The 72,089-nt window shown below is 45.6% G+C and overlaps 1 long non-coding RNA gene across 1 annotated transcript; it reads right to left on the reverse strand.

Annotated features, from left to right (window-relative positions):
- Window positions 1-31,278: 31,278 nt before the first annotated feature.
- LOC308577063 lies at window positions 31,279-36,972 on the reverse strand. Its single transcript, XR_014003402.1, has 3 exons — window positions 34,187-36,972; window positions 31,733-31,887; window positions 31,279-31,651 (listed from the first exon to the last, which is right to left on the reverse strand). It is a non-coding gene; the product is annotated as an uncharacterized lncRNA (long non-coding RNA).
- Window positions 36,973-72,089: the final 35,117 nt, after the last annotated feature.

Raw genomic sequence — 72,089 nt, forward strand, 5'->3', positions numbered from 1 at the left:
CACTCTATCTGAAGAGGCAAAATCAACCCAACATTTGAGAGACTAAAACTTGGAGATCTTTCACAAACCACAAATCATTCTGAGCCAATACTAAGTCCTTAAAAAAGCACAGATTGCTGAATTTGTTCATGGCACAAACTTCCCGCCCCCTTAAGCAGAGTTTTTCTTCGTTGATTTATTTCTCTTTTCTATTATGACTCCATGGCTGAAATTATTTCCAGTCTGTGTAGTTCACAAGGACTCTCTGTATGTGACATACCACCTGCCTGCCTATCAGTCTATCTTTATAAGACCAATATCCTGGACCCCATCACATGTGATCCCATGGCAGGCCACAACAGATTTATTATATATATATATATATATATATATATATATATATATATATATATATATATATATATATTGCATTTTAAATAGAGAACCAGTAATATATTACAATATTACACTGAGGGGGCAGAGAGGTTGGTGCAGTGCAAACACATCAGCAGAACCAATCCAGTGTTACTGCTAGTGCGTTTCTACCGCAAAGGTTTCCTTGCTCCTCCCTCTTTACCTCCTGGTAAGGCACGCGGGTGGCATTGTGGGTTAAACCACAGAGCCAATCAGAAGGTCGGTGGTTCGAATCCCCACGATGGGGTGAGCTCCTGTTGCTTGGTCCCTGCTCTTGCCAACCTAGCAGTTCGAAAGCATGTCAAAGTGTAAGTAGATAAATAGGTACCGCTCCGGTGGGAAGGTAAACGGCGTTTCCGTGCGCTGCTCTGGTTTGACAGAAAGCAGCTTAGTCATGCTCGGCCAATAAAGCGAGATGAGCTCCGCAGCCCCAGAGTCGGCCATGACTGGACCTAATGGTCAGGGGTCCCTTTACCTTTACTTTAAGGCACAGCAACATTGGTGACACAAGGTCATGACAGTGTCACCACTGCCCCTCCATGCCAACTTTAACTGCAAAGAGCACATTCAGACATTCAGGAAGAGTCCAGTACTGTCCAGAAACCAGCAATCCAATGTACCTCCATCTTGTTGGGATAGTTTATCAGCCCTCATCCAATCCTTTACTGCCATTGACCTTAGACAAAGGACTTTTAATTAGGACTGAGAGAAGTTAAAAAGGATCTAGAAATATGGTCAAATTTGAAGCTTTCCTTGTTAGGCCGAATTGCAGTTATTAAGATGAATGTATTGCCTAGAATGTTATTTTTCTTTCAAGCATTGCAAATTCTTGACAAGATGGACTGTTTCAAGAGGTGGCAGAAGGACATTTCAAAATTTGTCTGGCAGGGCAAAAAACCCAGAATAAAATTTAAGATTTTAACTGATGTAAAGGAAAGAGGGGGATTTGCCCTGCCGGACTTAAAACTGTATTATGAATCAGCAGCTTTTTGCTGGATGAAAGAGTGGCTGCTCCTTGAGAATACAGATATCTTGGACTTGGAAGGTTTTAATAATGTATTTGGATGGCATGCATATCTATGGTATGATAAGGTTAAAGCGCACAAAGCTTTTAAAAATCATATTGTTAGGAAAGCATTATATAATGTCTGGATCAGATATAAAGATTTGTTGGAAAATAAAACCCCAAGGTGGCTGTCGCCAATGGAGGCTAAAGCCATGAAAAAACTCAATATGGAGGCTAAATGGCCAAAATATTGGGAAATTTTGGAACAAGAGGGTGATAAATTGAAACTACAGAGTTATGAGAAATTGAAAGACAAAGTGCGAGACTGGCTCCATTACTATCAAATAATGGAGGTGTATAAACAGGACAGGAAATTGGGCTTCCAGGTGGAGAAATCAAAACTAGAAACAGAATTGTTAGAACCCAATGCTAAGAATTTGTCAAGAATGTATAACTTGTTGCTGAAGTGGAATACACAAGATGAAACAGTTAAATCAGCTATGATTAAGTGGGCACAGGACATTGGTCATAATATCATGTTTGCTGACTGGGAACAGTTGTGGACCACCGGTTTGAAATTTACGGCATGTAATGCCTTAAAGGAAAATATTATGAAAATGATCTATAGGTGGTACATGACCCCAGTCAAGCTAGCAAAAATCTACCATTTGCCTGATAATAAGTGCTGGAAATGTAAAGAAACTGAAGGTACTTTTTATCACCTTTGATGGACGTGCCCGAAGATTAAGGCTTTCTGGGAAATGATATATAATGAAATGAAAAAGGTACTTAAATGTACTTTCCCTAAGAAACCAGAGGCCTTTCTCTTGGGCATCGTCGGCCAATTGGTGCCAAAGAAGGACAGAACTTTTTTTATGTATGCTACAACAGCAGCAAGAATTCTCGTTGCAAAGTATTGGAAGACACAAGATCTACCCACTCTGGAAGAATGGCAGATGAAGGTGATAGACTATATGGGACTGGCTGAAATGACTGGCAGAATCCGATACAAGGGGAAAGAGACGGCGGAAGAAGATTGGAAGAAATTTAAAATTTATCTTAAGAAATACTGTAAAATTAATGAGTGCTAAAATGTTGAGGTTAGAGAAAAAAGGGGATCACAGCTGCAAATGATTAAGTAAAAGAAAAGAACAAGGGAAAATTGGATAAAATTAAGGGGGAGGATTTGCTGAAATTAATTTCGAAATTGGGATGCAGAAAGGGGTGGTATGGGGAAGTCGGTGAAATAGGGTTTAAGAAAAAAGGATTTTGAAATTATATTTGTTTGTTTATGTTTTTGTTTGTTTGTATTGTGTTTTGTTTGTGTTTATATAAATGTTGAAAAACCAATAAAATTTTTATTTTTAAAAAAGAGAGAGCTTGGGGAGATTCTCTTTACTAGCAAGCTCTTAGATCTTTCTATTATTGTAAAATAGAGTCAGCTTAATTGCAATCAATGGATAATGCACTGGGGGGGGGACCTGGCATTGAGGCACGCAGAGTGTACGGGGAAGGGGAACAGAAGACAGAGAGGGCACTGGCAGCTTACTGGGCACTGGCATGGCCAACCACTCAGAGAGGTCTAGCCTTGGATCCCCCGATCAATGGTGAGCCCAGGCTGGCACCACAGAGATAGGAAAAGGTGAAGAGTGATCCTCACATCCACACTTCCTGGCTCTGCTCACAAAGCAGGTCTTTGTACCAAGAGCAGGTACGTCCATAGAGACAGGAAAAAGTAAAAAAATACCATATTTTTCAGTGTATAAGACGCCCCCATGTATAAGATGGCCCCTATTTTTTGAGCCCAAATTTAAGAAATAAATATTTTAAACATTCTGTGTATAAGACGACCCCCAATTTTAAACTTGCAAAACTTGGGGGAAAATATAGTCTTATACACGGGAAAATACAGTAATAATAATGTTTGCACTGATAGCCACCACCAGCAGTTCTAGAAGGGAAAGCAAGTCATTCACGGATCCTATCAGATCTGCAATCTGTGAGGTGCCACTAAAATAGGGACACTTGGAGGATCTGAAGTTAGATGGGCCAGTTGTTCAACTCATTCCAGGGCATCTGCCTATGTTCCTATGGTAGTAATTCCCTATTCTGCAATACTGTGGTTTATCACAGAGGACACCAGCATTCAGATCAGGGGGCTCTTGCTTGATGATCCTAGTAGACCACTTTCCTGCACCTAACTGATTCAACAGAGGCCTCATGTGTAGGTTTGTTCCCAGGTCTGTTAAGAAGGCAACTGCTTCTCATCTGACAGGGCTGAGAAGTGAACAGGGGGAGGAGATGAGTCAAACTGAGCCCAACCTATAAATACAGCTAATAACTACCTTACCTCGAAAAAGGAGCAAATGTAAAGACATAACAGGCAGGTAATGGACAGCATTTAATTACCACACGTGGAAAATTGGGAGAAGGAAATGTGCACAGGTTAACTGACGTTTCCAGTCTAAACTATGAATTTATAAATAGAATGCAATGGACTCCTAAATGAGCGCCCAAAATAAACTAAAAGAAGCAGCCACACAACACCAGATGGAACCAAAGGCAAAGAACATACAAGAACATACAAAACAGGAACATACAAATTACTGCTTTCCATCACACTTCTTATACATAGAATCATAGAGCTGGAAGGGACTTTGAGGTCCAACTCTAGTCCAACTCTCTGCAATGCAGGAATATGCAGTTGTCCCATTGGGGGATTGAACCTGCAACCTTGCCATCATCAGCACCATGCTCTAACCAACTGAGTTATCCAGGCTGCCTGCCTTAGGAAATTCTAGTGCATCTTGGCTACCTCAGGTTGGTGTCATTCCTCACATATTGGCAGGAAGGGTAACAGTTTGTGGGGCTTCCCTTCTCTGAGAGGTGCAGAACGATGAATAAATCCAACCCAGTGGCTTAATAACTTAATAAGGGCTATAAGGGCCTTCACAGTAGATGCTCCTAGACTTTGGAACACCTTCCCTAGAGAAGCTAGACTGGCTTCCTCCTTGTGGTCCTTCAGCTGGTAGCTGAAGACTCTCTTCTTCCATCCAGCTTTGGGTAGTGACAGCTTTTAATGAAAGGTTTAGTCTCACCTGCCACTTTAATAATAATAATAACAACAACAACAATAATCAGTGCTTTTTTACTTAAAAAAATGTTTAGGGGTACTCTCATTTTGACTCAAGAAAATCACAATTTTATAGTTCAAATTGGGAAAAATAAATACAGTAAATGGATAAAAGTACAAAGATTCACAAAATGTTTAGGGGTATGCGTACCCCTGCGTCCCCCCAGGAAAAAAGGCACTGATAATAATACCCCGTCCAATGGCTGCAGGACATGTTATAGTTTTTGCCAAAACAGAGGACATTGACTCACTAGATTGAGTTACAGGTAGGTAGCCATGTTGGTCTGCTGTAGTTAAAACAATTTTTTTTAAAAAAAATCCTTCCAGTAGCACCTTAGAGACCAACTAAGTTTGTTATTGGTATGAGTTTTCGTGTGCATGCAGACTTCTTCAGATACTGGAAGGAATTTTTTTTCTCACTAGATTGAGTTGCCCATGTCTCATGCCACAGGCTTTCACGGTGTTTGCAGTTCCTGAAGAAGGTATAATTGCAGTGCTATTTTTTATCTAGAAAAAGAGGTGCCATGAACTTCTCACTTGTTCTCTTAGAATGGCAATGACCCCCACCTGAAACGTGCTGGAGCTGAGCTCTGGTGAGCTCTGACTGGGGGAAAAGGAGCCCTGCATAATTGTCATCTGAGGATGTGTTCCCTATAATTCATTGCTGCAATTGCCAGGGTGGTGAAAATCATATGCAAAATGACATTGCCTTGCAATTAACTAAAAGGTTTCCTGATTCAATCAATCTATGTCAAAAGTACATCTGACAGACACTGAGCTTCAAAACAGGGAAGATAATCTATCGCTTGATGACAAATGAGAATCACTTGCGGGGGGGGGGGTTAGAAAAACTACCCCTTGTATAGTCCAACTATTAAGGAAGCCTAAAATGCAGTGGATATGAGGGAGCTTAAAGAGTGTGAAATTGGGATGGACAATAAACCTTTTTAGCGAATGTCAATTCACGTGCAATTGAGAATGCTGATCTTAGGCTGGGAGTAGCTGCTACCCACTGGCTGCCCACAGATCAGTCATAGTCTCTATGTTTCATAGAAACATCTGGTTTAACCCCCTACAATGTGAAAATCACAGCTAAAGAACATCTAACAGGTGGCCATCCAACCTTAAAGCCACTTTCATCTTCATCTGGTACTCCAGATGTTGTTAGATTCCAAGTCTTATAAGTCCTAAGAAGCATGGTCAGGGATGATGGGAGTTGTAGTCTAGCACGGTCTCCCGATCAGTGCCTATTTATTTACTTTGAAATAAGTGCCATTGTATTGTGGGGTATAAATGGCTGCTTACCCAGTCACGGGGTTGTGTCCATCATGGCAAACGTCCACCCACCAGGGAGCAATGCCTGGAACCAACAGCTGACAGATTGGGGAATTCCCAGGCCAACAAGCATTCCCGCCAGCTGCTTGATTTCAATTTCAGCCAGTCTGGCCAGGCTGAGTGGGTAGGGTTGGGGAGCCCATTGTTTGGAGTATAAATGCTTTGAATCACAAAGGGCAGTATTCAATTAAGGTTTTTTTAAAAAAGGTAAAGGTAAAGGACCCCTGACAGTTAAGTCCAGTCGCAGACGACTCTGGGGTTGCAGCGCTCATCTCACTTTACAGGCCAAGGGAACTGGCATTTGTCTGCAGTTTTTCCGGGTCATGTGGCCAGCATGACTAAGCCGCTTCTGGTGAACCAGAGCAGTGCACAGAAATACCATTTACCTTCCTGCCACAGTGGTACCTATTTATCTACTTGCACTGGTATGTTTTCGAAGTGCCTAGGTTGGCAGGAGCTGGGACAGAGCAATGGGAGCTTACTCTGTTGCGGGGATTCGAACCACCAACCTTCTGATCGGCAAGCCCTAGGCTCTGTGGTTTAGACACAGTGCCACCCGCGTCCCTCAACTAAGGTTTACTCAGAGTAAACCCAATGAAAGTAAGGAACCTGTTCATGTTCAATCATTTCAATGGGTCTACTCTGCAAAGAAAAAAAAAAGTTGACTACCACCCGAACTGATTTGACATTCCCATAAAACTTTTTAGAAATAAATGGTAGAAAGTACTTTTGTTTTAAGACAGCAATTATAAAGTTTTCCCTTTCTCGGAGAGGGAAAGATAGGCAGTGCCGACAGCCAGAAGAAAGGAGAAACTTGTACTGTTTTCTGAAGCAAAGTTCTGCTGGTGCACAAGCAAGTTGAGTATTTTATGGTCTAAGGAGCAGCAACCTCCTACTGCGCTTGTGTCATGCCACATATGGTTCTGTGATAGATATTGTCATCACGCTGCAACATGCCTGCATGGGTTCAGTCCCAAATCAAGGGAACGTCACAGCAAGAAGTCTGGAATTAGGCACAAATGTTATTGTGACAGGAAATTAATTATGAATTGATGAGCCAGTTACAGTCCGGAAAATAAAATAAAATACAAAGTTACTTTTTGACAGGAACCTCACACTGAAAGACTTTCTAGGCTTCAAGGATTTTAGCTGACTTCTTGCCACATCATATATTTAATTTCCTAGTGGGGGAAATTAACAGAAGTAGCAAACGTGTAAATAAGGCCTTGTCAATTGGGCAAATGGAGAGGATGGATTACAGGAAATGTACACTTTACAATACTCTAATTTTGGATCCGAGGAATTTGAATTATTCTTACCTACCCAAGCTGCACAATCTGCATTCTTCTTTTTACAAAGAATGCTTGATAACCCCCCCCAACCCTATTCATTTTAAGGTATGTAATATTGCTGCCTCATTTACCAGCCCTCTCCCCCCTACAGTATAGCATTTTATAAGAGAATGAAACAATTTACCGTAGTCTATTAAAATAGCAATTTACTCCCAAGGAATAGCCCCAATTCCCTTCCAACAACCTTTCTGATAATTACTTCAAATGTGTTTGCCTCTTCTGCTAGAATTGTCCTTGCTCTATGTCCACTTTCTTTGCTCACAGAGTTGCAGGCATAGAATCAAATCTGATCGGCTATGTAGTGACGTGACATTTTCAAGTCACTATATATTAGCACACAAACCCTGCACAACTACTGCTGTGTGAGGGGGAGAATAAGGACTTGCACTATGGCCCAGCCACACACACACACACCATCACATCACTTCCATTTGTTGTTGTTTAGTCGTTTAGTCATGTCCGACTCTTCATGACCCCATGGACCAGAGCACGCCAGGCACTCCTGTCTTCCACTGCCTCCCGCAGCTTGGTCAGACTCATGCTGATAACTTCGAGAACACTGTCCAACCATCTTGTCCTCTGCAGTGCCCTTCTCCTTGTGCCCTCCATCTTTCCCAACATCAGGGTCTTTTCCAGGGAGTCCTCTTCTCATGAGGTGGCCAAAGTATTGGAGCCTCAGCTTCAGAATCTGTCCTTCCAGTGAGCACTCAGGGCTGATTTCCTTAAGAAAGGATAGGTTTGATCTTCTTGCAGTCCATGGGACTCTCCAGAGTCTCCTCCAGCACCATAATTCAAAAGCATCAATTCTTCAGCGATCGGCCTTCTTTATGGTCCAGCTCTCACTTCCATACATCACTCCTGGGAAAACCATAGCTTTAACTATACGGACCTTTGTTGGCAAGGTGATGTCTCTGCTTTTTAAGATGCTGTCTAGGTTTGTCATTGCTTTCCTCCCAAGAAGCAGGCATCTTTTAATTTCGTGACTGCTGTCACCATCTGCAGTGATCACCATCTGCAGTGATCATCACTTCCATATATTTGGGTATAAGACAGCTTCCTATGTTCCTAAGATCAGGACCATGGACAAGGACCACCATGCTGGCTCAGGACCAAAGTCCCGCAATTAAGGCAAAAAAGGGGGGTCTCTCAGTGGTGTCCTGGAGCAGCTAGACATTTATAGCCTGGCCTAGGAAGTCAAGATGAAACCGCTGCCGCCCCCCCCCCCCCCAGTGCTATATCTGGCAGATGGAGTCCTTGGCTTCTTCTAGGCAGCAGGGTTCAAGCTGCAGGGACTTTGGAAAAAATCTCATTGGGTCTTTCCTGAGGAGTCTGAAGACTCATTTGGTGGAAGAGGTATCTCCTTGGAGTTCAGGGGGGGTGAGATACAGGTTCTGCTGCCAGTAGCTCATCATGGAAAGGCCCCAGAAATGGATCCATCTCCTTCTCTCGAGAGCTATTATTGTAACTGGGTGTTACTGATTTGGGGCCATGGAATCTGAATCCAAATGCGCCCCTCTGGTTATCAATCAAATGGATTCCTCTGTGAATGGAGAGGGAGAGTGCTGGCTCCCTATTCCTCCCTAATACCATATTGGCCCAAATACAGTGGTACCCCGCAAGACGAACGCCTCGCAAGACGGAAAACCCGCTAGACGAAAGGGTTTTCCGTTATGGAGGCGCTTCGCAAAACGAATTTCCCTATGGGCTTGCTTCGCAAGACGAAAGCCCATAGGGAAATCTCCGGGGACCTCTTTTAAATGCTAGCGGTGGGGAGCAAAGCCTTTCCCCCCCCTCCGGCCTTCAGAAGAGGTCCAGGAAGGCTGGCGGGGCCCGAAAGGCTTTGCTCCCCAGCGCCAGCATTTTAAAAGCAGTCCGGGATAGCAGGGAAGCGCTTCCCGCTATCCCGGACGGCTTTTGAAGGCAGGAGAGATCCACGAAGCCTGGGCGCGCTGATGTCAGCGGGCGCAGGCTTCGGCATGCCGGCAAGTCTCCGCCAGCAGCGGCCGCTGTGGCGGAGAGGTCCGCGAAGCCTTGGCCGGACAGCTTTTGAAGGCAGGCGGGGGGAGCAAAGACTTTCGCCCCCGCCAGCCTTCAGAAGAGGTCCAGGACCTCTTCTGAAGGCTGGCGGGGGGCAAAAGTCTTTGTCCCCCCTGCCTGCCTTCCCAGGGGCTTTTAAATCGCCCCGACAGCGGAGAAGTCCTCCGCTGGCCCGGGGTGATTTTAAAATGCTGGGGGTGGGAAGAAAAGCCCTTGTCCCCCCCCCAGCCTTCAGAAGAGGTCGGGGGACAGACTGTCCCCGGACCTGGTCTGAAGTCGGTTTCCCTAGGAACGCATTAATTGATTTTCAATGCATTCCTATGGGAAACCGTGCATCGCAAGACGAAAAACTCGCAAGAAGAAAAAACTTGCGGAACGAATTAATTTCGTCTTGCGAGGCACCACTGTATAAGCTGCACCCGAATAAAATTGGAAGGGGGGAGCAAAAAAAATACCCAAATATAAGCCGCTCCATTCCTCGCTGCTCCTGGCTGCATACTGGGGTGGGAGGAGCTGCGCTGAGTTGCCAGTGCCTTTCCCCTTCCTAGCTCTTTCCCTTCCCAACCTTGGAGGAGAGAACAGGGGACTGTGCACAGGGCAGTCGCCACTTTGCCACGCTCCTGGCGCTGTTTGCTCCACTCTCCTGGCTGCATACTGTAAGGTGGTGAATATAAGCCACACTTTAATTTTTCATGGTCGGAATTAGGGGGGAAGTGAGTCTTATATCCAGGCCAATACGGTATATTTCAGAGGACTGGGGAACCCTTTGGAACAGTGTGGGAGTCCATGGCAAAGGCCACAGGAGAAATGTGGGAATGTGTGGCACAGTCTGTGTCCGGTCCGAGGCTGAAGCAGGGTCCAAGGCAGGGAGTCGGGTGTGGTCAGGAACTCTGGCAGAAAGCAGGACAGGGTGCTGGCAAAAACAGGTAACCAACGATGTTGCTCCTGCAACCTGGGACTGGGCGGGCTGGCCTTTATCTTCTCTGAGGCATAGAGCGGCCCCAGTCCACAGGTGACTCACCTCTCCTGGCCTGGAGGCAAGCACTCCTCCTGCGAGAACTTAGTTCCCTCCGCCTCTCTGCCCTGAGCCTCTGCAGCTCAGGAGAGGCTGGAAGGTTACTGGACCCAGAGGCAACCTCAACTTCCCCTGACAGGGCTGGGAGAGGAGCACCTGAAGGCAATGGGTCCTCCATCACCTCCGGAGCCAGAGAAGATTCAGCTGGTGTCTGCTCTTGAGGATTTGGCACAGGTGAGGACCCTTCAGGCTCAAGCCCCAGCCCCGGCTCAGCCAGCCCTGGAGGCGGGGACTCCTGTGCAGGCTGGGATTCCTCAGGTTCAGCCTCTGAATCAGATTCCCAGGCCATCACAGTCAGAAAGACTTGACTAGGCACAACCCATGAAATTTTTAATCTACATCCAATGTTGAAAAAAAATCACACTAATGGGTTTGGGGGTGTATTTTTTTACCCCAATGAATTCCAATGTATGGTGGGGTGGTATTTTGGCCCCGGATAACATTTGTTTCTGTGGTGTCAGAAGAAAGGTGTTTGACAATACCCAAACACCCAGAAAATAATATTTCATTTTTAGTGTGAATATTTATGGGGCTCTTTCTATGCATAAATGCCAACAAATTAGAAATCATGCAACACCATGAAGCAATCTTTGCTGATTAGTCACATTTGAAATATTTGCGGTCGCATGTTCCACCAAGTGAAGCTTAGATAACTTTTTCAATCTGTCACATAAAGCATTTTGAGGCAAAACATTGTGAGATGAGAAGCTACCTAAATGGAATAAATAAAGGTCAACATTGTAAACTTGGAGAGATTAAAACTTGGAGAGATGTGGATCTTTGATGATTTTCATTCTCCAAAGGCTTAGTTGCAGGTCTTTCTTAAAACGTGTTTTCTTCAGAGAATGATAGATGATATTGCAGGACCTTCTTAACATTCTCTACTCACAACAAGCTTTAGGTCACATTTGAACCACTGGACTCCCCCACAGCTGTGTAAGTTGTGCATTAGACAAGCATAAGTTACGCAAATTGTAAACAAGATTTGATTCTGTTCGACCGCTAAAGAGCTACGCTATTCAGGGAATGCCTGCATATAACCGGTTGTTCTGAGAACAGACCCTCCAAAAATTACAGGCTTAGGAAATGTTCCTCCTTCACTCCACACACTTCTGGCTAGTCAGCAATTTGTTTAATGGGGAGGCCGTTTTGGGGAGTAGATGGAAGAGCCATGGAAGGAGAGCAGGAGGGTTTCATCCTGCAGGGTGCTACCCCTTTTCTACAGAGCAGGTACTCACAAAGGAACGGCAATATGCAGCATAACCCCTCCCCCATTTACCGGGGGCAAGGAATTATTCCATCCAGTTGGATGCATTGGGCAAGGGTGGCAGAAGGGAAGGAGACACAATACCCCACATTAATAATAATAATAATAATAATAATAATAATAATAATAATAATAATAATAATAATAATAATAATATATTACTTATACCCCGCCCATCTGGCCGGGCCTCCCCAGACACTCTGGGTGGCTCCCAACAGATTTAAAACAGAATAAAACATAAAACATTAAAAACTTCCCTAAACAGGGCTGCCTTCAGATGTCTTCTAAAAGTCAGATAGTTGTTTATTTCCTTGACATCTGGTGGGAGGGCGTTCCACAGGGCGGGCGCCACTACCGTAAAGGCCCTCTGCATAAACCACAGTGATGTGCCAGAGTTATCCCGCTCCCAATCCTAGCATCCCCTACTTGTGTAATTAATTGATACAAGAAGAGAATGGCTGAAGAGGGCTATAGTCACTGCTGAAAATAAAGGATAATATTAATCAGGAATGTCACAGCAGCAACCTGATTGCGAGTGTTGGCAAAAGGGCAACTCTGACTAGATTGTGCAGTGTTTAATACTTGAAACAAGTCATTTTAACTTTCCATATCTCCGTATCTAAGATCTTCCCATCTTGGGAGAGTGCTAATCATTTGTTTATTTCCTGAGCTGATTTCAGCATTCTGGCAGATACTTTATGAAAGCCATAAATGAGCCAAAAATGGAGAAATACCCTAATATTGAGAGTAATAAATATGCTTGTCAGGAGCCAGAGGCTTCTGCAGACACCCATTAACAGAGAGTGCCCTCTGAAGAGAATAGTTAGAGTTAAAAGAAAATAAATCTTCATTGTAATAATCATAAAAAAGCAATTGTAGGCTGATGTTCAGTGGTCTCTGGGTACTCAGGTGCTAATAACACTACTGTGTTAATGCAGACTTAAACGTATGTTGATCTGCATGTTGATGGCCTTTCCTTTAACACTAAGATAGACATATTGTCTTCCTTAAAATTGGATGTATCTGCCCATGAGAGATAAAATCTGTTCCCCTTGACACTCATCCTCCATGGTTCCATGGATCTCTGGGGGGCTATTCAAGTGCAAGAAGTTTGAAGATGGCGGCAGTTTATCCCCAAACCAGAAGCAGTCAGGTTTAAGCATGGAGAGTTTTTCTAATGTCAGTGGAGCTACGGAGCCACCACACATGTTGGACGGTATACATATTATATCAGGGGTCAGCAAACTTTTTCAGCAGGGGGCCAGTCCACAGTCCCTCAGACCTTGTGGGGGGCCGGACTATATTTTGGGAAAAAGAAGAAGAAGAATGAATTCCTATGCTCCATAAATAACCCAACCCAGAGATGCATTTTAAATAAAAGGACACATTCGACTTGTGTAAAAACACGCTGATTCCCAGACCGTCTGCGGGCCGAATTTAGAAGGTGATTGGGCCGGATCCAGCCCCGGGCCTTAGTTTGGCTACCCATGTATTATATTATTTAAAGGATAACTGGGGTACATTCTAAAAAAAAATGTTTAGGGGTACTCTCATTTTCCTACTCATATTGAAATACTGTCCCTCATTGAGGCCAAACTTAGAATCACAAAATATTTAGGGGTATGCGTACCCCTGCATACCACCAGAAAAAAAGCACTGTGTATTACCAAAACAAAAAACAAAAACACCAGAAAATGCATTATAAAGAAGAGGACAAAAGAGGACAAATGTCTGCATTAAATTTACTAACGTTAATTTATGCGCCACCCCATTAACTTGGATAATTGTGCAAATTTTGTGCGGGTGAAATTTAGGGCAGTGTGTTACCATACAGTTTTTCCCCACCATTTAAAAATTAGCACAACATGGCAGTATATCAGTCAAAAAGCCACAGGTCCATAACTCAACAGGTAACCATGTGAAAGGAACACTGGAAACTAGGACAGAAGTGCTAGCATTAGAATCAGGAAAACTAACAGAATAATCCCCAGGTCTGAATGCACCTTTAATGAGTTCAGAATAGAAGGTAGAATCTTAAAATCAAAGGCAATTAACTGGTGGGACAACTTTTTCCGGGGATATAGTAGAGTCTATTTGATTTGGAGCTTCAGGGCAACCTAAGAACCACTTCTATACTATATTTATGAATGCTTCTTACAGAAAGTCATAGGCGACTGTTTCCAGCATATGTTAAACAGAACAGAACAGAGATGCCTAATGATGGGTGTTTTCTAATCAACAAATTACAGTACCAGAAGGGAAGGAGTACCTCTTTAATTTCCAGAGGCATACCTTTCAAAATGATGTGTATTTCTGTGCCTAATATATTGCATGTGGGTGTTGTCTTAAAATATGGGAGGGCAGGAGATGTTTTGGAATAAATTACAGCTGTAGTACCTTGATAGGACTGGAGGGACCACAAACCACGGCTGAGAATATACAAAGACTAATATCGATTTCTAAAAGGCTAATTAAATTTTAAGTACTTCCTAAGATTGTACAGTGTTCCTGGTACTCACTTGTTTCAACTTGATCCTACCAAAGGCTGGGGGGTGGGGTAGATGCATTCAAACTGCTTTCTGTAACATTTTGAGCTTAAAACTTGGCCCCTTTGACCTCCAGAGTTGCAAAACCTTAATTACATATCTAGTGAAAATTTGCATGGACAGAGCTGTGTTTTAAAAATCTTATGTGTGGTTTTTCTCTCTCTCTACAGGTTCTTATTGGATAAGCAGTTCACAACTTAAAACAGGTTCCAATCCGCTAGATGTGGTGTGAGGAACACACACCAGATGTTGCAGAACAGCAACTCCCATCAGCCCCAACAGGCATAGACCATTGGCTGGGGATGATGGGAGTTGTAGTTCAACAACATCTGGTGGGCCAGAGGTTCCCTGTGCACACAGTCCATACCCTCAAAGGTCCTGCTGCATTCCCTCTTCAGGGGCTTTGGCCTGGATGGGATGTGGTCTTGACTTGTGGCCATTTCTCTTATTTGCTTTGTAAGATCTCACGTAGCTGAAGGTGCTGTGTGTGGTTTTCTCTCTCTCCCTGTTTTATCCTCACAACGGCCCTGTGACATTGGCTGGGCTAAGAGACAGTGACCTTGCTCAGGGTCACCCAATGACCTTCATGAATGAGTGGGCTTTCAACCCTGGTCTCCCAGATCCTTGTCCAACACTCTGAACTACTACGTCACACTTACTTGCCTCAATAGCTTAATGCCTTGGTAGAAAGCAGCTCCCAGATGGTTGCTCAGGATGGAATGTGGTCCTTTGGCTTGAAAAAGACACACACACCCCGCCGCCGCTGCACCACTGCCTAGTCAAATACTGTGATTGTATAGCAAAGCAAACTTATACTGAGTAAACAACATATCACTTCAGGGACTACAGGGACCTTCGTAGGGTCTAACTATATCGAGAAAGAATGATATTAATTTAAATTAGCAATTCTAAGGAAACATAAAACCAACTTAGCATGACTTTTACGATAGTTTTGTGACTTTGGTTTTGAATAGACTGTAAAACAGCCTAATACTACTAATTTTAAAACCCATTACCGAATCAATCAATTCCATAGAATATATATATAGAGAGAGAGGGGGGGGGTTGGATAATAGTATAAATCTGACTCACTGCAGGTTGCTTGGAATATGTGTTTTTGTAATGAACAGTACATGGATGCCTCCTTAACATATCCTGAAGTCTGGTGGCTTACTTACCACGAGACCTAATCATTCCATAGGTAGTCTCCCACACAGTTCTTGTCTGAGGTTGAACCTCCAAGGAAGTGTCCATTTGCTTCAGCCCAGTTGCAGAGTCATAGAACTACCACCAAAAGCACAAAAAGATGAGTTGAAAAACTACTGTACATAACTTTAAACCAGTCTCTTGAGTTTCTCCCATGAGAAGGAGAAGGAGTCACTTTACTTTCTCTAATGCCAGGCCACGACTACGGGCAATGGTACCCAGGTGGTATGTTCTCTAGCCTAATGTCCCGTAGGCAAAACATTGAGCTAGAGAAAATTGAGCTAGAGAAGATGGGCCGCTGATCTGCAGCTAACCAAGGGAAGTCCTGCTCTGTTGACAAGATGACAGCACATGATGATGCAATATGGAAAGCCAAGTACCTGAAAAGGAAAGTAGTGAGATTGGAGACTGGGAGTTGAATGTACTTTGGTAGCTATAGGTTAGCGGAAGTGTGTCCCAGAGTCTTAATCACATTCATATTTAGTTTTTAAGATGAAGAATCGTTGAGTGTTTTAGTATAAGCTCAGTTTGTTGCAATGTTTTAAGATGGGCATGGGAATAACACTGGAACTGGGTTGGTTTTCAACCTTAATTCCTGGTTTTTACACAAGTATTTCTTTTTTATGCTTCCACTATGAAATGCCTCAGGCTTCATCTTAAAAGTTTGTGAGGTGGAAAATCTCAGAAAGTATTTACGTATATTTTGTTATTGAAGAAGGCGGGCCTCTCTGCCAACTTGCATATAGATAATTAACTACCCATGAAACAAAAGTAATTTCCATGTAAGAAGTAGTGGGGAAGCACAGAAAGTGAACATCTATAAAGGTTTTTAAATCCGAGATTAGGCAGGAAAAAAGAAATGATATGGTGAGCATATATGTTTCAGATATGTAGTTGGACACATTTCATGAGTAGTCTTATCAATCTCTATGGAATGAATGTTTTTTTTTTAAAAAAAAAAGTGAGGCCTTGATGCACATATTTCCCCTTCTAGTCCAACATGTCATTATGTAACTAGATAGCACACACTAGCAATTTCCACCTGATCTCGGCATTTTGGAAATATCAAGCTGTGAAGTATTCTACACCCTTCATCCCAAGTTCCCATGGATCCTCAGAATGCCAGGATATCTCATACCTTCAGCGATCCTAGAGAGTCCAGCACTCAGTCTCTTTCATTGTAGAACTCCTCTCCCCAACAGCAAGGTTATACAGGAATCAGTGGACAATATCACATAGAGGTTCTGCCTTCTATGCCTCCACCCAAACCAGCAGTCCTATTAAGGTAATTTCTCTTACCACCCCTCACCCCTTCCTTACCAGTTCCTCTTTGCCTTCCCACTCTGTCCTCTCACCTTTCTCTCTTCTCTGCCCTTGCTGACTTCCTTCATATCTCTGCTCCCACTTCCGTGGCCCTCTGCTTATCTCTGCTCCTCTGCCTTTGTTCTCATTATCCTATATACCTCATAATCCTATATACTTATAGAGTGAACTCATTTTCTGAATGTGGATTCTTACACAGTCGAAACAGGACTGTCCACAGTCAAGAAGGTGGGGTCAGCGGGCAAGGGAGAATCCCAAGGTTTGTAGAAGTAGAAACAATCGTTTGAGGTAGGAATCAGAAGAGTAACACCCCAAAATAATGAAAGATGAAAGGATGAAAGATGGGACAAGGCCATTTCCCAGTATCTGCATGTTCAGCAAGGTGTCTGTAAAGAGACAGCTTTCTGCTTGTCCATAGGGTCCTCGCACTACTGAACACAAAAATATAGGTCTGGCGTACCATGAAAATGATGTGAAGGGTGGAAGTTGATCTCAAATGAGCGTCCTGAATGAGAATCTTATTTGTCCACATTTGTAGCTCTGTTGAAGGACAAAGGTCCATACACTGCTTCACATTGTTTTTGTATCATGCCAGATTGATAATTTTAAGACAGTTTTGTGACTTGAGCTTGCTCTCCTGGAACATGCTTGGAGTTCTGTTTTTGAGAGACAGGAGAAATGAAGTGGGGGGGGGAGGTCATGTTGTGAAGCATAAAAGCAGAACATAACTTGAGTTTTCTAAATCCTGTACCAAAGAAACATAATCCTGCCATATATTGATTGCTTTCCAGTAGACAGCGGAAGAGAGACTATGAAATCTTTTGAGACACAAGCAACATCATTAATTCTGCTGATGGTAACACTGGCCATGCGTAAAGGCTACTGTCTCTATGACTCACTCCCTGAAAAGGACTGGGAGTAATAATATAACCACAAACATAGGCCTCTCTGTTATATCTTTATTGGGCAGAAATATTCAGTCAAAGATTAGGACTATTATATCCCCTCGATATGCTTCATGTACTCAATTTTCTCTCACTGAAATGAACCTGGAAGTTCTTAATTAAGTGGTATTATTTACATAAACTGAAGGGTCTCAGATTTTAATTTTACCTGAGCCACAAACACATTAGATGGGTTCTGGCAAATCACTGTTGCTTCAGCCCTTCATCTGCAACATGGGAATAAGGCAGGGCTCTTGAAATGTGATATATAATTATTTCAATCAGGGTTGGGGAACCCTCTTGATATTGTTGGACTCCTCTTCCCATTAGTGCCAGCCATCATGGTCAATGGTCGGGAAAGATGGAAGTCAAACAACATCTGGAGGGTCATAGGCTCCCAACCCCTGATCTATGTATTTATTTTCAAAGTCAAATCAAGCTTTGGATTATCAGCTAGGGCAGCCATTCTCAACATAGTCCCATCCAGATATTTTAAATTACAACTTCCACCACCCCCAACTAGTGTGGCCAAGGTTCAGGGATGATGAAAACTGTAGAACAACTCATCTGAAGAGCACAAGGATGGGGAATGCAGAGATAGGACGAGGCTGTGTTTGTACAAAAATAAGTGAAATGTCAAATCAAAGAACTGAAGACCTAGATCCCCCCCAAAAAAAACCCCACAATGGTTTTTCAATTAAGCCCCGTTTCCCAATCCAAAAAACACAAGTTATTGTTATGATTAGGTTCCTGGTTTAAACTCATTGTCTTTCATCACATCACTGAGAGATGTGGTCTTTTTCACATCTTCAAAAATAGATAAAGTTGCCCCAAAGGGAAACAAAATATGGAGATTCTTGAGGGAAGTTTAAATATTTTTGAGATGGTGAGCACAATTTTGGATGGAGGTTTAGCAAACGTCTCCAAACTGCCATCGAATTTTACTTAAAGTGCGATTCAAAACAATCTTGAAGGACGCTACTCCTCAGATGAAAAATATAAGGAATTATTAGGGAAGCAAAGAACATGTTGCATTTCTAAATGTGAGAGAATCACATAGCCAAATTCTAGTTCAAAGAAGGTGTGATCTACATCCCATTGAAGTCAATGGCAACGCTCCATTATTGATTTTCCTACCTCCAAGGCTCTAACTACATGAGTTGCTAATTGTGTTGCTGGCAATCACACCGTTGCTGTTTATCTTTGTTTAATTACAGGCATGAGAAGTGATGTTCATCAGGCATACAGAGCACAGGGAGAGGAGGTTTGTTTGTTTGTTTTTAAAAAAATGTTTTTAATTGAAACCTTTAAACGTACAATACAATAAAAGTCAAACTAGTCTAAATAAAAATAAAAAGGGAACAAAAGAAAAAAGGAGGAGAGAGAGAGAAAACAGAGCCTTCTTTCAAAGGTAGGTCTTAATCTTGTCCCCAAACCTAGATAGCATCTTAAAAAGCAGAGACATCACCTTGCTGACAAAGGTCCATATAGTTAAAGCTATGGTTTTCCCAGTAATGATGTATGGAAGTGAAAGCTGGACCATAAAGAAGGCTGATCGCCAAAGAATTGATGCTTTTGAATTATGGTGCTGGAGGAGACTCTTGAGAGTCCCAAGGACTACAAGAAGATCAAACCTATCCATTCTGAAGTAAATCAGCCCTGAGTGCTCACTGGAGGGACAAAACCTGAAGCTGAGGCTCCAATACTTTGGCCACATCATGAGAAGAGAAGACTCCCTGGAAAAGACCCTGATGTTGGGAAAGACTGAGGGCACAAGGAGAAGGGAACAACAGAGGATGAGATGGTTGGACAGTGTTCTCGAAGCTACCAACATGAGTTTGACCAAACTGTGGGAGGCAGTGGAAGACAGGAGTGCCTGGCGTGCTCTGGTCCATGGGGTCACGAAGAGTCGGACATGACTAAACAACAACAATCTTGTCCCACACAAAAGAGGATGGACTCTCCCCATTCTCACCTGGGTGCTTCCTTTTCTTCTCCCACCCTACCACCCTGAGAGATCTTCCCTTCCCAGTCAGGGAGAAGAGGTTTGCAGCCATCCTGCACCATGATCACTGTGAAGATTGCCCCCTGCACGGCACTAATGGGAACCCCCTCCCCACAAGCCTAAACACAGTTGGGGTGGGGGGTGCAAACACAAAATTTTCATTGTGATTACAGCAGTTAGACCTCACTGCCCTGTGCACTGCATTTTCAAATAATATTGTCTCCTCTTAAAAGGTAAAGGTCCAGTCACAGACGACTCTGGGGTTGCGCGCTCATCTCGCTCTATAGGCCGAGGGAGCTGGCATTTGTCCGCACACAGTTTCTGGGTCATGTGGCCAGCATGACTAAGCCGCTTCTGGCGAAACCAGAGCAGTGCACAGAAACGCTGTTGACCTTCCCACCGGAGTGGTACCTATTAACTTCCTTGCACTTTGACGTGCTTTCGAATTGCTAGGTGGGCAGGAGCTGGGACCAAACAATGGGAGCTAACCCCTTGGCAGGGATTTGAACTGCCGACCTTCTGATCGGCAAGCCCAAGGCTCTGTGGTCTAAACCCGCGTCCCTCTTAACTGTCTCCTCTTACCGGGAAATAAAGAAAGAAGATAGATCAGTGTGTTGCACATGGCACAGTGAGCACAACATGGAGCTAGGCTTTAAACTGAGGCAACAGATCTCAAAGCAGATAAGTACACGATTAGTTCTGTACATTCACCTACCCCCCTGAAAGTGGAACAAGCAAACACCGATACTCCACATTGATGAGCTTTGGACATTTGGGGTACTCAGAGAGCTTCTCTCTGTCAAAAGCCCCTCCATTATTTGTCCATGAGCCATTTATGTGCCCATAAGGGCAAGCTAGATTGCAATTGCACTGTTTACTAACAGTGGTATGTCCCAGATGACCTAACGGATGCTGTATCTCAGTATGTGAGAGCAAACATTGGCAAGAAATATGCAAGCCAGCATTTTCTCCAGCTGCTCAGTGAAACCGAGAATGATGGAAAATATGGACAGTTTATTTTCTAACAAGCCACAATTGCTTTTCAAAACTCAAATAGTAGCATGTTTCATCAATAGACTACTTACGAAAATGCAATAGGCAGCAGGAAAGTAGGAACATCTGAACTCAGGATCTTTATTCTTTTTAGGGTTATTGATTAGCCTAATGATGCTTCTATTGAACGCCTTTCAGAAATGCATTTCCCATAAAAAAAGAAGTCACTGTTTTCATTTTCCTTTATTGGAAAGTGCATGAAATGTTAGCCTAATAAAGAAAAATTCTAAAGTAGTGGGCAAGTTCGGAAAGCTTTAAGCTGCTCTGAGCAAAACGTTTCCAGGCAGCAGCATTTCCACGCAAAGGCTCTGAGACGGAGAGAAAACAAAACAACCCTGTTCAAATATAAAACGATGCAGTTCAGATTTCAGAGTTAAAAGAAGCAGTAGAGAGCCCTTCAGTGGCATGTCTCATATCAACAACAACAACAATGGTGCCGTATTATTCTGTGTCAGCACCCTATGCAAAAGACTGAAACCTGACAACCTATATTAACCCTTATATTCTTCTTATTATATTATCCATGCTCCACTAGCACTACAGTGGTACCTCAGGTTACATACGCTTCAGGTTACATACGCTTCAGGTTACAGACTCCGCTAACCCAGAAATAGTGCTTCAGGTTAAGAACTTTGCTTCAGGATGAGAACAGAAATCGTGCTCCGGCGGCGCAGCAGCAGCAGGAGGCCCCATTAGCTAAAGTGGTGCTTCAGGTTAAGAACAGTTTCAGGTTAAGTACGGACCTCCAGAACGAATTAAGTACTTAACCTGAGGTACCACTGTACTTTTGCAGACCTCTCCTCTCTCTTAAGGATTTTCAACCAATTTTTGAAGCCAAAGGACCACTCAAGGCAGCTGAATTAAATTAAGCAAATAACAACAAAATCAACATAAAAGCTATCAATAATTGAAACTATTAAGTTCCGTGTTATAGACATAACGGTGGGGAAACATGGCAAGAGGATTGTCAGCAGTTTGCTAAGACGTTCACATCACTTCTAAAAATTAAAATATTACAGATCGTCATAAAAAACATTCAGTGGGGTCCGTTGAGCATTGAAACCCAGAGAATATTTCAGCAACAAAAATACTGTTACTCAAAAAGTCTCTCAACATCTATCATGTCTAAGTGCTAAGGCAGACACTCCCTGCGATGATCTTTGCATGCTGGGGGAGGGTGCCTCTTGTGTGGGCAAATGTGGTTCTTTGCAAGACTGGACCAGGACTGTGTCACTGTGAACTTTTCAAACCCAAATCCCCAATCTACAGGGTTCATTTCAAATAACACTCAGATTTAGAGTTGCTCTTTGTCCCTTACATTTCTGTTGAGTTAGAATAATTGCTTTGTTTCATGCACAGTCTATATTTTACTGATTCATAAATAGTGTTTCAGCTTTTGTGACTTGGGTAGCTGTTCCGTATTTCAATATTTGCAGAACTTGTAATATAGCATACAAGCACTCTATGGGTAATCCATGGATGTTTAAATATTGATACAATGGATTTATGTAAGGAAGCCTTACCCTGATCAATTGGTAGCTTACCTGAAGGGGGGAAATGAATCTTTTAATCAAATTTAAATGAAGTATCATTCAGTGGTAGTGTCATGACCATAAATGGTACGAATTTCTTGCTTCGGTGAACATGCTTGTCAGAGCTGCTTCCAGATCCTAGCTCACAGAGGATCACGCTAGCCAGCGATCATTAAGTAAAAGTCTTTATTGAATTACAGTTTCCATTCTCACGCTGCTGCGTGCAACTCTACGTCTAGTGGCTAGATCGGCGAAGCTCCGTCTGAGTCTCCGCCCCTTGTGCACCAACTTAATATCCTAGCCCTGCTCCACCTTTTCCGCCTGACTGTTCTCCTCTGGGTCCCTCTGCCCCCCGGGGTCTCTTCCTTCCGGGATTCTTCTGACGCCGACCCCCCGGACCCCCCTGTCTCCTTGCGCCGGGCTTTAGGACCTGGCTCTCTTTCAGGGCTGCCTACTGTGTCACTTTCCTGTGCATTTGAACTTGGCGCGCGCGCCCAACCTTCCACTTTCCGTCTGACCGTTTCTTCGCTCCCCGATGGAGGTGTGGCCACTCCTGACTCATGCCCTCCCCCCTGTTGTGAGCTGCCAGCGCTTGCTCCCTGGCTCCCTTCCTCTTCCCTGCTCTCTGGCGGTGACGCTGGTCCCGATTTCCAACTGCTCTCCTCTGAGTCCCCTCTGGCTCTATCTTCCTGGGGTGCCCCCCTAGACTCCCCCCTTGCCCTGGCCACTGGTGCTCCTTTCTGTGAATCTTCTGATTCACTGGAAAGGCTCGGAGATCTCGGGTCGTCGTCATCACTCATCTTTTCTTCTGCCTCCTCCCCTTCGCTCTCTGTTTCCTCCCTTGCTCTTGCCTCTGCTCCTGAACCCCTGACATCCATCCCCCCCTCGAAGCCCCCCGTTCCCCCCTCCCCTCCTTTCGGTGCGGGAGCTGGGTGCTGCTGTGTCAAAGGGACGAACGTCGGATACCGTTCGCTTCCCGTGGCGGGCCTCCATCTGAAGTCTCCCGGTTCTTCCTCCCTGCCCTCGTCGATGACGGTCACCTCCGCTTCCATCTCTGTGCCGCCGTGCTCGAAACCAGGGTCGTCCCCGAAAACGTCCATGTCCGTCTCTCCCTCACTTCCTCCTGGCGGCGTTGCTCGTCCTGGACCTTCCAGCCACTTCCTGCGCCACTGCTCCTCTGGTCTGTCGTCCCACCAATACGAGGGTTCTGAGGCAGATCCCGAGGGGGACCCCTCCGGGGAACGGGCGTCTCGTATCGGGTCCTCGTCCGAGTCGAACCCCCGGAACGTGCTGGCAGAAAGCGTGGGCGTGAAAAGCCAGTCGTCGAAAAAGTCTTCTGGCATTGGCCTATGTGGGAAGAGGGCATGAAACTCGTCTTTGAGCAGAGGTTCGTCCAAGGCGTAGCCCGGCACCCAGCTGTTCGCACTGGCCGGGGTGCCCTCCTTGGCGAGAAAGTATTCTACCCCCTCTTCCCCCCATCTGGAGTCCAAAATCTCCGTGACTTCGTTGATGCGCTCCTCCTGTGCCACTCCCGCGTGCCCGGTTCTTTCTCTGAGTGGACTCGGTGCCGTTCTGGGTTCCTGAAACCTGTGCGGTGCCTTGTAGGGAGTGAGCACCGATCTGTGGAACACCGGATGCATTCTGGAACCCTCCGGAAGCGCCAGCCTGAAAGCTACCGGGTTGACCTGCTCTTCGACTTGGTAGTTGCTTATGTCCTAGTTTCTTCTTGGCCAACGACCTGGCCGGCACTGCGTGGGCTGCTAACCAGACCCAGTCTCCCACATGGATCTCTTCGCCAACCCTTCTGTGTTTGTCCGCTTGTACCTTGTATGCGTGTTTGGCCAGCTCCAAGTGCCGCCGCAGCTGATCGTGGACTTCCTGCAACTCCGACGCGAATGCATCTGCTGTCTGCGGCTCCCCCTCCCCCATTCTTTCCAGTCCCGGGAAGGTTCTGGGGTGCCTCCCGTTGTTGGCGAAGAACGGCGTGACCCCCGTGGACACGTGCTTCGTGTTGTTGTAGGCGAACTCGGCGAGCGGCAGGTAATCCACCCACGTCGCAGGCTGTTGATTCGCATAACATCTCAGGTACTGCTGCATGATGGCATTGACCCGCTCCGCTTGCCCGTTGGTCTGCGGGTGTCTCGCCGACGCCAGGTTGATCTTGACGTTCAGGAAGCCCATCAGCTTCTGCCAGAAATTCGAGATGAACTGCCGCCCCCGGTCGGACAGAATAGACCGTGGCAGACCGTGAACCTTGAACACGTGGTCTATGAACAGTTTGGCAGTTTGCTCCGCCGTGGCCACCTTAGCGCACGGAATGAAATGTGCCATCTTGGAAAACAAGTCCTCCACCACCAGCACTGCCGTCTTGCCCCTCGAGCTGGGCAGATCCGTGACAAAGTCCAGGGCCACCCTCTCCCATGGTTCGACCGGAGTTTGCAGCGGTTCCAACAGTCCGGCCGGCGGTCTGTGCACTGGCTTGGCCCTCTGGCAGGTGTCACACCTCGCCACGTAGTCCGCGACCTCCCCTCTCATTCCGGGCCACCAGAAATCCCTGGCGACTAATTCCACCGTCTTCTCCTTGCCAAAGTGCCCGGCAGTGGGCGCGTCGTGCAGCTGCTGCAGCACCTTGGCGCGAAGTTCGTCTCCCGGCACGTAGATGGCCCCTTTACGGATGAGCAATCCATCTCTCAGCTGGAACCCGTCGGTCGCTGCCGTGCCCCTTTGCACCTCTGCCATCTTTGCTTGCGCGAAGGAGTCATCCTGCAACGCTCGTCGCACCGCCTCCAGGTCCACGGTTGCAGCGGCGCACGCCCACACTGTTGGTGCAAAGATGTGCATGGCGGCCGCTGGCGTTGCGTCCTCCAGATACTGTGGCTTACGGGAGAGAGCGTCCGCCATGATGTTGGTGTCCCCCGGGACATACTCTATTCGGAAGTCGAAGTTCGCAAAGAACTCAGCCCAACGTATCTGCCTCTGGTTCAGGAACTGTGCCGTGCGCCAGTGCTCCAGATTCTTGTGGTCCGTGCAAACTTGCACCGTGTGCTTGGCGCCGATCAGGAAGTGCCTCCAGGCTTTGAACGCTGCATGAATGGCCAGCAACTCCCTGTCCCAGATGGTGTAGTTCTGCTCGGACTTGCTGAGCTTCCTGGAGTAAAACGCTCCCGGCCGCCAAACCCCCTGCGGGTTTTTCTGCAGCAGGACGGCCCCCACGGCTCTGTCCGAGGCGTCTGTCTCGACCCTCATCGGCCTGCTGGGATCGACATGCAGCAGCTGCTCCTCCGACGCGAAGAGACGCTTGAGTGCCTGAAAGGACTGCTCCACCTGCTCTGTCCAGATGAACCTCTTTTTCTTGGAGCTAAGCGTGTCCGTGATGGCCGCTGTCTGCATAGCGAAGCCTTTGATAAACTTGCGATAGAAGTTCGCAAAGCCGACAAACCGTTGGACCTCCTTCCGGTTGCGTGGGCTTTTCCAATCCAACACCGCTCGCACCTTGGCGCTGTCCATGGCGAGCCCCTTGTCAGACAGCTTGTAGCCCAGAAAATCCACCTCAGTCACGTCGAATTGGCACTTCTCCAGCTTGGCGTAGAGCCTATGCTGCTTTAGCCTGCTCAGCACTTCCTTGACGTGTCTGTCATGCTCCTGCTGCGATTCCGAAAAGATCAGGATGTCATCTAAGAAACAGACGCACGTCTTGTAGAGAAGTCCCGCCAGCACGTGATGCATGAATGCTTGAAAAACGTGGGAGCCATTTTGCAATCCAAAAGGCATAACTCTATATTCGTAGGTGCCCAGTGGCGTGAACATGGCTGTCTTCCACTCATCTCCTTCCCGCATGCGAATGAGGTTGTACGCCCCTCGCAGGTCTAACTTGGTGAACACGCTGCCCTTCCGTACCTTAGCGAGGAGGTCGTCGATCCGGGGCATGGGGAAGTCCGATGGCTTGGTCACACTGTTTAAGATGCGATAGTCCATGACAAGTCTTTTTTGGGGCGTGTCCCGCTTCTTAACAAAGAATACAGGACTGCCCCCCGCTGCCTTGGACTCCCGGATGAAACCGCGCTCCAAATTATGATCTATGAACTCCTTGAGTTCTTGCAGTTCGTCCTCAGACATGGAATACAGCTTCCCTTTAGGCAGCGCCGCCCCCGGCAGCAGGTCAATTTTGCAGTCATATGGTCTGTGAGGGGGTAGCCTGTCTGCCTCCTTCTCGCAGAAAACCTCCAAAAATTCTGCGTACTTGTGGGGAATCGCTTGCAGCGTGCCTAGCAGCAGCTGTGTCTCCTCTTCCTCTCCTTCCTGCCGGGGCACGATGCAGTGTTCAGCACAAAAGGAAGAGCCGAAGGTCAGCTGCCTCTGGTACCACGCCAGCGTTGGGCTGTGCTTGTCCAGCCAACTCATGCCCAATACAATGGGCGTGTCCGATAGTTGAGTGACGTTGAAGCTGATGATTTCCCTGTGATTCCCAAGTCGCATCACCATTGGTGGCGTCTGCTTCACCACTTGCCCCCCGAGCAGCTCCCTGCCATCCACCGTGACAACCTGCAGGGGCAGCGTGGCCGGCAGCAACTGTATAGCGTGCCGGTCGACAAAGTCTTGCCCTATAAAGTCCGCATTGCTTCCTGAGTCAATGGTGATTGGCACATCCATGGTGATTCCATTGGGCAGCTGGAGCGATGCGGTGAGCCTCACTACTGGTTTGGGCGGGAGGGGGTTCACGGGCTGTAAAATCTCTGGGGACTGCTTCACTGACACGTCTGGCTGGGCCCCAGTGCCTCTTCCTCCAGCCAGACTGCGTCGTTTCCCTGCTGTGGTCCTCCGTGCTGCGTTGCTGCAGTTACCATTGCTGAGGCTGCAGTGTGCTTGCGGAGCCTCCGGGGACACTCTTTCGCCATATGCCCTGGCTCCTCGCAGATGTAACACTTCCTGTTCCCTCTAGGAGGCTTCGCCGTCACTGTTGTCGGTGCTAGGGCTCTGGCTGCTGACTGAGCCCTTGCACTTCCAACCTCCATAGGTTCTGTCCCTCCTCCAGACGGAGGCGTGGATTGCGCACGCGCTGCTTCTCTGGGAAGGAAGGAGGAGCCCCTGGCTGGTTCGCGCCCTCCACGCCCTTCGTCCCTGCTCCACGGACGTTCTTCCAGCCGCACCCCCACCGCCAGCGCCCTCTGAACGATCTCCTGCGTGGTCCTGGGTCTCTCCCCCCTCGCAATTTCATCTTTAACAGAGCCGTGCAATCCCTCCCAAAACAGGTCTCTTACAGGGGCCGAATCTCTGTCCCATTCCAGGGCACTGACCAAAGCGAAAAAGCGGGCATGGTACTGCCTTACGCTGGCCCTTCCTTGCTTCAGTCCATGTATCTGCTGCCGAGCAAGATCCACGTCAATGCTTGATAAAAAACATCCATCCATCGCTTTAATAAAGGCATCCGCATTTTGGAGCGCCGGATCATTATCCCTCCACAAATTGCGCAGCCATGCTTTAGCATCCCCATGCAAATGGGACATGATGAATCCCACTTTCTCTTGCTCATCTCTAAAGTCTTTATTCAGCAGTTGCAGTGCGCACATTACGTCTGCTCTAAAATTGGGGTACTGTTGCAGGTTCCCATCGAAGTGAGAGACCAGACCGCCTGTTCGTCTCGCCAACCCAATTCCCTCCTGTCTGGGTGTCAGTTGCCCTTGCTTCGTAAGCATGTCCAACCTGACCTGGAGATCCCTGCAGGCGGCAGCTGCCTCCTCCTCTCTCTTCCTGGATGCGAGAGCCTCGGCATTCAGTTGTGACACTGCTTCTCTGAGTTCCGCTATCTGCTGCTCAGCCGTCATGTCGGCTGCCGTTCGTGAGCTCGCTAGTAGGCACCTGCTTCTCTCCTCTCCTCGAGGCTGTAGATGCCCACAATCGAGAGACGGAGCTTACTGTCAGAGCTGCTTCCAGATCCTAGCTCACAGAGGATCACGCTAGCCAGCGATCATTAAGTAAAAGTCTTTATTGAATTACAGTTTCCATTCTCACGCTGCTGCGTGCAACTCTACGTCTAGTGGCTAGATCGGCGAAGCTCCGTCTGAGTCTCCGCCCCTTGTGCACCAACTTAATATCCTAGCCCTGCTCCACCTTTTCCGCCTGACTGTTCTCCTCTGGGTCCCTCTGCCCCCCGGGGTCTCTTCCTTCCGGGATTCTTCTGACGCCGACCCCCCGGACCCCCCTGTCTCCTTGCGCCGGGCTTTAGGACCTGGCTCTCTTTCAGGGCTGCCTACTGCGTCACTTTCCTGTGCATTTGAACTTGGCGCGCGCGCCCAACCTTCCACTTTCCGTCTGACCGTTTCTTCGCTCCCCGATGGAGGTGTGGCCACTCCTGACTCATGCCCTCCCCCCTGTTGTGAGCTGCCAGCGCTTGCTCCCTGGCTCCCTTCCTCTTCCCTGCTCTCTGGCGGTGACGCTGGTCCCGATTTCCAACTGCTCTCCTCTGAGTCCCCTCTGGCTCTATCTTCCTGGGGTGCCCCCCTAGACTCCCCCCTTGCCCTGGCCACTGGTGCTCCTTTCTGTGAATCTTCTGATTCACTGGAAAGGCTCGGAGATCTCGGGTCGTCGTCATCACTCATCTTTTCTTCTGCCTCCTCCCCTTCGCTCTCTGTTTCCTCCCTTGCTCTTGCCTCTGCTCCTGAACCCCTGACAATGCTTTTAGACAAATTTTTCAACAATAAGTGATTTTTTCTGTGTTGACTAAGAAATTGCCTACACTAATATTTTAAATGGTCATCTGTGTTTATTTCAGTCAGTTAATACATTTCTGGAATCAAAAAGCATGATAGCTAATTGACTAAAATAACATTGACCAACTGGTAATTCTTAGCTAAAAAAACATTATTCTGCACAGTCCAGTTCTCAGCACTGGCACAGACATTTCTTAGACTGGAACAAAATGGGAGCCCCCACTGCAAATTCCTACGCACAGAAAGAGAACTGTTTTACAGGGATCTGAAGTCACCAAGTCAGGCAGAAAAAGAATGTGGGGAGATGCATATCAGGCACAACCCACTTCCAAATTTGCAATAGTTACTTTCCCAGTAAATTCCAAACGTTAAACCTTAGCATCCTTCACAAGTGAGTAAGTAAGCAGGAAGGGCCAAAGCTCAGTAGCAGACCATCTGCTTCATGGTACAATCTCTGGCATCTCCCGTTAGGCCTGGGGAAACCCCAATCCGAAACCCTTGAGAGGTGCATAAGGAACATTTCCTTATGTTCCTGTGTTGTTTTTTCTACTTTCAAAAAGATAACCGTGTGAGCATTTTCCTCCCCACTGTAACAGCAGTTATATCCTATTTACATCCCTGCCCCTCCAAAAAACCGAAGTGCCCCTTCACATATTTGTAATCCGCCAATGGAGTGGCAAAGATACAGTGGTACTTCAGGTTACAGACGCCTCAGGTTACAGACTCCACTAACCCAGAGATAGTACCTCAGGTTAAGAACTTTGCTTCAGGATGAGAACAGAAATCGTGTGGCGGCAGCGGGAGGCCCCATTAGCTAAATTGGTACCTCAAGTTAAGAACAGTTTCAGGTTAAGAACAAACCTCCAGAATGAATTAAGTTCTTAACCTGAGGTACCACTGTAGCGAGGGAAATGGACTCCAATCCAGATTTTTTATTTTTTTTATTTAACAGCATTTTTGAACTGCTTAATGTTGCGAAATCTCTAAGTGATGTATGAAAACATGAAGATAAAAGCAGAACAGTATCATAAAAGCAGAAATCTATTGAGAGTAGGGTCTAATCTTATGGGTCATGGAAAGCCTGGGGGGACACTTATGGGTCATGGAAAGCCTTATGGGGGACAATGCTATGCATAAAGTTCAACTCATGCAATGGGGCTTTCTCTCCCTCTCCTCACTCTGCACACCCTCAAAATCTGCTCTGGAGGGTCCCCCAACCGATTTTGAGGGTGCATGGGTTGGGATTGGGGACTGCGTGGGAGAGGAGACGTAAAAGCATTGTGCAAGAAGATGTCTGCTGAGCTAGTGTTGGATATGGCCCTATGTCTTTAGAAGACATAGAATCATAGAATTGTAGGCACCCTGAGGGTCACCTAGTCCAACTCCCTGCAATGCAATAATATGCAGCTGTCCGATACGAGGACTGAACCTGCAACCTTGGCATTATCAGCACCACACTCTATTGAGAGTAGGCTGCTGCCAGCGACTCCCAGCCGGTTGCCCAGGAACTGTCAGCTGCGTCCCATTGGGGAGAGCTTGGAGGTAGGTAATTAGGCAGGAATGTGGAACGAGGGAGGAGCAGCCTAGTTGCAGTAGAAGCCTAAGCGCCGAGAACAAGGAGAAGGAATGGGGGAGTTCAAGGGGGAAGACACAGACTGACAGTTTAAGCTCAGACGCAGAGGGAGGGCCACTGGAAATAGCCCATCCCATGACGCACAGGTGTGCAAGAATTAATGAGAGGCATGAACAGGAAAGGAAGTGAAGGGGGGCTTTAAATGCCATGAGTAGAATTTCCCCCAGAGGATCTATGTTACCTTACAGGACTATATGAGGGCAGGTGGTCCTTCAGGTAATCTGCTCTTGAGTTGTTTGTTGTTGTTTAGTCGTTTAGCCGTGTCCGACTCTTCGTGACCCCATGGACCAGAGCACGCCAGGCACTCCTGTCTTCCACTGCCTCCCGCAGTTTGGTCAAACTCATGCTGGTAGCTTCGAGAACACTATCCAACCATCTCATCCTCTGTCATCCCCTTCTCCTTGTGCCCTCCATCTTTCCCAACATCAGGGTCTTTTCCAGGGAGTCTTCTCTTCTCATGAGGTGACCAAAGTATTGGAGTCTCAGCTTCAGGATCTGTCCTTCCAGTGAGCACTCAGGGCTGATTTCCTTCAGAATGGATAGGTTTGATCTTCTTGCAGTCCATGGGACTCTCAAGAGTCTCCTCCAGCACCATAATTCAAAAGCATCAATTCTTCGGTGATCAGCCTTCTTTATGGTCCAGCTTTCACTTCCATACATTACTACTGGGAAAACCATAGCTTTTACTATACGGACCTTTATTGGCAAGGTGATGTCTCTACTTTTTAAGATGCTTAGGGCTTTATAAATTAGAAACAAGGCATGGCTTAACATGGCCAGGTGGCTAATCAGAGAGCAGTTCCCTCATCACAGGTGAGATATGTGCATGCCCAGGTGCTCCACTCAACAATCTGGCCGTTCCGTTCTGCTCTGTCAGATCCATCTCCACAATCCCTTCAGTTGCCTTTTGCACAGTTCTTCCCACATGCATGTCACACCAAACGAACCAAACCAAGCAAATTAAGTGAGCCGGCAACACAGAAGAGGGCAGAAGGGCAATAAATCAAACATGCATTATACATTGGATCTCCTCACATGCAGGGCCTCTTTCCTTTGCGATGCCTGTCAAATTAGGCCAACTATTCATTTCTTTGGCACAGCAGTCTAAAAAAATGAAAATTTATTCTTAGGGAGGAGGAACATGTGAGGAAGGATGCTGCTATACTGTGAAAATATTCTGGATACCTCTGACTTTTTAACCAGTCCTCCCATCCTGGAATCGTGCCCAGTTCTCTCTATTTCTCTTTGCTCTCTGCAGAAAACGATGTGGCTGCAACTTTTTAATCAAGAGCTGTCCTCCTATCAGAAGGACTGCTCCTCCGGGTTCTGTCGCTACTGACCTGTCATAATCATAGGAATGAAAACAACGATATGTACCCAGCAAGCAGAGGAATAATTGGAAGCATCTAATCCATACTGTTTTCTTTTTTGGAATTATAATGGCCTGGTGAGTGACTGGGGCTGAACCCAGGTCAGCCGAGTCTCAGGTGCACACCTTGGCTTCGAAGATTCTATACATGGTGTCTGGATTCTGGAATAATGATGCTCAATAGTTTCAAGAACTTAATGACTCATTGTGATGGAAATTAGCTGTATTTGTTTGGTCAAACTTTTTGATCTGCTCCATATTTGCTGTCTAAAACTTCCTCTGGAAACAGCATGGGAAGAACAGAGGGATCATCACTGGGCTTGGTAGAGCTATTTGCGTGGCTATTCCCTCCCCCCCACAGGTGGAATAAATAAAGACAACGGACACAGCGATTTAGGTTAATGGGCGAAAATGGCCACAACTTTATTGATTACAGGAGAGAAGGGTATTGGCTTTAGGCATTGGCCCCTAACTGACTATCCGGTCTAACCGGGAAGGGTTAAACACCAACAGGGGGAGCCACCCGAGATGCGTATCCCTAGGCGCTCCCCGAGGGGTTACCGCTCGGGGGCGCGCTTTAGGCCCTAGCCTCCGTAGGTTTCGGACGAGGCGTCGCCCCTCGGAGTCCTTTAACGAACTACCCTTCAAGCATTGGGGGAGGTGATGGCGCTCCTCCCCCCCAACCTCATCTGCATGACAATACCCCGGCCAATGCCTACCGCCAAAAACCAAGTGAGTTGTGACGATTTGCTACGAGGTAGGCGGAAAAACCAAGTGGCTCACAAAACCAGCCAATTAGCCAAATGGAAAAACTCCTACCAGGCCCCTTGCGGCGACCAGCCGAAGCCCATAGCAAAATCGGTGGCAGGACCTAAAGGGCGGGTGGGTGGGAAACCGCGTGGTCTCCCGGGCGAAAAGGGGTGAGCCGAGGGCTGCCCCGACCTTAAGTGGCCTTTCTAAGGCCCGCCCCTGCCGCCAGCCGATTGGCTGGCTACACGGGATGTATGCAAATTGGGGGAATCCCGGGGCCTCCCACGAGGCTGGCACTCGCCTCGCGAGAGTGAGTGGGCGGTGTCGGGATCCCGCAACCCCCCCTCCTCCTGAGGTCGGAATGGGCATTCCCTCCTTTCCCTTGAGGGATAGCTCAATCGGTAGAGCATGAGACTCTTGAAAGATTCCTGCATTGCAGGAGGATGGACTAGATAGTCTTCATAGACCCTTCCAGCTCTACAATATATTATTCTATGATCCCCATCCAGGTCTTCCCTTATTCCAATGTCCCTTATATAGTAACACTGCCTTACAGAGGGGGGTGTCCGGCTACCCCACCCACTGACTCTGAAAGCCCTGTAGGAAGTTGATGCAGGAGAGAGAGAGAGAGAGAGAGAGAGAGAGAGAGAGAGAGAGACTGTGAGTAACACCATGGGATGGGTTACTCCCCAAATGGTGATGCCAGTGGGACACGGATTCTTTGCGGAAGCTAACGCCTAGACATGTGATCAGACTAACTTGACCCATAGCTAATTTGGAGCAGGCATGGCAGCAGTGGCTAGACTAGGACATCAAGGACCAAGGTGAAAAAGTTCGAGCTGCATCACTTACGGACTCACTTACGGCCTAGGACCCTCGTACCTACAGGACCGCCTCTCCTGGTATGTCCCACAGAGGAACTTACGATCTTCAAACAAAAACATCTTGGAGGTCCCAGGGCACAAAGAGGTTAGGCTGGCCTCAACCAGAGCCAGGGCTTTTTCGGCAGTGGCCCCGATATTGTGGAACACTCTGCCACAAGAGACTAGGGCCCTGCGGGATTTGACATCTTTCCGCAGGGCCTGCAAGACAGAGCTGTTCCACCAGGTCTTTGGCCAGGGCACAGCCTGACTCCCTCCTTTGGAAATCTTCACAGAACTCTAGCCCAATGGCTGCCATCAATTTGATTTGAATTAATTTTATAATGAAATGATTTTAGAATGTTGTATTATTTTATTGTTGTTAGCCTCCCTGAGCCTGGCTTCGGCTTGGGAGGGTGGGATATAAATAAAAAACAATTATTATTATTATTATTATTATTATTATTATTATTATTATTAAAACTGTGTTCATGGAAGACAATCTTACTTGGCTATGAGTGATCTCCAAAGAAGAAGAAGCACCAGATACGAATCATAATCTGAACATAAGCTTTACTACATTTGCAGCCCCAACCATAATTGTATGCGTTTCTGGCTGATGAATTTCGGTACAAAGAAAGAGGTCCTATCTTCACAGACCTTTTAGAACATTTGTGTAAATCAGGGTATGGGAAACTGTGGTCCTCCTAAAGTATCTGTCCTTGGCCACTGTCCTCCTTGGCCACTGATGCTGCTGTCTGGGGTTGATAGGCGATGAAGTCCAACATTTCTGGAGGTCCACAGGTGCATCACCTCTGGCAAAAATGTCTGAACTTTAGGAAAGCTGCAGCTGCTTGGTGAATCTGGAAAAAGCTGCATTAGCTTGCATTCAGATTAAACAAACAGAATTGCCTTGCCTCCTTTGTCCTTTACACAGTAATCCATACTATATCTGGATGCAAGCAAAGCCTTTCAGAATAGATTTGCCTTCTCTTCCCCTTTGTTTGCCAGATACCACACACAGGCTCGCTCATTCACACCCCATAGCCGCAAGTAGTGTTTCTGTCTGCCATAAATTTATGTAATTACATTGAAATGTCTTATCAATAATTCAATTATTCCATTAGTTTTACATTAAGAAATAAATAGAGTTAATACATGTATAATTTATCTGCCTATAAACTAAATAGTTTAAAATGCTTTTTTTTCTGGGCCTAAAGTGGTAATAGCTTATAAAATGAGAAAACTGTAATAAATCTAATCACCTGTACCTTGAAACATCCCATAAGGTAGAGTATATTGAAGATGAACTGTTATGCAGTCCACAAGAATAAGATAACTCTGATAAAATGCCTCTATTCACTGGTAAAGTCTGGGCTTGGGCCTGGTTAATTAAAACACAACTTGTAATTATTTGATATGATGAGACACAGAGATAGCACAACCTTCAAACTTTGCTCTTGGTACCTATTGGCTATTCTTTTTTTTAAAAAAAGTATAATTTTCATTATTACCATTTCCAAAATCACATTCACCTTCAAATAAACATCTCCACCATTAATATCTTTCTTTTAATAAAAACATTCAACAACTTCCTTCTTCCAAGGTTTATTTAATTTTCCCACCATCCCTGCATATTCTTATATATCCATTTAGATCACTTTCTCCCCTTATTCTTCCTTTAATATATATTATACATATATATTCAACAGAATCTACCTTAATGCTGCTAGTGTTTTCACTTGTTTATAATTATTTTCCAGATACTCCACAAAGCTTTTACACTCCTCTTTACAGAGAGCAAGAGATCTTCTTGCTCTCTTATTTTACTTGTTAGACCTGCCAATTCTGCATATTCTATCATTTTTAATTGCCAACGCTCCTTTTAAAGGACCTCACTCACCCACCATTTGGGGGCTAAGAAGATCTGAACTGCTGTAGTGGCATACATAATTTTCCTGACTCCTAGGTACTTCCCTCTGTACCATTCCCAGAAGAAATGCCTCTGGTCTGGGGAAAAAGTGCATTGCTGTTGTTGTTTTAAAAAAGACACCCCCATCTCTTTATATATCATTTCCCAGTACAGCTGTACACCATCATGTTAGAGTTATATTGGAAGAGCGATGGGTTGTTAAACAACTCAGAAAATTGTAGCTCTTTGGGGTGAATCTTCCTCTTCTTCTTTTCAGGTCACTTGTAGCAGAGTAAGATTGTCTTCCATAAACACGTAAGTGACTGTCAAGTCCGATTCTTGATCCACACGTCCTTCCACAGTGGGGACATTAGTTTCCAGGCAGGAGTTGATCATGGTGAGGGTTTGCCAAGCGTGCCTTCCTCTTAGCTTATTTCTCCCTTTCATCCTGAGTGTGAGCGTCTTCAAAGCCCATGACACCTTTGATAAAGGCTGTTCTCCAATTGGGGCGCTCACAGGCCAGTGTTTCCCAGTTGCCTGTGTTTATACTACATTTTTTTAGATTTGCCTTGAGAGAGTCTTTAAACCTCTTTTACTGACCACCAGCATTACGCTTTCCATTTTTAAGTTGGGAATAGAGTAGTTGCTTTGGAAGACGATAATCAGGCATCCGCACAGCATGACCAGTCCAACGAAGTTGATTAGGGTTTGTATCTGATGCAAAGGGAGTTGGTGCTTCTGAAGAATATGATGCTGTCTTAAACCTACAACTATGGGAAGTATCCAAAATTGTTCTAACAGATTGCTGTGGCACTGCGAGTGTTTATGCTTTTCCTGATGGGGAAAAAATATCCCTTCTCCTCCCTTTGGGTGCTGTTATTCCCTAAGTCAATTGGGGGGCATTTAGAAGGAGGAGAGAGGGTAACAGATAACCACTGTGTGCAGTTGAAAGCAAACGCTTAACACTTAACTCCTAACAGCCAAAACTCCATAACCTCCACCGACCATTTCTGCATTCGTCAGCAGCATTACTTATTCATCGTCTCAGCATTAAAGTATTTGTATTGCAATGCAAAGTTGTTGCCGGGATTAAAAAAATAAATAAAAATTAGCTCCTTGTATATTCATACATTTCAGCTTGGCCGGAAACTTCTGTCAGACTATAAAACATTTGAGTCACTCTTTTCACAATAAAGTTGAGTCATACAGCACTCTTACTGCCAAGTTTCTTGCAATAAGGTAGTTATTTGAAGCAGAAAGTCACAGGGGAAGCGTAGAAGGGATCCACACGATCACAATAATTTCCAAAAAAATTATTGTAACCATTCTAACCTGAAGGCTTGGCTGTTTGAGACCTCTGTCACAGGTCAGGGGACAATGAAGCATAAGAAACTCTGATATTGGCAAACTATCATGTGAACTCACTGCATACCCTCCAACATTTCTCTGAAAATAGGGGCATTCTAGATGATGATGATGATGATGATTTTATTTTATTTCCCAGCCACTCTGGGTGCCTTACAGTACATATTACAGTACCTATTAAAACACAGTACGTCAAACATTAAAAACTTCCCAATACAGGATGTCTTCTAAAAGTTATGTAGTTCTTTATCTCCTTGGCATCTGAAGGGAGGGCATTCTGCAGGGTGGGTGCCACTACCGAGAAGGCCCTCTGCCTGGGTCCCTGTAGCTACACTTCTTGAAGTGAAGGAACCATCAGAAGGGCCTCAGTGTCCAGGCTGAGTGATGGGGATGGAGATGCTCCTTCCACGTCTCCACTCCCACATATTAAAACATATTAAGACTACCTATACGTAGTTGCTTTGAAAAAATAGAAGCAGCAGCCATTAACGTCACTTTGAGCACCCTCTGGCAGAAAATGTGAGTCAGTCACACATTCCTGAGATACAAAGAGAACCTATTTTGTGTGAATGGTTCTTATGGACCTTCTCCTTCTCCTTCTTCTTCTTCTTATTATTATTATTATTATTATTATTATTATTTATTATTATTATTAGAACCATAAAAAGAAGCCCAGGAGCAGCTGGTTTTTGAGGTTTCCCATCCCTGATTAGTGGGATGGTAACATAGGCATTCTTCAAAGAGGGTGGTTTTCTTAGTCATAGAAACCTGTGTTCTCAAAATGCGCTGTGTGTGTGTGTGTGTGTGTGTGTGTGTGTGTGTGAGAGAGAGAGAGAGAGAGAGAGAGAGAGAGAGAGAGAGAATTCAAGCTCAGCGCATCCACTTCACTTCCCTTTCCTGCTGCAACTGTTGGAAAACTGAGACTAAAGAACACTTCCCCTCCTGACTGAGAACAGCTTGGAGTCTTACTGCCTCCCTGCTGTGCTCGGCAAAATCGCTATGATTCTTTGACAGTTGGAGCTTAACCGCCCCGGCCCCCTGCTTGCCATGCTCGTGGGGGAGCTGAGAAAAAGAGACAGTGCTCCCACGGCTCAGAAAGAAGTGATTTCTTGCCTGTATGCTCCCTTTAAAAAAAATGAGAGAGAAACCTTCTGAGAGAAGCAAGCGTAAGCAATTCCTTCTCAGCTAAGGTAATTGTTTCAAGTTTGGAAGTTGGCAAACGTTTCTCTCAGTTTCCTGGAGAACTCCGATGTCTGCTGTGCCATTTAGAACTTGAGGAGAACAATTAATGCTACCCTGGTTCCAAACATGCCATTTAAGGATTCAAGCACATTAAAATGCACTCGCACCTGTATGCTTCTGCTGCAGCTGTGAAATTCTTTCCATTTTGTCGGATGGATTTTGTGAGGATGAAGAGGCAAATATTTTCTCCCGGTACTTTTCTCCCAGAACCTTTGCATATATGTGGGAAAGTGCTTCTAAATACAGCAGTACCTCAGGTTAAGTACTTAATTCGTTCTGGAGGTCCGTTCTTAGCCTGAAACTGTTCTTAACCTGAAGCACCACTTTAGCTAATGGGGCCTCCTGCTGCCACCTCGCCGCTGGAGCACGATTTCTGTTCTCATCCTGAAGCAAAGTTCTTAACCTGAAGCACTATTTCTGGGTTAGCGGAGTGTGTAACCTGAAGTGTATGTAACCTGAAGTGTATGTAACCCGAGGTAGGACTGTAAATGTCTGAGCAATTCCTTACAGCCATGAAGGTGGCATGCTCTCTTTTTAATTTTAAAACGCCAGCATTTCCAGGATGCTAATTGCTGTCTGTTTGTAAATAGGTAAAGGTAAAGGACCCCTGGAGGGTTAAGTCCAGTCAAAGGTGACTATGGGGTTGCGGCACTCATCTCGCTTTCAGGCTGAGGGAGCCGGCATTCGTCCACAGACAGCTTTCTGGGTCATGTGGGCAGCAGGACTGAACCGCTTCTGGCGCAATGGGACCCCATGACGGAAGCCAGAGTGCACGGAAATGCTGTTTACCTTCCTGCCACAGTAGTACCTATTTATCTACTTGCACTGGTGTGCTTTCAAACTGCTAGGTTGGCAGGCGCTGGGACAGAGCAATGGGAGCTCACTCCATCGTGGGGATTCGAACTGCCAACCTTCTGTTCAGCAAGCCCAAAATGCACAGAATCCCTCTTTGTACACATATGACCTGTTACTATATTTCATGTAACGGACTCTGGTCCATGAGAGCTTATGTCGCAACACACAACAGGAATATATCATGATTCTCTGGCAATGAATGTGGGGAACATTTGACACCCTAGATGTTGTGGAACTGCAAGTCTCATCAGCCTCAGCAAGCATGGCTAATGGTCAGAGGTTGCTACATACCTTCCAATATCCATCAGATGAAAATAGGGACATTTCTCACTCCCCACAACTGACCCTCCTCGACCCCCCCCCCATTTTTGTCACACACACCCCACCGCAGAGCATTTCCTATCAGAGGAAGAGTGAGTGTCACAACCACTGTACCATCAGGACACAGCACCCAGACCCTCCACCATTCTGAGAAAGCCTCTGAATTCCAATTTTTTTTTTATTCTTCGATAGATTGACAAAAAGCAAAACACGCACTAATAAATAAATTTTTGAAAGGGGCAAGATTAGATGCGGGTGCACAAAGCATTTTTTGTTTTTGTTTTTTTAATCAAAACTCCTTGTGCTCTCTTTCTTCCTGACCAGAGTGGCTGCTTCTGGATGCGAGGGCGATCTGGCTGCAACATCTGTCACCCCATTGATCACCTGGGTTGATTCGGCTGTTCTGGCTGGCTAGGCAAGAGTCCCCTTCCTCCCTCACCGCTCCGTGTGCGTCCCTTCCAAAGCTGGATGAGGATAATCATCCCAGATTGTAGGAGAACGTAGGGGCTCCTTCCAATTCTGTGATTCTGTGACACATGAACTACAAGTTCCATAACATGGAAGGTGCCAGAAAGGTTTTGATGTGCAAGTGAACGTTGCTTGTCAAACTTCCTTGGCATTTGGGATTGAGTCTGTTCCCTGAATGTCATTTTAAAGGAAGCATTCGGTACTTAATAACTACACTTAATTTCTATGCTGGAGGAGAAAGTAGGGGAGGATCCATTTATAAAACATGCATTATTTACCCAAGTGACTGAAAACAACTCCTGAGGAGCTGTTTCGGTGTTTAATATATTTATTATTCAGGGAGTTTGTTTTTTGGTATTATATATTCATGTAACCTTTAATGCAGATTGGGAACAAAGATATGTGGTGGTTGCTAAGGGTATCCATCAGTAAGATTTGCTATCGTTCTAGAACAGTGGTTCTCAAACTTTCCCCTCCCCCCCCCCTCTGGACCGCATTTTCAGAATAAAACTCTGCTCGCACCACATCAAATTTGTTATTGATAAGGAATATATTGAGAAACGAAAAGAGACAACTCAGAATGGTGCTTGATTTATAAGATGGAACGCAACTACTGTATGATGTGAACATGGAACACCCAGAAAGTAAAAAAATAAATAAATAAAAATGCATCTATGTACGAACATGAATCATTCCCAGAATATAATATTGATTGCCCTTGAATCTTCCTGCCACATTTGCCATCCTCTCCTGCCACACCAGTGCAGGTGCCACACCCTTTGAAAGACACTATTCTAGAACTGCCTCTCTCTCACATTCATGGCTGACTCAGACAAGCATTCCCTGGCATGGTACAGTCCTCTTATGAATAGTGTACTACCCCAGAATTTACGTTGGTGTGTGGGTTAATATGAAAGTATTCTCCATGTGAAAAATATACATAGCAGCAAGCTTACATAGCAGTGGTGATCTATCATCAGGAATGCAAACTTTCCAGAAGGGACATCATATTGATGGAAGGCACCGTCAAATAGCAATCCACAATCTCTCTCACACACTCACTCACTCACTCACACACACAGAGAGAGAGAGAGAGAGAGAGAGAGAGAGAGAGAGAGAAGAGAGAGAGCACTTGGTATAGTCAGTTGAGAGGACTGGATCATGTCTGAGAGAATCCATTTGATTCATATTTCAAACACATGACTGCAATGCTATATACCACATGTGGGGAACCTTTGGCCCTCCAGAAGTTGCTGAACTACAACTCCCATCACCCCTAGCCATTGGCCATTTTGCAGGGGCTGATGGGAGTTGTAGTTCAGCAACATTTGGCAGGCCAAAAGGTTCTCCAAGCCCTTTGGCAGGAATAGCAAATGCCATCTAGTCCAAACCCCTGCCTATGCTACAACACCCACAATAGGTTTTCAAAACTTGTCTAGAGCAGAAACTTGATGGATTTTTCTAGGAAGAGAGTTCAACCATTGCAGCACTACCACCAAGAAAGCCCTGATCCTGCCAAACTTGTCCTAACCAATGACAGGCCAGAGATCAAGTTCTCTGGTGTCAATGTTAAAGTTTGAGTAAGTTCTTAGCAGAAAGTGTTTGATAAAATATTATTCAGTTTTGCTAGGCAGGAGAGTCGATTGGGACGTCTTGTACAACAAACCACTCCCCCCCCCCAAATCAGGGGTTTTTCTGAGGTGTGTGTGTTATTTTGCAGTAAGGAAAGTAACTGGAAAATGCACTAGAATGCTATGTGATAACACTTGCTTGGAAACATTGTCATCTAACCTCCCTGCAAACCAATCACAATGAATACTGAATAAAGAGGTCAGCTGGAAATGCCCCTAGTCTTCCAAATAAACACCTCTCCAAGCAGTATAAACCACAGTGTGGACAGGCGGAGTCCCCCAAACCCTGGGCAGCCCCCATGTGGAATAATGACTCAAGACAACGTGCTATGGGGTTAAAATTGGCCACAACTTTATGTTTCAGATGTGGGTAGACCTTGGCTCCGGAACTGGGCATTTATCCCTCCCACTCTCCCACCGGAGATCTGGGGAACATCAGGGTTATCCAGTGTGGGAGGGGGGATGGGCTGGCTCTGGAGAACATATGCTCAAGCAGAGAGAGCCCGCCCCCATTACACCACCATTGCAGGGGAGAGCAATGACAACCTCGAGGCCTCCCCTCAAAACAACCCCTTTAATGGGGAACCCTGGTATCGCCGTTGCAAAAAGGAGGGGGGTGTGGGTCACCACTGCATGCCTCACCCCCAATTTATGGAAGATAGACTAAAGGATTCCGCCCAAGGCCTGATACCGCCAAAGTTGTGACGTTTTGCTACGGGAAAGGCAAACCTGCCAATGCAGGAGAATTCCTTTCCAGCCCTTCAACAGCGACTTTGACGTAGCAGCGCCCGCGTACCTGTGGAGAAAGGTTTACGTGCAAAAGAAGTCTGAACTGAGGGTGGGAGAAGCTCTGGAGACAACCGATGATTCCCAGGTAAGATCCGTCCCCTATTGTGTGGGCAGGTAGTCCCTCCCCTTACCTGGCCTGATCACCTTGGCAACACCTCCCCAAGAAGGATTGGGCTGAGGTAGGCAGAGACCTCCAGGTATCCCACCTCGGGGAAGGCGAAGCCAAGCCTGTGCTAATGGTGCCGCATAGGGTCCAGGGGGCTGTGCGCAACCAAGCAAAGGGCACCCCACATTTAATATGAGGAGCGGTCATTGCCCTGCATTTCCCCTCCTGGATTTACATCAGCTAAGGGCTCAACCAGACTTCCTTTTGTGCCACACCTTCCAGGCACAGGTCTGGACTTTTCAGGTCCCAATCCTAGTGGTTTTGGGGGGTTTTTTTGACCTACCATTTTCCCCTGGGGAAACCCACCGCTTGCCACTGAATTGGAACAACCTGAAATCTGCAGAAAACCCGAGTGCTTTTTGTTCCAATTCAGTGGCAAACAGTGAGTTTTCCCAGGGAAAGCTGTGGGTCGACAAACGCTCAGGCCTGTGTCTGGAAGATGCAAAAGGAAGTCTGGTGGAGCCCTAAATGCGAGCTGATTTGGAAACCAGTGGGTTAAACCACAGAGCCTAGGGCTTGCCAATCAGAAGGTCGGCGGTTCAAATCCCCGCGATGGGGAGAGCTCCCATTGCTCAGTCCCTGCTCCTGCCAACCTAGCAGTTTGAAAGCACGTCAAAGTGCAAGTAGATAAATAGGTACCACTCCGGTGGGAAGGTAAACGGCATTTCCATGCACTGCTCTGGTTCACCAGAAGCGGCTTAGTCAGGCTGGCCACATGATCTGGAAGGGACGCCGGCTCCCTCGGCCAATAAAGCGAGATGAGTGCCGCAACCCCAGAGCCGGCCACGACTGGACCTAATGGTCAGGGGTCCCTTTACCTTTACCTTAGTCTTTAAGTATGAAAAACAAAAGTACGGTAAGTTTGATACTTTCTGGAGCTGGAAGGTCCTGTGGCAAACACTAGGCAACCACACACGCAAACAATGCCTAATAAATGCATTCAGGCTTTTCTCCTGAATCTTTAAAATTTAAGCCCTGCTAGCGCCATCGCTTTGCAATGTCAAGGGAAGCAGCAGCTGCTGAGCTGAACAGAAGGACCATCCATTTTACTGTTGCTTTGTTTTGAAAAATGCTAGAGTGAGTCGGGGAATAGAACCAGCTTAAATGTCAGCACTTGGAAGTGGGGTAAACAGCAAGCAGCTATCAGTAATCCATCTCCTTTGTTTTTAAAGTAATGTTTTACTCCTGACAGGCAATTTAATTGCTAGTAGGAGTAACCACTAGACCTGAAGAGATGAAAACTCTGGGACCAATTCTTTTTTTTTTTTTTTTTGAGCCCGCAGTTTTTCTTCATATTTTCAAAGCAAATATGGCTTGAGATGCCATTAGCTAGAACTGGAACCGCGTTCTCGTAAGGAGTTTGAGATTTCCAATTAATTCTTTTCAGGGTCAAATTGTGACCCTAGACTTTAGGATAGGGGGGGGGGAAACCGAGAGTTGTCTCATAGCCATTTTAGCACAGGATCTATTTGTGGTTGCAGTGAGGAGGCAAATGATCACAGCTGTTGTTTTTTAAGTAGAAAAGACATTGGACCTTGCTCTATACTGAGTCTGGTCACTGGTCTATGAAGCTTAGTATTATCTACACTGATTGGCAGTGATTCTTGAGGGTTTCAGACACATGTTCATATCTGAAGTTGTTGCTGTTGTTGTTACCTCAATATGTATTGCTTTACAATTATTTTTGTAGGCTGTGCTGCAGAGAGAGAGAGAGAGAGAGAGAGAGAGAGAGAGAGAGAGAGAGAGAGAGAGAGAGAATAGAAAGCTACAACTGCATCAGTTTCCCCCCCTAAAAACCAAACTACCATCTGGTTAGCACAAAAATGAATCGTGTGGTTTATATGACTCTTTTCCCCCTTGCCAGATCTCCTTAAATGCACTGGCAAGAGTCAAGCTTGGATGCAGAGGAAACAGCCTGTCAGGTTTGTCAGGCTTGAAGAGATATATTCAAAATGATTATTATTTTTTTCATGTGGCTCCATTTAGCAAGGTCAAACTCTTCTTGGACTTATTTTTATTTATTTATTATTTAAAGGGGGGCTGTATGCAAAATCCTCCAGCATTTTCTTTAAAAAAAAATGTTTACCTTCCCTTTATTTGGTCTTTGCGCAGAAAGAAAGAAAAAATCTCATTACATTTTTAAAAGGCAGAACATGATCTTTCCAAGTTAAGGACTAAGCAGGGAGGATGTTCTCTTACCATCTGTGAAGGTCACGAGTTTCCAGAAATATGATTGCAACAAGAATGTAGCCAAGCCATCATCCTTCAGGGCTGTAAGGCTCACTAGGTACATCAAAACACCACCTCTATTGATGGTTTGCTAGATGGCAAAATGACATTGACCAGAATTTTAGCCATGAATGGCTCCTCTTCTGGAGGAAAGGGAATGTTATTCTGTTCTCAAACCAGGCATATACACCCTACACCTTCCCTGAACATGCCCTCCTTCTTAAACATGATTGTATCATGTATCAAACGAGGGAGCAGAAACAGAACAGTTGAGGGTGATGTGCTTGATCATCCTTTCTTCCCTTCAGGTGGACCTAAATGAAGTTCTCTCCCCCTGTAGATCCATAGACCTGTAGATCTATAACTTATCTCATGTCCTGAAGCCATTGTGCTATACTTTCTCCTTCATCCTACCCAGGACAGGTAGTGATGGGGCTGATATCTAGTAGGTGTCTGGTTGGCCACTGTGAGAAGATGCTGGACTAGTTAGCCTTGTCTTCTTATCATCTTATGATGTGGACCTGGAGTAGGGCAACGCACCACATAATGGCTTTGGGCTAGGGTTGCAAGAAAGCATCATTTTCTGTTGCATCCTGCACACATTGCACACAGCACCGTTTCCATTTCTCTGCAGTTCAACCTCCACCAAAAGCTACCCTATTCCTCTAAATTTATACAACTTAAGTTATTTGTGTAATGAATTAATTACACAAATTATGTCAGCATTGCATTATTCCGCCCCACCCATTTCACTGCAAAGGAAATGCAATGCAGAGTGGAGTGGGGGATGTATTTGATTTTGGCAGACAAAAGCAATAGCAACAGTGATTACCAATTGAATCTGATGCATTGATTTCTGTTCTAGACATGGGATGAGTCAGTGAATGTTAGCAGTTTGTGTTTTCATCCGAATTCTCTGATGTCCCTACTTCGGACACAGTACAAATTGCACTAGCTGTAATTATTGGGAGTGTTGACCCAACCTCTGCATCTTCCCGCACAGACTTTGGGGCAGGTTCCCTCCCTCCTGGATTCCCTACCAGGGCCTCTGTCACTGATTTTAAGTCTCTGGTAGGTTAGTATGAGAACAGGCCATCCTTCAAGCAACTTGGCCTCAGCTGTTAAGGGCTTTAAAGGTCATGACCAGCACTTGGGGCCCCAAAGCTTACAGGCAGCCAGTGTAGCTGACACAGAGATTTTAGCATTCTGCACCAGCTGGAGTTCCTGAACAGTCTTTGAAGGCGTGAAAAATGTGTTGAAATAGTCCAGTGCATGGTCGCAAGATCTCCCATAGCCAAATAGTGTCGCAGCTGGGAGATCAGCCTCACCTTATGCAGGACAGACCTTGGCTGGATCTACACTGACCTTTTTAAGGTTGCAGACCATACTGGTAAAATAAAAATGGTCATTACCTTGTTTCCTCCATAACACAGTTTCCCTTACTGCCGGTTCCTGGTGGCCGCGCCCTCTGGTGTCACCCTTTAGTAACACATTATGAATTTTACAAGCCAAATGTAACGTGTCTATCTACGTTATGATAACTGTTCCTTAAATGTTATAAACCACGAGTGCAGATCCACCCTTAGTCACTGAAGTCACCTGTATTTTAACAGATAATGTCATTTCCACAAGTAGTCCGAGGATGTTCACCTGGTCTTTCAAAAATTCCAGGGAAGGGGCACTGATGGTGGACTTTGCTGCTGAACAGGGATTTGAACTCAGGCCTCTTAAGTCCAACACTCACCTACACTGAAACCTTCAAACAAGCAATGCAAATTTCTCAGTTTCTCACGGTATATTATACTTCTTCCATACCCTTTTTTGGGGAATCATGCCAAACTAGGATACAGTGGTACCTCTGGATATGCACACCTCTGGGTGCGTATCCTTCAGGATGCGAACACAGCAAACCCAGAAGTATTTTTCTGGGTTTTGCCACACACAGAAGCGTTCTACTCGCCATGTGCATGTGCAGAAGCGGCACCTCTTGTTGCGAATTCCTCGGGATCCGACCGGAGCTCCGGAACGGAATCCCGTGCACACCTGGAGGTAACACTGTACTTTGCTTCCATCCAGAGGTAACCAGCTGTATGCAAATGAATTGTTCTCTCTGTCCCAGAAACTCTCTTGAACCCCTTCATGATGAAAGGCCCTACACAAATGCGGTAGAATATTGTTATTGTTTTCTTTATTGAGTGGCAAATTCATGCTTGTTATTCATCATGAAATTGGAAAGGGAGGAAGCAATCATTTTTGCCTTGATATATGTACATATGCAGATCTCAAAGGAGGGGTGGAATCATCAAAGAAAATGACTGATCTTTTGAATAATAAGGGTTTGCCTTTCAAGATGGGGAAGATGTAATATGAGCAATTTCATGGAAGCAGGAGATAGATCTGTAGATTATACAGCAGTGCCATACAGCAACGATCTACATTGGCCCTGAAACTCCTCATCCAACTCAACTCAGTAAAAACACACCATCGGTCCCTGCAATCTATGTCAACTTTTCATTGGCTACATTCATACCATGCAATTATAGCGCTATCATACCACTTTAAGCAGCCGTGGCTTCTCTCAAAGAATTCTGGATGTTGCCGTTTGTTAAGAGTACTGTGCATTGTTAGAAGACCCTGAGGGATGCGGGTGGCGCTGGTGTCTAAACTACTGAGCCGCTTGAGTTTGCCGATCAGAAGGTCACCGGTTCGAATCCCCATGATGGGGTTGCTCTGTCCCAACTCCTGCCAACCTAGCAGTTCGAAAGCACATCAGTGCAAGTAGATAAATAGGTACCGCTGGGGGGGGGGAGGTAAATGATGTTTCCGTGCGCTCTGGTTTCCATCACGGTGTTCCATTGCACCAGAAGCAGTTTAGTCCTACATGACCCAGAAAGCTGTCTGTGGACAAATGCCGGCTCCCTCAGCCTGAAAGCGAGATGAGTGCCGCAACCCCATAGTCGCCTTTGACTGGACTTAACCATCAAGGAGTCCTTTACCTTTACCTTACTTTACTCATTTTAACATCCTTAAAATATCAATGACTTCCCTCCTTCTCTTTCCATGCTTCATTTTGCATATCATAAATCCCTGCATATATTACAAAACCATTCAGTATTCCATTATTACATCCATTAAAACTTATTTACCCTGTTGTGCGGATTCGAAACGCCAACCTTCTGATCGGCAAGCCCAAGAGGCTCAGTGGTTTAGACCACAGCGCCACCCACATCCCTTGTTAAAATTATATATATGTATATATATTAAAAGGGGCATGGGTGGCGCTGTGGGTTAAACCACAGAACCTAGGACTTGCCGATCAGAAGGTCAGCAGTTCGAATCCCCACAATGGGGTGGGCTCCCGTTGCTCGGTCCCTGCTCCTGCCAACCTAGCAGTTCGAAAGCACGTCAAAGTGGAAGTAGATAAATAGGTATCGCTCTGGCGGGAAGGTAAACGCCGTTTCCGTGCACTGCTCTGGTTTCACCAGAAGCGGCTTAGTCATGCTGGCCACATGACCCGGAAGCTGTACGCCAGCTCCCTCGGCCAACAAAGTGAGATGAGCTCTGCAACCCCAGAGTCAGTCACGACTGGACCTAATGGTCAGGGGTCCCTTTAGCTCTGTGTTTCCAGGGTTTGAAAAATGGGTCATTTCCAGCCCTACCTGAAGGTACCAGACATTGAACCTGAGACCTTCTGTGTGCAACCTATGTGCTCTGTCAGTATCTTACATCCTAGCTGACACCTGTAGAAGCAAAAGAAAGTCAGGCCACATCACAGCACATTTTTCATATTACTAGACATTACTGGGGAGAGAAAGGTGGTGACATGAGGCCATTGTTTCTGGTGGCAAGCACAGATCCTGCGTGATGTTTCTCGCTGCAGCCCGAGGCTCTTTTTAAATCACAGGCATCATTCCCGCAGCTTGAGTAAGGGCAGAGCTGACAACTAATCTGCATCTAAATTACTTGCTCCTATAACTGTAATTTTTGTGGTTATCAGACAAACAGTGGCTCATTCTATCAGCAGGGGTTTAATATACTGTAGGTCATTTATTGATTTCCTCCCCCCCTTGCCCTGGAAGCCTTGTCAAATCCTTGAAGCTTTCAAAAGCTGTGTTGAAATTGGCTCATCCCTTGGCTAGACATACAGCTTGTGGGTTTATCAAAAGCAATTAGCCAGTTCTTCCCCACTTAATAAGTGACTGAGCGAGAGCGGACACATTTGCTGAATATGCTTAAAGACACATAAAATATTTGTTTGCCGCGGGTTGCATAAAACAAAGAGATTAGGGAAGGTTCAGCAATTAGTAACCTGGAAGCTGGCGCTGCCGGGAGATCTGGGCTGGACAGCAGCTCAAAGGCACTTGGAATATTTCTGCAAATATGACTTACTATTTCCCATTTGTCAGTCGAATTTGGAACCCCATGTTTTCACCTTTACCGATGTTTCTGGGGAGGCTTAGGAAACGATGGTCTGAGGTCATGGTTTTCACACGCTGAAGGGGAAGATGTGCACTATTTGCGGGGCACAAATATGCATTTTGCTAAAGGAGGAGAGAAAGCACCCTCAAAATCTGCTCCAGAGGGACAAATTCAAGGGCCCTTCAGAGCAGATTTGGAGGCATGCAAGGGGAGGAGAGATGGGGACAGTCCTACTGCACAACTGGAAGTTGCTAGTGCTGCACTGGATACAACCCATTGTAAAGGTAAAGGGACCCCTGATCATTAGGTCCAGTCATGGCCGACTCTAGGGTTGCGGCGCTCATCTTGCTTCACTGGCCAAGGGAGCCGGCGTACAGCTTCCGGGTCATGTGGCCAGCATGACTAAGCCACTTCTGGCGCACCAGAGCAGCACACGGAAACGCTGTTTACCTTCCCGCCGGAGCGGTACCTATTTATCTACTTGCACTTGGACATGCTTTCGAACTGCTAGGTTGGCAGGAGCAGGGACCGAGCAACGGGAGCTCACCCGGTCGCAAGGATTCGAACCGCTGACCTTCTGATCGGCAAGTCCTAGGCTCTGTGGTTTAACCCACAGCGCCACCCGTGTCCCTTCAACCCATTGTATTTTATTGTAAATTGTAGTTTAAATTTTCTTTTCGTGTGATGCTATGGGCTTGGCCTCGATTCCTTCTGATCCTTCTCCCTTACACATTGTTTCCTTCATTCACCAGTAGGAACTAATATAGTTTCACTCAGCATTAAGCGAACTGAACTTTCTCAGAAGAGAATTGTGTGAAAATTTCTCCTACCTATAGACTGCTCAAGAATTCTGCCTTCTCCACTAGAGAACATCCTTCAAAACCCCTCTCATTTCACCACCCGCAAACAGAGTGGAGAATTTTTCGGGAGCCCATTTCCTCTGTTGCAGGCTGAACATTCGCTGCACAAGGCTTCTACTTGTAACTCCCAGAAATTGGTGCAGTAATCAGGGGCATGCTGCCTCTGTACAGTTTATTTACGTTGTGGAATTATTATTCTCATTATTTTATTATTTCTTAATCTATTTATACGCTACCGTCCCCCCCTGAGAGGGACTCAGTACAGTTTACAGATAAAATAAGAACAGTTGCTTGATTGTAAGGGGGGACAGACCTCAAAGCATAATTAAGTGCCTAATTAAATAATAATAATATAAAGGCAGAACACAAATGTTTTAAATGGATGGAGAAATAATAATGTGGCAAGTCAGACACACAGACAGGGAGTTGAAGAACTGGTTTATTCCCCTCATAGTGTCTTATTTCCCCCCAACCATGTGACCATTTGGTTGATCCTGAGCAAGGTACAATTGCCATCAGTTCCCATTACAAATTATGAGGATAAACCAGTCTCTCTGCTGCATGTGTTTTCTTGCGCCTAGCTGTTTGTGTACATGTGCCAGGGCCAGTGAGGGTGTAGCATGGGATGGATGGCCGCACGTTGGCCAACCCATGTGGAAGGGGAGCAGAAGAGTGCTGCTGGTGTTCAGTTATTTCCATGACGTCTGCCGTTCACCTTTATTCAGGACCCAGAACTCCCTTGCATGCTCTCTTAGATAGACCTTCAAATATTGATCAGGTTTCGCTTCTCTGGAACCATTTTTAGAGAAGATGAGAAACTGCTTCATGCAAATTAATGCATGACTCTGTGATCAGCTAATATATAACCTGGGTCTGCAAGGAGTAGTTAATTTCACTGTTCTGAGCCATGTTAATGCCTTCCCCCGCACCCTTTTTATATTCAATTGCAGGGAAAGTTGCCTATTGAGTATCTGATTTAGTCTTGCCTGCTTGGATGCCCTTTAGGTAAAGGACACCACTCACGATTAGAATTAGAAGTGTTCTTATTCAATCCCCCGTCCTGTCTTCCTCCCCCGCAGCCAGAGGAGAAAGAGAAAGAGGAGCGCAAAGAGGCAGAGACTCAAACAAATGTGGAGATGCGGCAAATTCTCCAGCCATTGAGCAATGAGGTTTCATACGCTGCTGGAGGACCCATTCATCTTAATCCATCTGGAAAGGCGTCTACTTGCAATATTTCACAATCTAAGTACTTTCTGACAAATCTATTAATTATGCACTCAAACAAATTATTTGCTGCCTGTGGAGAATTGCTACTGGATTTCCCTCTTGAGCCAGAGTCCTCTCTCTTTTCCTTCTACTTTTAACGCTTTTGTGGTAAAAACATAGCAATGTGAGGACCCCTCCTGATAATTGCCGTCAGCTTTGTCAAACTTCTTTGGCTATTCTCGAAATGCCTCGGGTATGTCACCAGAGTACTTTAAGGAACATTTAAGTCCAGAGGATCCACAAGCAAGGAAGGGTGTTTCATCAAAAAACATGTAACTCCACAGACTCTACCAGGCAGCTCATTTTGCCATTTGCCAAGCCTGAAGATGGCAAACAGAAGGCTGATTTGACAGCCATTTTTATTAGGACCAGGGTATAAAGTCTTCATTGGTCCTGAAATTGTTTTTTTGATCTGTGTTCCAATTTGTATGCGAGTCCAGGTGTCTCGGATGGGGTTAGAGCAAGGGTCGGCAAACTAAGGCCCAGGGTCCAGATCCTGCCAAATCGCCTTCAAAATCCGGCCCACGGACGGTCAGGGAATCAGAGTGTTTTTACATGAGTAGAATGTGTCCTTTTATTTAAAACGCATCTCCGGGTTATTTGTGGGGCCTGCCTGGTGTTTTTACATGAGTAGAATGTGTGCTTTTATTTAAAATGCATCTCTGGGTTATTTGTGGGACATAGGAATCCGTTCATTATTATTTTTCAAAATCTAGTCCGGCCCCCCAGAAGGTCTGAGGGACAGTGGACCGGCCACCTGCTGAAAAAGTTTGCTGACCCCTGGGTTAGAGCAAACAAATTTCTTCCTCATCCCCAACTAGCTGCCAATAATTTTATGAGGAGATGTGTGTGTGTGTGTGTGTGTGTGTGTGTGTGTGTGTGTGCTTCTCCAAAACACTTCATGAATAGCATAGCATCCCAAAGCAAGCTGTATCTGTTCTGTTTCCTGCACACATTTCCTCGCATGCATGTCTTACTGATTTCAGTAGGACTCAACGTATGCATGAATACCAGCAAGAATGCAGGAAACTTCAAAACTGTGGGTGATGCCTTCGTACCGCCTTCCTCCTAGTGTGGTGTAGTGGTTAGGAACGGTAGACTTGTAATCTGGTGAACCAGGTTCACGTCTCCACTCTTCCACATGCAGCTGCTGGGTGACCTTGGGCTAGTCACACTTCTTTGAAGTCTCTCAGCCCCACTCACCTCGCAGAGTGTTTGTTGTGGGGGAGGAAGGGAAAGGAGAGTGTTAGCCGCTTTGAGACTCATTTAGGTAGTGATAAAGCGGGATATCAAATCCAAACTCTTCTTCTCTTCTTCTCCCCACCCTGCATCAGTACAGCACTGAGCCTGCCAACGTGTCAACTAATATTTTACAACAATTCTAAGGTATAGGCAGGAAATGAAATTAGAAAGCCTCTGTTTGCTGTTCGGTTAGTGCATGGAACGTCCTTTATTCTATGGCATGTGAGGAAAAATAATTGCGCCATAAGCTTCACGACCACTGTTATTCTTCTTCTGCCATAATGAAAGCCGTCCTCTGTCAAACAGATGCAATGGGATGTAGTACACATTGAATTTAAACTAGAATTTACAAAGCGGGGTTAGCACTTCTTGGCCTGAGCCTTTTTGTTAGCCTGAGTAAATGAATGAATAAATAAATGTGATGATAATAGCATACCCTCCAACATTTCTCTGATGAAAATAGGAATGCCCTATTCCATTCTACTACTGCTACTGCTACTGCTACTACTACTACTACTACTACTACTACTACTAATGCCCTCAGTAGGAGTGGTGCCATTGCTACCTTATTTCAAAAAGGAATATATTTGGTAGTAAGAAATACATTTACTAGCCTATTTGGCAAAAAGGCACACAATAGCAACAGGGGTTCATTTCCTAGCTTACTGAAGAAATCTAAATGACAATAGTAGTAGAACGGGTGATAATGGTAGAGGCAGCAGTGCCAAAAAATAAGAAATAGATCAGCAAAAAAAGAGCAAATGATGACAAAGATTTGCATTAAAATATCATATGGCAATTTACTTGTACGGGTGCACATTTAGAAATAATTACCAGGTCCTAAATGCTGATGGGCAACCACTCACTCTTCTTATGGTTCAGATATAGACCAGACAACTTTTCAGATGGAGGGTGTCTTCAAAGAGAGGAACATCGCCTTTAATGCAGGACATACAGCCACTCTGTTTATGCGCCTCATCCATAAGTTAAGGAACCAGTTTGTTATGCGCTGCTAGAAATCCATGTGCAGATTATCAGGCCACGCAAACAGATACAAAAGTAAATTTGGGGAGACAAAGGAACGACGCAGTTCAGAATGGTATGTAGCAGTTCTGAGTAATCACTGGAATGCAATATTTTTCAAAGCATCCCGTCATTAATACTAGGCTCTTTGCTATTGACCTTCATTTACTGAAAACAGGTAGTTGGGAATCTGTCAAGAGACAAATAAATGAGAAGGCTGAAGTATGAGGATGTATCTTTCTAAGTGTGAGAAGGAATGAATTCTACGTGATCATCCCTTCGCTTACATTAAGGACATCAATTCTGTTTGGACAGACACTGGTGATGTTCTTCTTGCATGTTTAATGTTGTTTGGGCAAATTAAAGATCAGATCTCACTCTCTGAGGTTTTGTCTCTTGTTCCAAACAAGTCATCAAAAATGAAAGACTGGAAGATCGACGCTGCGATAAAGAGTAAACATGCATTGTTTTGAATTTAATGTGGTTGTTCTCGTTGTGGAAGGCGGTGTGGGCTGGAATCCTATACCCCAAGATGCTTAATTTCCAGCATTCCTTCCTTACCCTCTTCTTGCCTACATACCGAAGAACTACATGTTGCATTAAAGAGGTGGCTGTCTTTTAATGACCCCTCCACAATGTCTTGTAAAGCTTGTGAAGCTTGGAAATGTACTGGAAGACAATGCAGATCTTTTGGGACCAATGTTATATACTCCCAGCGGCTGCTCCCAGTCACCAGTCTTGCAGCCAGTGGAACCAATGTGGAGCCTTCAAGATTTTTTGTAGTACAACTCTTATCAGCCCCAGAAAGCATAGCCAATGGTCAGGGATGATGGTATTTGAAGGTCACAGAACGTGGAGGGCACCATATTACCTATCCTTTAAGCAATGGTAGAGTTTAACACCGGGCTACAATTTTCTGTGGCACTCACACTTTTCACCTAGCATTTAACTGGTGATTTGGAGGCATGTTTCATAAATGACTTGTAATAGTAATGATAATGATTCATGTGAAAATAGATAGGTGATAGAGAGCAACAGCACAAAAGACTCCTGTTTATCCTAATAACAAAACCAGTATAGTTGTAGTAAAGGCTGAGCTACACATTACACTTACCAAGCAAGTAGCCAGGTCTTGTCTATTTTGAACCCTCAAGGCTCCCCTCCCTAGAGGATAAGTTGGAAAGACTGGAATTACCCACTCCTCCTCCCAACTGCTAGGTTACAATCAGGGACAGCATTAAGGGATGGCATGGTTGGGCTCCTTCTGGTGGCCCACACTCCAGTAGGAGTCCCATTGACAAGAGCCTCCTGAACCTGCTCCTCTCCTTCACCACTGCAGCCTGCTGTGCACCTGCCTCTTGCTTTGGTCCATATGTGATGGAGGAGGCAGTCTGAAGGCATGCTCTATTTAAGAGGGCAGAGCACAGTTAATTCACTGTGTGTGATGGCCTGGGATTCGGACTCAGAGGCTGAACCTGAAGAATCCCAGCCTGCACAGAATTCCCCGCCTCCAGAACCAGCTGAGCTGGGGCTTGGGCTTGAGCCTGAAGGGTCCTCACCTGTGCTGGATCCTCAGGTGCAGGCACCAGCTGAGTCTGCTCTGGCTCCTGAGGTGATGGAGGACCCATTGCCTGCAGGTTCTCCACTCTCAGCCCCATCAGGGGAAGGTGAGGTGGCCTCTGGGTCCAGTAACCCTCCAGCCTCTCCTGAGCTGCAGAGGCTCAGGGCAGAGAGGCGGAGGGAACTAAGTTCCTGAAGGAGGAGCGCTCACCTTCAGGCCAGGAGAGGTGAGTCACCCGTGGACCGGGGCCTCCCTATGCCTCAGAGGAGATAAAGGCCAGCCCACCCAGTCCCAGGTTGCGGGAGCAACAACGTTGGTTACCTGTTCCTGCCTGCACCTTGTCCTGCTCTTCTGCCAGAATTCCTGACCTCACCTCCCTGCCTTGGACCCCACTTCAGCTTTGACGGACAGCCTCCATACCACACCCTCGACCTTGGACTGGACTTGGACCTCACTGCACGGTTAACCCTCGGGACCAGCACACTGTGCCTGAATTACTACATAGTTAATTGTGACTCCTCTTTTCTTGAGACATGATTAACCCAGGGTTTTTTTATGCAAATGTCCAAGGTGGATTAACTGCAAGCAAATGCCTCTGCCCTCTTTATTTGCCTGCAAAGGAGATGACTTTTTGGTTCTAAATAGGCAGATCCAGGCTGCTTTCCACTTTCTGGGTAAGTGAAACCTGCCACACAGCTCTAAGAGAGAGAATAACCACAAAAGACCATGCAGGGCTGCAACATTCATAAGGGAAAGGGAAAGGGACCCCTGACCGTTAGGTCCAGTCGCGGACGACTCTGGGGTTGCAGCACTCATCTCGCTTTATTGGCCAAGGGTCATGTGGCCAGCATGACTAATCGCTTTTGGCGAACCAGAGCAGCGCACGGAAACGCCGTTTACCTTCCCACCAGAGTGGTACCTATTTATCTACTTGCACTTTGACATGCTTTTGAACTGCTAGGTTGGCAGGAGCTGGGACCGAGCAACGGGAGCTCACCCCGTTGCGTGGATTCGAACCGCCGACCTTCTGATCGGCAAGCCCTAGGCTTAGTGGTCATACTGAGACCGAGCCTTAAATAGGAGCTGCAGCTCCCCTTCTGTAGGAGGAGCCTCTTCGTTTAAAGGCACTCATCCTGCTTTAGCAGTTGCTGAGTCCCAAAGAATGGGTGAGATTGTGGTTGCAATCAGACTTCTGAAATGGAATCCTAAGATTCAGAGAAGGGCAATGCAACCTTGAGAGAACCATTCGCACAATGGGTTCCCTTTGTGCCTGTGTCTCTGGTTCATTATGTACATCTCTAAGGACAATTCCCCTCTTATTCTGAATCCCCACTCTCAATCCCTGAAGAAGGGGAATCAGATTCCTACAGGTTCCTACAGGATTAGGTGCTGTGGTTCCAGAAGTATGCATTAGTGCTGCTTGACCATATAGCTACCATTATCACCATACTTTGTGGTATCAATGAGTGGGTAGCCAAGCTTTCTAGGACCCAATATAGAACAAACTACACATTTGTGCACTGCATAACTACAGCCCTCTGTACACACATGTAAGGGGGGAAAGATATGAAGTCTGTAATAGTTCCCCTTCCCATGATTTACTACAAGTGACTTTGAGGCAGTCACATCCTTCTTCAAAATATCTCAACAGAGATGACCTTTAAAGATTTTCTGACCGTTTTCTACAGGCTTGAATCAAAGCTGTTCATCTTTGAAATTATATTTCACGTGGAGCCCAGCTTTTTTTATATAAATGCGGGTTGTCAGGTCTAGGACAACGGTGTTCTTTATGTTCTCAGCTCACCTACAGTTTTGATACTTTTATGCAATCTAATAATATTTAGCATTTCTGTAACACTTTGGACGTGTTCAGACAGTTTCACATACACTAAAATTGGCCTAGTACCTGGTTTCTTGAGGAAACACCTTTTCCCATAGATCATTTCTAGCATAGCATCCACTTTGTCGAATTCACTGCCTACATCGCCATCTTCCATTGTCAATACATTTTTATATTGGATAGTTTTTCTAGTGAGTTGTTGGCTGTAGGAAGTGGAAATTTTGAATGGGGAAACCTGAATAGCTTTTGTTACATCCCAGTTTTAGGTTGTTATATTTTCCCCTCTTCAATATAGCACTGAGTCAAAACATAGTTTTAAACCTGGATTAATTAGTGTTTGTGCCATTTTAATATTGTAAACAACTTTGGATTTTTTTCCACAAGCAAACAAAAGTGACTGAATGCATATGAGCAGGGGGCCTCCAGAAGTGCCAAGTGACTCAGCAAAAAGTCTGCTGATCAATGGAAGCTTAATGGGACCAGGTTTGCTCAGCTACTTTGCTCATTGTGTGAGGAACCTTTATGGGTGGTCAAGGGACCTGTCCTCCATTCTGGTTCCTCCACTGAGCATGAAGATTGGTGTAAGGAAGGCCGTGTGAATGGTGGGTGAGTAGTGGTGGGAAGAAGACTGGAGCTAAGTGGCTAGAAACTGACATGGAGGCAATTCAGAGAGGTTAATCAAAAGATGGGCAGAAGTGGTTGCACCATTAGAAAAGAATAAGCAGTGGGTTGTTGTTTTTCCCTGGCGGGACTCAGCGGTACGCATACCCCTAAATATTTTGTGAACCTAGCGGGAGAAGAAACTCATTTTTTAAAAAAAAAATAATTAAAAAATGAGTTTCTTCTCTAGCCCGGTGAATCGTCAGTTCTGTTGCTACCCCTGATGGTGACCTCATTTCCTGTCACAGTGTTTCCTAAGTCTCGGGCGGAAGCTAGCGTTTAATGTGTGAAGTAGGAGTTCGAATCTAGCGCAGTGATCGGTCAGTTTTGTTGTTACCACCTCTGAGCTGTCAGCTGTGTAATACGAGGTAATGCATGTTCTTTGTATGCTTGTCCATTTACCATACAGGCCCAAATATAAGCCAGTTTATATTTAGGACCGTACACTGCCGGCAAAGCAGTGCAGCTCCTCCCCCAGGAAGCAGCCCAGGAGCATGGCTGCTCCAAAGCCTCCCCTGATCCTTAGGTCCAGTCGCGGATGACTCTGGGGTTGCGGCGCTCATCTCGCTTTACTGGCCGAGGGAGCTGGCGTACAGCTTCCGGGTCATGTGGTCAGCATGACTATAAGCCACTTCTGGCGAACCAGAGCAGCGCATGGAAACGCCATTTACCTTCCCGCTGGAGTGGTACCTATTTATCTACTTGCACTTTGAAGTGCTTTCAAACTGCTAGGTGGGCAGGAGCAGGGACCGAGCAATGGGAGCTCACCCTTCGCAGGGATTCAAACCGCCGACTTTCTGAGAGCCAGTGTGGTGTAGTGGTTAAGAGCGGTAGTCACGTAATCTGGGAAACCGGGTTCGTGTCTCCGCTCCTCCACATGCAGCTGCTGGGTGACCTTGGGCTAGTCACACTTCTGTGAAGTCTCTCAGCCCCACTCACCTCACAGAGTGTTTGTTGTGGGGGAGGAAGGGAAAGGAGAATGTTAGCCGCTTTGAGACTCCTGAAGGGGAGTGAAAGGCGGGATATCAAATCCAAACTCTTCTTCTTCTTCTTCTTCTGTTCAGCAAGCCCTAGGCTCTGTGGTTTAACCTACAGCGCCACCCACATCCCAAAAATGAGAGTACCCCTAAACATTTTTTTAGAAAGAAAAAAAAGCACTGAGAATAAGGTAGAGACTTCAGGAAGGGGATGCTGGGGGTTGAATACAGCAATGAGATGTTGGAAGACAGGAGGAGAGAGAGAGAGAGAGAGAGAGAGAGAGAGAGAGAGAGAGAGAGAGAGAGAGAGAGATGTTGCTTGCCCTCCACCTCCTCCTAAACCAACCTGTCTTCAGGTGTGGAGGATGATGTCCTGTTACTACTACTAATAAATAATTTATTATTTATACCCCGCCCGTCTGGCTGGGCTTCCCCAGCCACTCTGGGCGGCTTCCAACAAAATATTAAAATACAGTAATGCATCAAACATTAAAAGCTTCCCTAAACAGGGCTGCCTACAGATGTCTTCTAAAAGTCTGGTAGTTGTTGTTCTCTTTTGCATTCCACAAGGCAGGTGCCACTGCCAAGAAACGTGACTTTGTTGTGACTTCACCAGATTGTTCATGTGACGGTTCCATCTAAAAAACCAACCCACTTTTTTTGGTTTCTAAAGAATCCTGGGCCATGCTGGGCACTTCCTCCTAAAGCGTAAAAAAAATGGAAAAGAAATCATTTAAAAGTGTGAGTGGGGCTTGGAAAGGGCACAAGAAAGGGAAAACATGAATTTGACCAAGTTTCTACTATGCTGATGTGAGTCTGGTAGGGCATTCAAAAAGCTGGCTCATCTTCTTTCAGTTCTCCTGAGATAACTGTTGAGGACAACATTTTCATCAATGAGAGCAATGGATTGTTTAAGTGTCAGGATAAAAGCTATGAATAATATTTTACTTCCTTTGCTTTTGAAATTCAATGTCTCTGTTTGGAACTTTAACCTTTTCGAAGTTCAGAAATTCTCCTTTCTTCTTCCTTACCATTCCTGATCCTTTCTGTTAATTAACTAGCATCCTTGTTACAGTTTCTTATCTAAGCCATATTTCCTCCTACCTTAATCCTGTTTGAAAGCTAAAGATAATGAGATGCCAGGGAGGCCCCTTTTAATCTTGTTGGTTGTTGACTTCAAAAACATTATGTCAAAAGGTAAAGAGACAGCCTAAAGAAAAACAGAGTAAGTTTCAAGGCGAAAGGTTACAACATATATCGTAACTGCCAGAATCAAAGTGATCTCAATTTGTCCCCCTCCCCAATATTTTCCTCCTACAACAGTATTAGATTAGCCCTTCAGATAGAAAACTCAACAACAGGGATAACATTGATACTTTCAGACTCCTACCAACCAGGGTTAAATGAACTCATTTGGCATGAGATTTGGCATCTTCGTTACTGTGGCTGAGGTTTTTGCAGCGGATTGTTCCAGTACTGGCCAAGGACTATTGCTACCTTGAGGCAAAGGAAAAGATGGTACAAAAGATGACTAGATATGTGGTTCACAGTGGCGTAGCGTGGGTTGTCAGCACCCGGGGCAAGGCAAGTAATTTGCGCCCTCTAACCCGTGGATTTGCGCCCCCTAACCCATGGATTTGCGCCCCCTAACCCAACCCCCCAGATGTTGCGCCCGGTGCGGCCGGCCCCCCCTGCACCCCCACGCTACGCCACTGGTGGTTCAATCCTATATCTACAATCCTATATCAACAGCCTCGGTCCAGTATATCTGAAGGAGCATCTCCACCCCCATCGTTCTACCCGGACACTGAGATCCAGCGCCGAGGGCCTTCTGGCGGTTCCCTCACTGCAGCAAAACCACAGGGAACCAGCCAGAGGGCCTTCTTGGTGGTGGCGCCCGCCCTGTGGAATGCCCTCCTATCAAATGTCAAAGACAACAACAACTGACTTCTAGAAGACAACTGAAAGCAGCCCTGTTTAGGGAAGCTTTTAATATTTGATGAATTATTGTATTTTAATGTTTTGCTAGAAACTGCCCAGAGTGGCTGGGGAAACCCAGCCAGATGGGTGGGGTATAAATAAATTATTTATTTATTTATATATTATTATTATTATTATTATTATTAGGCTGATGGGAATCATTTAGATGTGCACAGGCCACTCCTGCACTAAGGCGTCCTATAAAGATAAAATTTCTGTATAGGAAAATTATGAAAACATACCATCACTGCATATGATGAAAGGGTACATGTCTATTTCAGTAAGTGCAGATCAGCTGCACATTTAGTGACCCTCTGAGCAAATTGCAGTTTTACAGCCTTGTTTTGTGACCTTACAGGTGTTTGACAACACCATTATTTTTCTGTTCCAGGAGGATAACGAAGGCTATAGTCCTAACTGTATTTACCTGGGGGGGAGTCCCACTGAATTCCATGGGACTTCTGAGCAGACATGGCTAGGATTACATCCTAAAATCTCTGTCTGGGACAGAGTCTTCACAAAGAGATGAGTATTGTTAATATTGCCATAAATACAGAATTAGCCAGAAAGCCACCCAATAAAAGCACTGCTAATTGTGCAAAAGAATCAACGGAAACCTATCAGTGTACTGGTTGGTTAACATAGCTAAGTCACTTGCCATGATATTCCTACGCTGTAGGAAATGAACAAAGATAATAGGGATATAGAGGATGGGAAAGGGATGAGTTCATTTTTGCAGAGGTGTTTTTTCCCCTCTCCCAAAGGTTAAACTATGTGAATTTTATTCATGGTTGGAAAATGGCACTCTAGTTACTGCAGGTACGTATGCAAGCAACACAGAGATGGTAATTTAATCCATTGCCTACATTTCTAAAATGGCATCATTATTCTCCGTTATCGCTACTCAACTTCTGCTACACAGCGTGGCTCTATTACTGAACTGCCGTAACTTTCACTCCTATCTGGACTTTGTAGTGTTCCATTTTCTTCCCCTCCCAGTCTTTTCTTGAGAGAGAAGGGGGGGGTGTACCATCCATTCAGGATTAAGCCACAAAGCCAAGGGGGGAAACATAACAGAAATGAAGGAAACTAATCAGCAGGAAGAGAAGGGAGTGCAGCAACCAATAGCCAGAGTAACAGAGAGAGAGAGATTGTGGGAAAGTGGCGGTAGCTCCCTTTGTCATGTTCAAAGGGCTAAACACCAAGAAAAAAAGTTCTTAAAGGAGGAGTGTAGTCAGCAGCTTCAAACGAGGTCTCTGAACTACATATACATACACACATGTACATATACACACACAGGGAATTATAGCTTACCCCATCACAGAGCTGCAATTTTGGGGAGAAACCTGTCCAATTGATAGAGGACATCCAAAGCTGTTCAAAATTGTCTCAAAGCAAGAAGTTTCATGTGAAAACCAAACACATCGGGGGTGCAATACAACTATAAGATGGACTTGAATAAGATGGACTTGTCGAACTGGAGTATTGTCAAACCAAAGAGATGACTGCGGACATTCTCACCAAGCCTCTACCAGGAGAAAGTTTTGAGAACAATTGAGTCAAGATGGGATTATGGGTGGTTTCTTAAATTCTGCATACAATTGTTATACTGGCTTGAGAAGGGGTTTGTGGGATAAATTGCAGTCCCCGATAACTAGCATTTGTACCTCTAGTTAATACATGATGGGGTTAAGACCAAAGAGTAAACTGTTGCTGCCAAATTTGACTAGACCACACTCTCTTACCTCTGGTGAAGAAGTTATAGAAGAAACCCTGAGGATCATTTAGTCCAACTCTCTGCAATGCAGGAATATGCAGCTGTACCGTAAGGGAATCAAACCTGCAACCTTGGCGTTACCAGCACCACACTCTAACCTATTGAGCTTTCCAGTAGGCTTCTTTGTTCAATCTCAATCTACCATGCAAACTCCATAAAAAATGGAAGTCTGACCAGGGATCCAGTGAATTCTTTTACCAAATACATTTAGATCATTCCTGCATGTTAGGCTTTCCATATATCCCCCACATGTTTCTATCTAGTGCTAACTATATTGGATGTGTGTTTCCCCTTTGCAACACTGAGGAACAGGACAGTGGGGAGAGACCAGAAAACTAAAACGTTCCAGGGGAAGTTCTTCCAACAGCAATACCATCGTAATAACCATTTCTGCCTAGCTCATCCAAAGAACATGATGGAAGAGCTTAATTCATTGGCATCTATGCTTCACAGGCTGATGCGAATGCTAAATGATTACAAGATGATTGGCACAATGAACTCTCCTCCTCTCTTTTTCCATTCTTTGTAGTGCTTTGCAGACTTGGCAGAGCCACTGGACAACCTGCAAAACCTATGTGAACTAGCAAGCCAATTCAGCTTTAAGTTCAGCTATCTGCCTTGCATCAAAGCAGCAGAGTGGAGAGACTAGGAGAAGCAATTGCTTTGCTATGCTAATATTACACACACACACACACACACATGACATTCAGCCAATGCAACAGATTAGTTGGAGGCTGGTTTTCCCCCAACCCCCCCCCAAAAGTGTTCGTGTTTTGGTTTAAAATGAAGATAAGCAAGGCTGTGCAGGCATACAGCAAGGAGCCAACTCCCGTCTTCTTCAGAGATTTGAACTCAAGTGAGAAAGTGAGGCTCTAAACTGAAATCGCTGTGTTTGTCAGTTGTTGTGTTGCAACACTAAGCAGTGTTGCAAAGAATGACAAATTAAGTGTTGCATATTTATTTATAATTTGTATTATTAATGCTTTCTTGTTATAACAAGCCTCATAGGACTTCCCCATTGATTATAACGGGGAAATCAGCCACTGATAATGTTTCATATTTGTAAAAAATTGAATTAAAATTTCCTGGCATACTAGTTCCTTCTATGGATGAAGCCTGCCAAATTTCAGGCAGAGTAAAGGTGTGTTTGCTTACATTTGATTTGATGGGACGAAGGAGAATGGACCTTGCCGCCACTGCCTTTCCTCTGCCCAAAGGCACACCTTGGCTCCCTTGCACCCTTAGCAAGGAGCTGTCTCTGCAAACACACCACATCCCATGTGTCTTTGGCAAGGAACTGTATCCACACTTCCTAAGCCAGGAGAGACCATGGACCAGAAACTCAAAAAGGTTCTTTTTGGTCACCTGTCATGTTCTACCAGTTACTTCCACCTTGGCCATCGGGTCCAGGACCGGTCTACTCTGCTCTGCTCCAGCTCCCCTCCTCCTCCCCTTCTGTTGGTCCGTCTGTCCATCTGTCCATCCACCATCCACCTGTCCCTCCATCCATCCATCCACCTGCCTGCCTCTCTCCCTCTCTATACTCACTGCTTCTTCCCTTCCTACCTTTTTGGCCTGAACCAAGGGGTTGTTGTTGTTGTTTAGTCGTGTCCTACTCTTCGTGACCCCATGGACCAGAGCACACCAGGCACTTCTGTCTTCCACTGCCTCCTGCAATTTGGTCAAACTCATGCTGGTAGCTTTGAGAACACTGTCCAACCATCTCGTCCTCTGTTGTCCCCTTCTCCTTGTGCCCTCCATCTTTCCCAACATCAGGGTCTTTTCCAGGGAGTCTTCTCTTCTTATGAGGTGGCCAAAGTATTGGTGTCTCAGCTTCAGGATCTGTCCTTCCAGTGAGCACTCAGGGCTAATTTCCCTAAGAATGGATAGGTTTGAGCTTCTTGTAGTCCTTGGGACTCTCAAGAGTCTCCTCCAGCACCATAATTCAAAAGCATCAATTCTTCGGCGATCAGCCTTCTTTATGGTCCAGCTCTCACTTCCATACATCACTACTGGGAAAACCATAGCTTTAACTATATGGACCTTTGTCGGCAAGGTGATGTCTCTGCTTTTTAAGATGCTGTCTAGGTTTGTCATTGTTTTTCTCCCAAGAAGCAGGTGTCTTTTAATTTCGTGGCTGCTGTCACCATGTGCAGTGATCATGGAGCCCAAGAAAGTAAAATCTCTCACTGCCTCCATTTCTTCCCCTTCTATTTGCCAGGAGGTGATGGGACCAGTGGCCATGATCTGAACCAAGGGGTACCTGGTGGCAAGTCCCACTGGTGTACATGATCCCATGACAGATGCTAGCAGTATCTTAACATTTTAAGCCACTGAGCCTCGCAAGATCAAAACGTTTTATGGCTGGTCAATGGAGCAATGGAAACTTCTCTAAGAGAGCCAAGCTAGAAAAAGACACCATGAAAGCAAGATGGGGGGCGGGGGGATGTTTCACAATTAGCATTCTGTTATGCCTTCAGCTAGAGAATATGTTGACAGAATGCAATCTGCAGTTAGCAGAGCAGAAAGCAGAAACGTTCTAGTATTGACTGCAAACACATCAGCCTTTAAAGAACCTGTAGGAGTGGGAAGAAAAAAAACCATAGCCCCCCCCCAAAAAAAAGACAAAAAGTATATTCAAATAATTTTAATGCACCATTTGGTAATGTTCTCAGAACAGATTCAGCATTTTGCTGTCCCCCTTACACTTTTGTCGAATGAGTGACGGGTCACATTCCTCTACTACTGTTAGCTCTTTAAGCTAACAGGGCAGCATTAATCACAAGATAATTTTTTCCCCTATTGCTATTCTAAGTAGGTAACGATTTGCTTCCATCGCGGTTTTGCGAATTGGCACGAAAAAGTATCTTCCGCGTAGCCACGGCCGCTCATTACATTCAAAAGCAGCTCGGAGCCAGCAGGAGTTCAAAAGACCATTTATTAGCTAATGTACAGGTTGAGCAAATAAATGTATCGAGGTGCTGAGGCAAGCATACTGGCACTGCCAATTTAACAGCAGTGAAAGAGGAGAGCCTCGAATCAAAATCAGGGAAAACTGGTTTCAGTCACACACAAACACATCCCAGAAAAGCTGGCTCACGCTATATTGGTTGGCTTGCTTGCTTGCTTGCTTGCTTACATTTGTATCCTGATTATTTTTACATCGTGGAAACCAATATGGTTTCAAAGCATCCAAACACTGACCATATCCAAGCTTCTTTGGCTTCTGCATTGTAATGGCCTCCTATAACTTCAGATCATTCGATTTGCAGAAAAAAAATATGCATTGAAATGTGTGCTTCAATGATATTTCGTTTATGTGCATATTGATCTGGGAATCGAATTATGGGTGAACCTTTGGCCAAAAGTGGCACAGGCTAGTCAAAGGTTGTTGATTCATCCATCCTTAAACACATCTGCCCCAGACAACATTGCTCCAGATATCTGGATGGGAGGGAGGGCAAAAGAGAAGGCCTTTTGAGTTGCGGCTTCCCATATGTGGAAGGGGCAGGAGAGAGTCTCCATTGGGCATGTGGAAATCATTCTACTCCCCCATGAGTTTAGTTGAATGCTACCCTTTCAGATGCTGGTGGTGGTTGCTCATGAGTAACCAGGCAGGACTCTGACCTGTCCTTTACAGGTTTTATTGTGCAAACTATTTACAGTGCAGATACACAAAGTTCATGTCCATCTTAGTCACTTGCAGAATCTGGGAGTGGCCCCTTCCGGTTTCTCCCCCAACACAAGAACTTAGGCACCCCAAGTCCCTGCCTCCCCTCCTTACGTTTCACCCCTCTGCGAAGGCTGGGCGACGGAAGGGGCATGCGTCCTTCTTGGCCAGCTTGGCTCGGTGAGGCGCTGGGACTCTCAGCATCATCCTCAAGCTCTTTACTGCCAGCCTGGCCAGGTGAGGTGCTGGGGCTCTCCCCAGCATCCTCAAGCCCCTTCCCCGCTTGACTGGTCCCTTCCCTCTCTTCTCCACTGGAGGTGTGGCTTTCTCCACTGCTGGAAGAGTCGCTGCTCCTCAGGAGTTTTGGAGGCTCTCTGTATCCCAACGGCCCCCCTGCTTCCCTCCCTTGTTCCAATGGCAGTCCCCTAACATACCCAATAACAGTAAAAAATAAAACAATTATTTCCAGCACCTCTTGGTTGATGCCCCAAGCAGCTGCAGATGATGATGATGATGATGATGATGATGATGATGATGATGATTATTATTATTATTATTATTATTATTATTATTATTTATACCCTGCCCTCCCTGGCCAAAGCCAGGCTCAGGGCGGCTAACACCAGTAAAATTGCAATAAAAACATAATAGGGAAAAAAGCACAAGTTAAAATACAGGTTAAAATGCAATACAGCCTCATTTTAAAAGTAGCCCATAGATCAAAACCATAAGGGGAGGGGAACATAAGGGTCAGACAGAGTCCAAACCAAAGGCCAGGCGGAACAGCTCTGTCTTGCAGGCTCTGCGGAAAAATGTCAAGTCCCACAGGGCCCTAGTCTCTTGTGACAGAGCGTTCCACCAAGTCGGGGCCAGTACTGAAAAGGCCCTGGCCCTGGTTGAGACCAATCTAACCACCTTGCGACTTAGTATCTCCAAAGTGTTGCCATTTGTGGACCTTAAGGTCCTCCATGCGGCATACCAGGAGAGGCAGTCCTGCAGGTACGTGGGTCCTAGGCCGCATACTGTCTATATGTTCCTGAAGTAGGCTGAGACCAAGGTATGTCAATCTAGCTAAGCATTTTTATTTATTTATGTTTTATTTATTAAATTTATATACCAATCTATACCCATAGATCTCAGGGCAGTTCACAACATAATAGGGGGGGAGGAAATACATAATATAAACAAAGACAACCCCAAAATTCCCCTCATCCAATAAACTTCCAGTGTGTACATCATATAGCAGACTGTACAAAAACCTTAAGAGAGTCTGGCATTTCCACGTTGTCTGGTGACAAGGGTCTCAGAGTCATACTTGCCTTATTTGGCTCCAGTCTGCCCCTGCGTGTTCTAGCCTCCCTTGATATAATTTCATTTTACTCTGCGAAACCAAAAATTCGAGTGGGAGGGCTGCCGTCTCCTTTTCTGCAAGCGCACGGTGAGTCATCAGTGTCACCCCATAATTTATTGCTAATGGGAGCCATGCATGTTATGAAGTCAAGTTTATTTGCAACCTTGTGGCTCCTATCATAAAATGTTAATAAAATACATAAATAAATAGTTGGCGCACATAACCCCTGCACAATGAAATGTCATCTCGCAAAGTTTACGACTGCCCATGACAAAGCCTCAGCAGGGAAGAGAGTGACAGCTCTGGGCAGGTTTGAGGGAAGATACCGTGGTTTTAGAATTCCGCATTAAATCATGTTTATTCTGAAAATATATTGTTATATTACTTCAGTAATATTACAGTAAAGGCACATTCATAAAAATGACTCATTCTCACTGCCAAAATCTGACATGCAAAGCACCTCGGTAGATCACAGGTTTTATATTCACCTCCATATAGCCTTGCTCTTTGGGAAGCAGTAGGAGAGATGGCACAGGATGTCAAGATCCTGTCTGTGGACTTTTCTGATCTAGCTTCTCTCAGACCTTCCAAGTGTCCCTGTTTTCCAGGATCAGTCCTGGATTTATAGAAGCCATCCCGGTTTCTGATTTGATCCTGGAATGTCCCACTTTTCCTTAGGGAAGGGGTGCCCAAACTTTTTTCAAAGAGGGCCGGATTTGATGAAGTGAACATGTGTGAAGGCCAACCAAAGTTGTTTAGGATTGAAGTTGTTGAGGAGCTTTTTTTAAGATTATACCCCAGGAGATAGACTGCCACAGGGGCTGGATTAAACTGACCGGCAGGCCAGATTTGGCCCCTGAAACTGACTTTGGACATGCCTGCCTTAGTGGGTCCATATTTACATCACAGAAATGTTGGAGGGTATGGAATAAAATGTCCCTGTTTTCCTCCTGCGGTGGTTTTCAAACCACCTAGCCTTTGCCACCTCTTTCAGCCAAGGAAGCCTTACTGGTCTGCCATGAAACTACTGCACCTTGCAGAGGATTCTGGGATATATATTCTACAGCACACAGATCATTTAGGGCAGGTTCAGAGGTTCTCTTGGGCTCTCCAGAGGTTGCTCAACCGCAACTCCCATCTGACCCAAACAAGCATAGCCCAAGGCCAGAGATGATAGGTACTGTACTTCAGCAACATCTGGGGTACCAAAGGTTTCCTGCATATCTCAAAGGGCCTGATGATGGCATTTTACCATTGTACTGTGGAGAGTGTATTAACTTATGGTCTGTGTGTGTGGTTTGGAAGCTGCACGGTCAGGGGAAAAACAATGCTGTCCAGGGTTGTAAAGATTGCAGAGAGAATAATTGGGTGCACTCTCCCCACCTTGGATCAAATCTATGCTTCCAGGTGTCATAAGAAAGCTGCAGAGATAGCGCAGGATGGTGCACACCCTGGAAATGATCTCTTTCAGCTTCTGCCTTCTGGAAGAAGGTACAGGGTTATAAAGACTAGGACTAGCCGCCTGAGAAACAGTTTCTACCCAAATGTGATTTTGGTTTTAAACACAGTGTAAGGAGTCTCTATGGGAGTGTATTGTGTTTAAAAAATGGGGTTATTTAGGGGGCTAACCAGGTTGGGATAGCTGGGATAGCAGGCTTGTTGTTTTTTGAATGTCTTACGTAGATTTTTCAATTTCGTTGTTCTGTATGGGACAATGACAATAAAGATTATCGTATCGATATAGGGAACAGTAGAACAATGGTAGGCCCTTCATTATAGCCACAGCCACATCCCCTCACAGCCACCCTACCTCTGAAGATCAAACAACCTTCTACAATTATATAATAATCTTATAATTAAACAATAATAATAATTAGAGGTTTGTTGCAACATTCACGTGTTGCCTTTCAGCTAGATCTTCTGGGCAAATGATTTGGAGTGCTCCAATATCTTATTTTGGAGCGACTTGAGTTGTATGCAACAGAACTTGCATATCATTCTCTTGAAACAGAAGCATCTTTTTGTTTCTTTGAAGTGTTCCAAAATGTTTGGCTATGGAACATACAGAACAAAAGTTCCTCAGTGTTCTTCCCACGCACCTTCTCTAGGGTGACCCTAGAAGCCAATCATCAGTGGCTGTTGTTGTTGTTGTTGTTGTTGTTGTTGTTGTTGTTAGTGCCTGGCGTGCTCTGGTCCATGGGGTCACGAAGAGTCGGACACAACTAAACGACTAAACAACAACATTATTATTATTATTACAGGAAAGCTGTAACGGGCTGGGCAGCTACAAACAACAGACACCAAGACCAACAAGCCATGTCTGCACAGAGCATGCAGGAGTGCAGAGTCCCTGCCTTGCTGTAGAGAGGATTTCCACACACCAGTCATAACATTCAAATGTATTTTTAAAAATACTCTGCCTTTTAGCTGTGCCACCCCAATCCCCTCCTCAAAAGGCTCCCAGGACGGATTAATTTTTAAAATGATATTCCCCACCCTCAGACTTCCTATCTAAAAGACATGGCACAAGAGGAAACTGGATGTGGGAGGGAGGAGGAAACCATTAAGCTCTGGATGACTCAGATAACTTTCCTCAGATACAAGTTCTTCTAACGACCAGCTGAGATGGAAACAGCTCCTCAGAGAGAGGAGGAGCCAAGTTTGCTGGCCTCTCAGTTGTGCAGAAGGTGTGGCCCTGTGGCCCTTCTCTCCCTCCCTCTCTGCTGCAGCCTGATGCAACAGCTGCAAATAGATGAACAGATACATTGACAAAGTAAGATCTTCTGGGTCATGGGGTGTTTGGCATTTAGGTAGGCTTGCGCTCCAGTCCCTTCATTCTTACAAAGTAAGTACAATGGTACCTTGGTTGTCGAACTTAACCCATTCCAGGAGTCCGTTCGACTCCCAAAACTGTTCAAAAACCAAGGCGCGGCTTCCGATTGGCTGCACTTAATCAGAAGCCACAGAATCAGCTTCCTGCACTTAAAAAGGTAAAGGGACCCCTGAACATTAGGTCCAGTCATGGCTGACTCTGGGGTTGCGGCGCTCATCTTGCTTTATTGGCCGAGGGAGCCGGCATACAACTTCCGGGTCATGTGGCCAGCATGACTAAGCTACTTCTGGTGAATCAGAGCAGCACACGGAAACACCATTGACCTTCCCGCCGGAGCAGTACCTATTTATCTACTTGCACTTTGACGTGCTTTCGAACTGCTAGGTTGGCAGGAGCAGGGACCAAGCAACGGGAGCTCACCCCATCACGGGGATTCGAACTGCCGACCTTCTGATCGGCAAGTCCTAGGCTCTGTGGTTTAACCCACAGCGCCACCTGTGTCCCTCTTCCTGCACTTAATCAGCACTTAATCAGCTTCCTGCACTTAATCAAAAGCCACAGAAGCCCAGTCGGACGTTCGGCTTCCAACGAACATTCGAAAACCGGAACACTTCCTTCCGGGTTTTCGGCATTCGGGAGGCAAAACGTACGCATACCAAGGCGTTTGAGAACCACAGTATGACTGTAATAGGACGATGTTTTGGAACTATCATGCCTATCATCTGACAGTTACAAACACTGTGTGGTAAATGCTCTCTACCTTTGCCAAAAGTCCCGTGTGTGTGTGTGTGTGTGTGTGTGTGTGTGTGTGTGTGTGTAAAGGTATTTTTAATATCTAAGGGAGGGGGAATTCATTGAGGCAAAAGGAGCAAACACACGATGCTACCCGTCAGGCCACAACTGCCACATAAAGGATGCTAATAAGATTCAGCAGATTAGCTGTCCCCATTGGGTAATTCCCAGATGGTCCCCTTCAGGCTCAGCCCCCCTCTGTTTTATGGTTGCCATTATATTCTTCATGCAAAAATAATGACTTCCTCTCCTTGCCGTTTTTTACTGCTTGCAACAGATTAGATCCAGGTAGGCAAAGCTGTGCGATTGCCAGAAAGAGAGAGGGAGAGAGGGGGGGAAGCAAGAGAGGGGGCGGGAAAGTACCGTGGAGGGGGGGGGGTGTCTCACCTTGCAAGTGCTTTGCTGCTGTTTGAAACCCTGTGAAGGTCACCCACTCAGCTGTGATGTTATTTTTGAGCGCTCTGCAACATATTTAGATGTGGCTGGTTGGGTCTTTTATTTCTTTTCTTTTTCCTGCCGCCTTGCCTCCATTTGTTGTGCTGTGCACACACTTCAAAAGGCAGCAGTTATGTAAAAGGAGACAAGGTGAGGCAGGCAGGCAGGCGACTGAAAATATGAAGGGGCTGCTCTCTTTCTCCCTCCTCGCCACCGTTGGGCAAATTCTCTGAAGATTCCCGCGGCAGCCAGATTTGCGCGTCTATCTTGAGCGTTACCTTCCCTGAGCCCTTTTCAATAGGATGATTGGTCCTCCTGATAACTTAATTCTCTTCGATCACAGGAACATAAAGAAACTTCAGAAGAAAGGGAAGCTTCTCTAAGCAACTGCCATGCGCTGGTTGCAAAGAGATCTTTAAAAGGGGAGAGGGAGGGGGTCATCTCCTTATGTGAAATATTCATGACTCCTGCAGCTTCCGTGCAGATACAATCAGAAAGAGGTGTGGGGGGATTTGTTGAAAAGTGTTGTCTTGTTTTCTTATTGGAAGAAAGGAGGGAGGAATACAAACTCTGAAAATCTGCTTGGCAGTGTTCTCCTTTTCTCAGGTCCTTTGCGTACATTTACAGAGCAACAAAACCAAGTTTCCCCTCAAAGAATACTTGCTTCCCTTATTTCTTGGATATCTTTTCTGCTTGTTCAAAATACAATCAAGGCAGTTTCAAAGTGTTTAAATGGCAAAGACCATCGTAAATAATGCTGCTTTATTCTATGAGAATTATTTTTCACATTCCTGTTTATCCTGCATTGTATCGTATGCTGTCTTGTTTCGCGGGAAACCACACTGTGATCATTGTTGTTGTTGTTGAAAGGTGGTACAGACATTTCTTAATAAATAAAT

This window comes from Podarcis bocagei, assembly GCF_964188305.1.
Source record: "Podarcis bocagei genome assembly, chromosome: 17".
NCBI lineage: Eukaryota > Metazoa > Chordata > Lepidosauria > Squamata > Lacertidae > Podarcis > Podarcis bocagei.